The sequence below is a fragment of the Papio anubis genome, chromosome 11 (genome assembly GCF_008728515.1).
Source record: "Papio anubis isolate 15944 chromosome 11, Panubis1.0, whole genome shotgun sequence".
Lineage (NCBI taxonomy): Eukaryota > Metazoa > Chordata > Mammalia > Primates > Cercopithecidae > Papio > Papio anubis.
Window position 1 is genome coordinate 32,236,760 of NC_044986.1, and position 64,196 is coordinate 32,300,955.

Consider the following 64,196-nt stretch of genomic DNA (forward strand, 5'->3'; position numbering starts at 1 on the left):
AGCTGGCCACCCCACCCCCACTCCGCAGTTTCTCACCTTCAGGCAAAGGCAGATGATGGCAGAGCTGGGGAGCAGAACTTAACTGAGCCATGGGGCACAGCAAATCCCTGCCATTAGTATTTAGGGAATGTGAGTCCCAGAGGATGAGGGGGAGAAAGAGGTAGTGGGAGAGGAAGGCGGAGGTGCTCAGAGACTCAGAGATCACCAGGAGGGGTTGCAGAGAGACAGAAGAGGAGGGTGTGGAGGAAAAGAAACACTGAGGTGGGTGGGAGAGAGGCAGAGAAAGGGGGGAGGGAAGAGAGAGACAGAAAGAGCCAGTTGCTTTATTCATGGCTGTTGATATTATAGACTGAGTGAAAATCACATTATCGTAATGGGAAAGTTAGAGTTGCTGAGATGATGCCCTGAAGCCTCTGCGCTGATTGGGGTGTGATTGCTATCTGTATTTATATGTAGAAAGCAAAGTTCACTGCCAGTTCAAGATGGTGGCGCCTGCTTTATGCAACATAATTCTTCAGTAGGGAGACGCCCCGAGCAAGCTGAGCACACCGGGCCGGGAGTGGGAACCGGAGCCGGATCGGGAGCCAGCGATAGAGCAGGCGATGGAGCCTGGGGTGGAGCCGAGCGGGGCTCAGCTGCGGAGGACGGAGGCCAGGAACCAGAGAGGGAGCCGGGGCAGCGCCTGGGGCCTGAGCCCAGCCCGAGGCCTGACGCGGGTGGGGCAGCGGGGGGCTGGAGAGCTTGGGGATTTAGGGGTCAGAAAGAGCCCCTCCTACCATCTGCCCCGCCTCAGGCCCGCCCAGAGTTAGAGTCCCCGGAAGGGAAAATAGAAGAAGCTGGTGCCCCAAAGGCAGGGCTGGGCTAGACCTTACTAAACCTTGACCGGATTGACTCCACCCTCACCCGCACGGTCTAATTCAGTGCTAAATCGTACAATGAATGCCAGGAAGGTTTCATTTCTTCCCATGCCGACAGCTTGAAGCTTTTTTTTTTTTTTTGAGATGGAGTTTCACTCTTTGCCCAGGCTGTAATGCAATAGATCTCATCTCACAGCAACCTCCGCCTCCCGGGTTCAAGTGATTCTCCTGCCTCAGCCTCCAGAGTAGTTGAGATTAAAGGCGTGCGCCACCACACCCGGCTAATTTTGTATTTTTAGTAAACACGGGGTTTCACCATGCTGGCCAGGCTAGTCTCCAACTCCTGACCTCAGGTGATCCGCCCGCCTAGGCCTCCCAAAGTGTTGGGATTACAGGCGTAAGCCACCGCACCCGGCCAAATGTCTGTGCTGGTGCACCACTTGTGGTTGAGCAGCCTAGTGCTGGGATGAAAAATCCCTTTTGATTGGTAAATGGGTGTGATCTCTGACGTCCTCAGCACAAAGCCTGGGAGGCTGGACAGGGTAGCCCAGACTCCAAGCCCAGCCTCTTCCTAGCCACACTCAGGAAGGGAGAAAAGGGCTCTCAGCACAGCCTGCACAATCTGATTGAGCTCAGACCATCCCGTACTTGAGGCCTGTACCTCTCAGGAAGTTTCTTAGGAAATGGGGGCAGAGCTGGGCCAGGCCCTCACCCCACTTCCCATCAAGAAGTGCCAGATAAAATACAGGACACCTGATTAAATTTGAATTTCAGACAACAAATTTTTAGTGTAAGTATATCCCACACACTATTTGGGATGTATTTATACTTAACTATTTGTTGTTTGTCTGAAATTCAAATTTAATTGGGCATCCTGTATTTTTATTTACTAAATCTGGTAACCCTACCCTACCCCCACCTTACTCACTGACCTCAGGTTTTGTATTGATTGAGGAAGGTAGTGCCCTTGAGTGGAAACAGCCAGATTCCCCAGTTAATAGCTATGTGGTCTTGGACTGGTTTTTAACCTCTTAGATTCTCAATCTCCTTATCTTAGATTCTCAATCTCCTTATCTGAGCAATAGGAGATAATACCACCTACCTCACCGGACGGTTATAAACATTTAATGAAATAAAGTAAGTAAAAGGTTCAGTTCACTGTCTGACACAAAATAAATGACAAAAAAACTTAAAAAAAAAAACCTCAAAATATGACACTCAGTAAACAGCAGCTATAAAAGATCAGCTCCCTTACAAAGGTTACCCTTTCTTACATTCCCATCACCATCCTAAGCTTCTTAGAAGTCAAGTAAAAGGCTTATATCAAGATTCATGTTTTAGAAGCTGCTGCCTATGTGGGGGCATCCCAGGATAGATATGATCTTAGTATGGGTCCCCTGTGGTAGAGCCTGACCCTATAAGCTCCACTGAGAGTTCTGGAAAACTGATTGCAAGGATGAAGCAGGCACTAAGAGCCAGCCCTGTCCCCAGCCTCAAACCAAGCCCCACATGTTTTCCAGCTACTCTTCCAAGCTTCCAAAACAAAATAGAATCGATCCTCCTTTTGGCCTCCAAACTTCCCTTTCTCCCAGGGAGATGGCGGACGGGGCAGGGTGGTGATATGATGATGCTGGGCAGGAAGGAGGGCTCTGCCTACCTGAGAGGCTACACAATGGACTGAGCAAGGAGTCTACCCAAGGGCCATCCCAACAGCATGTCAGGCCAAATCCCTTTCCATCCTCTGGCAGGGGCCCATGTCCAGGACACACCAGTTGGAAACAAGTGTGTCCCTCAGGGTCTCTGGGCTTGTTCTCGTTCTAGCTAATATCTCAGCCTCAGCTCAAACCCACTTGATGAAGGAAGAGGCAGTGTGCAAAATAGGGGTTTTGGAGTCCCACGGAGGCAGCCTGGAGGCTAGTATCACTATATGATCTTGGACATTTCTCTCGTGGAAGGTTGGGACTTGTTTACTTCCCTTGTACAGATGTTTTTGACTCAGAAAAAAAAAAAAAAGGTGGCTTCCAGTACCCTTCAGTCCCAGAGAAGCTGGTGGCTGGACCCCAGCCATTATCTCTGAGGGAAGTTAATGATTCAGAAGCCAACTGATGGACAAATAGAGGCCTGTCTCCTTTTCTTCAAGAGATCACAGAGTCAAGACTTGAGTGCTAGGCAGATTATAAAAGTGACACAAGTAGTGAAATGCAGTAGAGTGGCAGGGTCTGTGGCTGCACCTGAGAAGCACGTTTTCCTAAAGGTATTCAATTTCATGTTTGTTTTAAACACTGTGCTATCAAACCAAACACCCAAGTGCTCTTTGGGCAACCCCCTAGTTTCTTGTTCTTCACACAGGTATCCTCAGCCACATGGTCACCAAGTACTATCACAGAGTAGAGAGATAACACACGTGCAGATACACTGACCCATAAGGATGGGCAGAGCCATCTGCAAGTATACCAATACCACGCCCCAAAGGAGTAGAGAGTCTGTAAAGAAAGCACAAGAACACTCACAAGGAGTGGCCCATCTCCAGGCAGCCTGCCTTCCTGTCCACCTCCTGCCAGCCTCCCACCTCTTGCCTCCTCTTCCTTGTTTGCTCACTGGCACCAAGTCTGCTGCTCACACCGTCTCATCCCCTCACCCCTCTCTCTGGGAGTGGAACTCTCTCTTGCCCTCTGGTGATGCACCATTCCTGGAGGTCCTGCAATACCAGGTTGATGTATAGGAGTGGATGGAGAAAGCTCCTTTTCTATCCCCCTGCTCCAAAAACCCATTTAATTTATTGTCCTCAGATAGAGGATATATCAGATGTTAAGCTGGTAAAAACATACTACATTTGATCTTAGCCATAAGACCGAGAGGTGATAGGAGTGGAACTGTATAGAACCCAAAGGGTGTGAGTGGAAATGGTGGCGGTGGGGTACTCTGAACAGCTGACCCCTGTAGTAGCACCATCACACATGCATCTGGGGACCCCCGGACATACCCTCCTGCTTTTTTGATCCTCACAACAAGCCTGTACTGGAGCTTCTGGGGAAAGTTGATTCCCCTTTCCCCTCTTTAAGGCACACCTTTCACTCTGGAGCCCTGGAGTAGAACTTAGCTCCTCTACTCAGTCATCAGCTAAAAATTCAGGAATTCCACAAAAGCTCCTAAAATCTCAGGGTCCTAGAAAAAATCACTGAAAGTTCATCTCTGCCATTCTCCTGCCTCCAGGCAAGGGTGATCCTCTTCATGGAGACAAGTGGCACAGAGAATCTACACACTCCCTTGGCCCTACTTAGCCTTGATATTAGGAAGTTGAACTCTAGTGCCAGCGATTTAATCCATGTTTGTTAGTAACTCCACCAGGATGTGTGAAGCTCCTCTCCCAGGGAATACCTAGGCATCCTCAAGACCTCCTGGGTTCCTCCCTGGGGGACCATGCCATAAAGCAGAAGCCCCAGGTACTCAGGCCATTGACCCCAGAAGGATCCCAAGAGGGGATGTAGAGTCTGGGATTTTCCATGCTCTTTCTGGTATATTTCCTCTTTGGCCATCAGGGCTAGAACCTAAGCAACCTCTTCCTAGGCTTAGTCATTTCAGCAAAACAGAAGTAGATCAATCAAATGCAATAAATAAAAGAAAATAAATTAAAATCCAAGACTCTTGCAAAGATCCTGATAACTGATTTCTGAATGATTCACTGGCGTTTTCTGTGCTCCTGTCCCTTTCCTTTCCATGATTATAAATAATGTCGATCATCACCAGTGTCTTTTTGAAGCTGGGATGTAACCACATTAGAGAACGAGTACCCAATCACATGGGGGTGGGCCAGGAGGCAGTAGACAGCCCAACAAATAAGATTTTGTCATCTTAGAGGTGAGGAGAAAGTCCAAGGACCTCTGTCTTGTCTTGGAGACATGAGTCTTTGAGGATGAAACTGAGCTGTCTCCAAGGGCGGGAGGTTTGTCTGGCAGCTAATTTCTTCAGATTCCTCTGAGGTTCCTATTTTGTGTCCCATTTGGGCTTTGTCAGTGCAGCTATGTTTGGGGACTGTGTATGTGTCCCTGATTCCTAGAGTGACCCAGCAAAAGGAATTGAGGTTTGAGGGAGAATATTCTGCTGTGGTGGAGGAAAGTTGAGGCACCTGCCCCAGAACCACCCCCAACTCCCCTCGCTGGCCAGAGAAGAGAGAAAAGAAAATAGCCCCTGCCCCTGGGACACAGAAAGGCTAATCTGCTCAAAAGCTGGAGGCTGGATAAAATGACCCCTGCCTGGTATGGATGTCAAAGCAATGTCTCTGAGGACATGTCATTCCACTCCCCCCCGAGGGCCCTGGAGGTGGTTGGTAATCCACCCGTGCTCCCCCCACTCAAGTACCCCCCACAACCCACTCCCCTGCAACACACGCACACATGCGTGCACATACACACACACACGCATACACATAAATCTTAATTGTGTCCAGGGCTTTTTATGGCGTTAATTAATCATATTTAGGGCTGTTTCCAGCTGTTGCTGAGGGAAGGAAGGTCCCACACGCCTGTGACTTAGGGTAAATCCAATCAGACGGAGGAATTCTTTGATTCTGAAGAAGCCGAGCATGGGAAAGACACTGCTAATCCCAGAGCCTCTCCGACCCCTGCTTGTCACCTCCCCATCGCTGCCTTTGGAACCTGATCTGAGCTGAGGAAGGGGACAGGAGTGGGATGCAGAAGTGGGCATAGGGCTCTGCTGAGCTGAGCTGACTGCCTGGGGCCCTGCTTCAGATGAAAGGAGGGTTGATGGGAAGGAGGGATTAGGGCTTCGGTGCTGACCAGGAGCTTCTGCCCCTGTACTTAGGCCATTTAGTGAGCTCGGGAGAGCCCCTGATTCCTGAATAGCTACTGGGCCCAAGAGCTATTACAGGAGGCTAGGCCTGGAATAGCAGAGCAGTAGGTGGGCAGAACTGACCTAATTACAGCTCTGCACAGTCCGTGTGCCTAACAGGGGGCCTTGCCCAAGCCTTTCTTCTTGCCTGTGCCTTCTCCCGAAACCCCAGCGGTGACACTCTCGGCTCCCTCAGGCTCTCATGTGTGTCTCTCTGTATCTGGGCCTGCTTTATCTCTCTCTTCCTAGGGCTCTACAGCTGGATTTCTGACTCTTCTGCTGATCTCTGAAATCCTGGGGCACCACCTCACACCCTCATGGAGAGAGATGAACCTTCAGACAGGGACGTCTTCAGGGGAAGGGTAGCCTGGCAGGTGCTAATGACCCCTTCTTTGGTTTAGCCAGTGGCCCATTGGGTACTCATGTGGAGCAAATACGGGATGGAGGGGGAGAGAGCTGCTGCTGAGGATGGGGGCAGGAAGGGACTGTCTTGCCCCTTAGAGACCTATGTGTGTGTGGGCGGGGAAGGGAGGGGTCCCAAGGTGGAAAGTGAGAGGGTAGAGGGCTATAAGGCCAAACAGGGACAAAGTAGTTGCCGCCCTATCCTCCCCTCTACAAGGACCCCATCTCAGCATATCCCCTTGTCAAGGCTTTCTGGGTCCTGGCCTACCTGGGCCTAAATAATTGAGGAGCCCATTATAGCCTTGCTGTTTCCTCACTGTCAAGTGTAAACGCTGTACTGGTCGGGTGGGGAAATGGGGCTAATTTGAATTGATAATAGGAAACACGGGGAAAAGTCATCTATAGTGAGTGAGGAGCAAGCGATCCCTGAGCAGATGCTAAATCTTGTATAATGAAAGAATCTGCCGATGTCAATTATGTACGAGCATCTTTGCAGTGGTTGGAGGCGGTGGGTGGGTGAGGGAACGGAGGGCCGGGTGCATCCCATAAACCCAAACACCCATCAAAGGCTCATACATATGGAGCGGTGGAGATTACAGCATAAATTTGAATGTTATGAATGTGGATGAGGGACAGGCAGGAAGCCCACCTCATAAGGGGGCTGTTTTCAGTGCACATGTACAAGGGAGCTTTTGTCCTCTCGGTTCCTCAGCGGTGTTTCCTCCGTGTCAGCTGTGCCCCCTCTGCACCCAGTTGTGTCCCAGGATAAGAAAGAAAGTCAGGATATGGGGGTGCTGGGACAGGGTAAGATCAGCTGTTCTTCTGGGGCCTGGATGTGAGTCCCTTGGGAGCTCTGGGCCCAAACTGTCCTTGATCCATTCAGAGTGCTGCCAGGATGTTTAGCTGGGCATGGTGGTGCACACTTTTAGTCCTAGCTACTTGGGGGAGCTGAGGCAGAAGGATCACTTGAGCCTAGGATGTTGAGGCTGCAGTGAGCCAAGATCGTGCCACTGCACCCCATCCTGGGCGACAGAGCGCATCTAGGATGTGATCTAGAGATCAATGTGACCAGAGATCCAGAGGGATATCCTGAAATATCTCTGATGTGACCACAACTTTCCCTCCCCGCAATGGAAGAGATGGGAAAGAGCAATGTAGATGGTGATGCCAACCACAGATTGGGCAGGGAGATCCTGGAAGACAGCCTGGAGGAAGAGGTCAAAAACTGTGCTATAAAGGGGGGTAACAACTCAGAAGGACAATATCAGCAGCACATCTTTCCATTCCTAAGTACAAGTCCTCATCACACATGGGATCAGGTGTTTGTGAGTATACACATGCATGCACACCCTGTAGCAGGGCCCAGACCCCTCCATCAGTTCCCAACCTGCAGTCGCTCCCTGAGCAGGCTTTGTGATTTGTGGTGCAGGCCACCCAGGGACTTTAATCTTCACCGTGACAAATGCAATAAAAGGAACAATTTGGAGATCACAGCTAAGGAAGACACATTTACAAACCCTTCCCCAAAGGTTGGATGTGGCTGTCACCATGTGATTTGTGCTGGAGATGAAGCAGGGAGGGGGAGAGGGGGAGATAGATAGCTGGAGAAGGAGGGCTGGGGAAGAGGAAGCATCCCCAGCTCTCTCCTCCTCACCCTCTCTGCTGGATCACAGTGGAAGGGGCTAAGCTAGCAGAAGGAGGACTGGACCTACTGGCAGCCAGCGCCACCCTCCCCCATCACGACTACGGAGCACAACTCAATTACGAAGAACACAGCCCAGAACCACAAAGCTGCAGAGATTCATCTCAGCGGTTCTGGGGCTCGATCTAGAAGAGGGATGGCAGGTGGGGGTGGAGGGGATAGGGTTTGGAGAAGAGCAAGAGAAAGGGAGAGGCAGAGTGGAAAAGACATTGTAATAGAAAGACAGTGACATCTCAAGTTGCAAAGGGAGCACCCTAAGACGCTCTATTCTCAGACAGGAAAGGGGAGGGGAGATTTTCCAATCAGGGCTCCTCCATCAGGCCTATCTGGAGGGGTCCAAACATAGAGCAACAATGTGGGTGGAGGGAACACTTAATCTGGGGAGGAATCTATCAGGCAGGCAGATAAGCCTGGAGTTCCATAGGATAAGGTCAAATTGAAGTCTTAGAACGAAGCTGGTAGATGACTTGACATGGTGGGTGGTACAGTCAGGATCCTTCCTATCCCCTCTGAGTCTTCTTTATCTATACAATGAGTGCTAGGCCAGGTGATCTGTAAGGTATCTGCCTGCCTTGCATCTTGGACTCTCTGAGACCCAGATGTCTTGGAGTCAATGATAGGAGACTGGACAAGAGAGACGAGTAGTAATCCACCACTCCCTGACCCTGACTTTCTTGTGGCTATAGTGGTTACTAACACATGGGCTCCTTTCTGCTGGGATCTCAGCTGTGCTCCCCAGGATTCAGGTCTACAGCTCTCTCAGCCACTCCCATCCCAGTAAGAGTTCAGAAGGAACCCATTGGCCCTCTTTGGTCTCTAAAAGCTGGTCACTCTTAGCTTCGTTTTTGATAAGATCGTCCTCAAACCAAGGCCATTCTGTCCCTAGCTCCCTCTACCCGATGCACAGGAGATGTTCTCTCTGCTCCAGGATTTAACTTTGAAGCCTCTAGGTTGCTTCCAGTTTCCTAACTTTGAGCTTTGAACAAATGATATATTTGTTCCCTTGACCTGTGCCCTCCCACCCCATTCCCCACCTTCCATCTACCTGTGCCCCCCAACTCCTCACCACCCCACTTCCAACCAGGCTGAGGGACCACAGATGTGCCATGTTGGCAGGGAGGGGTAAGTTACTAGGTTATGAGGCATTGGTTTTTCATCACACTCAAGGCCACACCTCAGATCTCCTCCACCTAGCTGCTGCCCCACTGCTAGCCTGGTCCCCAGCACAGGACCATCTTCTCGTGCATCTCCAGGGCCAGACCTGGTCCTCATATCCAGGAAGTAGGCCTGGTGAGTGCCTAAATGGGGGTAGGGAAAAGAAGACATTAGGAGTATGGTCCCTTATTGGAAACTCCCTAGGGATGATGGGGGTCAGATGCTAACAATGTCTAGTTGTCACGGTCATGGCTCAGCATGGCCACAGGGCAGAGAGACCGGGCCTCTCCAGGGTAGTGAATCTGGGCTGGATCATGGACTCCAAGGACATGTAGGAGGTAGGGAGTTGGGGAGGTTGAGGAATGTAAGGAGGTGGGGAGTGGACAAAAATATGTTTTCTAAGCTCTAGACACAAAGGAGAGAAGCCCCTACATAGGAATGAAGAGAGGGGCTTGGGACGGACTAAATCAAGGCTGACTTTCTCAAGGCATCTCTCCTTGGGGCAGGGGCTAAAAGTGTAGAAACATTCAAACAAGGTGAGTCCCTAGATATGGGCTCCATGGTAGACAGTGACACAAAGGGAACTGAACTGCTAATGCTGGATGGGGCAATTCCCATGGTCCTCTGCTGCCTCCCTCTGGAGAGGGCATGAAGGTGAGCTCTGCCCTGCTGCCAGCCCCTCTGCAAGTCCTCCTGGCTTCTCTTCACTGCACCTCACCTCCATCTATGTCCTTGATTTCTCCCCAGGTCCTCATACACTGTATGAGTCAGAGTTTTCCAGAGAAACAGACCAATAGGAGAAAGAGAGAAAGGAAAAGAAAGGAAAGAGAGAGAGAGAAAGAAAGGAAGAAAGAAAAAGAAAGGAAGAAAGAGAAAGAAAGAAAGAAAGAAAGAAAGAAAATAAAAGAAAAGAAAGAGAAAGAGGAGGAGAGGAGAGAAAGAGAGAGAGATAGAAAGAGATACAGAAAGAGGAGAAAGAGAAAGAGAGAAAAGAAAAGAGAGAAGGAGAGAAAGAGGGAGAGAAAGAGAGATAGAAACAGAAAGAAAGAGAAAGAGGAAAAAAAGAAAGACGGAAAGAAAGAGAAGGAAGGAAGGAAGAAGGTAGATAAAGGGATTTATTATGAATGATTGATTCACACAATTATGGAGGCTAAAAATCTCATGATGTGCTGCAAGCTAGAGGCCCAGGAAAGCGAGTGGTATAGTTCCAGTCCAAGCCCAGAGGTCTGAGAACTGTTGGGAGGAGTGGTGCTGATGTATAAGTTTTGGTCCAAGTCCCAAGCCCCCAAAACCAACAATGTCAAATCATAAGACAAGAGGAAATGGATGGTCTAGATCAAGCAGAGAGCAAATTCACCCTCCCTTTTTCTTCTATTCAGGCCATCAACAGATTGAATGATGCCCACCCACAGTGGTGAGTGTGAGTCTTCCTTACTCAACCTACTGATTCCAGAAACTCCCTCCACAGATACATCCAGAAATAATGTTTTCCCAGCTATCTGGGCATCCCTTATAGCCCAGTCAAGTTGGCATATAGTTAAGTATTCCAAGCTGGGCGAGGTGGCTCATGCCTATAATCCCAGCACTTTGGGAGGCCGAGGCGGGTGGATCACCTGAGGTCAGGAGTTTGAGACCAGCCTGGCCAACACGGTGAAACCCCATTTCTACTAAAAATACAAAAAGTAGCCGGGTGTGGTGGCATATGCCTGTAATCCCAGCTATTCAGGAGGCTGAGGCAGGAGAATTACTTGAACCCAGGAGGCAGAGGTTGCAGTGAGCTGCGATTGTGCCACTGAACTCCAGCCTGGGCGACAGAGCAAGACTCTGTCTCGAAACAAATAATAATAAAAAAATAAAATAAAGTATCCCAGACACCATCTTCATAACTGACAATGCCTCCTGTACCCCCTCTCCCACCACAGAGAAAGCACTAGATAAAAAATACACTACGCCGGGCGCGGTGGCTCACGCCTGTAATCCCAGCACTTTGGGAGGCCGAGGCAGGCGGATCACGAGGTCAGGAGATCGAGATCACAGTGAAACCCCGTCTCTACTAAAAATACAAAAAATTAGCCGGGCGCGGTGGTGGGCACCTGTAGTCCCAGCTACTCGGGAGGCTGAGCCAGGAGAATGGCGTAAACTCAGGAGGTGGAGCTTGCAGTGAGCCGAGATCGCGCCACTGCACTCCAGCCTGGGCGACAGAACTAGACTCCGTCTCAAAAAAAAAAAAAAAATACACTATGAGTCCGGTGTAGTGGCTTATGCCTGTAAGCCCAGTACTTTGGAAGGCTGAGGTGGGCAGACTGCTTGAGGCCACAAGTTCAAGACCAGCCAGATCAACATAGTGAGATCCTGTTTCTACAAAAAAAAGAAGAAGAAGAAAAGAAAAAATTAGCCAGATGTGGCGGTGCATACCTGTAGTTCTAGCTAGTCAAGAGGCTCAGGCAGAAGGATTGCTTGAGCGCAGGAGGCAGAGGCTGCAGTGAGCTATGATCATGCTGCTGCACTCTAGCCTGAGGGACAGAGCGAGAACCTGTCTCTTAAAAAAAAAAAAAAAAAAAAAAAAGACTAGTTGGTGAGCAAAAGGGGCTCTCTGACATCTTCTCTATTCTCTCTCTCTTCTTAGAGAAGGATGGGACTTTGACTTGGTTTACTCATTTGCATCCCTGCCCCCAAGGATAGGCTTGGCTGGGAAGGTAGGAGAGAGGAGAAGACCAAGAATTGGCTCATGTCCTGTGGCCTCCTCCTTTCCCTATATGACTTTACCTAGGGCCAAGACCAAGCCCAAAGCCAGATGGGAGTCTCTGTTGACTGAGTGCCCTCCCCTGCCAGAGGACTGATCCCAACTGAGCAATCCCTGACCCTCAGCTCTGTCTGCCTCTCACCAGGCTTAGTCTAGTGGTGAGGGGCTTGAGACCCCAGATGATGGAGGGGGGAGCTGTAAAAGAGGGTCAGAAATGGCCAGTGGGTCACATTGACTCTAAGAGAGACATTTCCCATCCCTAAGTCCTTAGACTTAGTCTAGCAGACTGGAGGTTGATGGGAAAATAACAAAAAAGTCAAGGAGAAAGCCATTTCGGGTTCCCCCCTCCTTCATGTTCATAACTGTTTGGCACATTCTTACACATGCATCCACAAACATGCATGCATGTGCACGCGCATGCGTGCACACACACACAGAGCTGAGCTACATATGACAAATCATGGAGTGGGGACCAGTGTGGTGGGCTTGTAGGGAAGAGCAGAGCAGGAGGCTGTGATAGTCAGCTGAGGGCGCAGGGGCAAAGCAAGGGGCACTTTGTGGGGAGCAGTAAGGTGACTACACATGGGGGGCTGGAGGTCAAGAGAAAATAGAGAGGGAGATGAATTCAAGCAGAGGGTCATCCAGAGGCTGAGGAGGGGGTGCCTCTAAAGGCAAGGATCTGGCCTATGAGCTGCGCTAGCAGAATTCTATGGTGACTGGGCACCCAGGCATTGGGTAAACCAGTGCACCCTGTTCTGAATAAGAAGTGAGCCACTCAGGCCTCCAAAGACACCCCCAGAAGGAAGCCAGAGGCCAGGAGTGCTCCAGGTCTCATTCTTCTTCCTGCTCCTGTTAAGTGGACAGGGTAGGTGGGAGTTGGGCTGCTGATCCCCATTTATCCTCTCCCTCGAAAGCCTGGACTCACCCACTCTCTCCAAATTCAATTATCCTTGGTGAGATCCACTCTCCCACACTGAGCTTCCCTACCCCTCCCAAAAGGGGCCAGGGAGACTAAAACAAGTTCTCTCTGTCTTGCTCTATTTTTTTTTTTTTTTTCTTGTTTTCCCTCTCCATGTTCCAGGACCCAGGACACGCTCTGCCTTGCTCTAAATCCTAAACTGGACAAGCTTAGGGTAGGAAGAGTCAGCGGCGACTGTGGCTTCCTACCCATTTTCTTATTTGTCTGAACCTTGCCTCACAACCTGTTGTCAGTAGGTAAGATGTCAGGTCAGTGGGGGTAGGAGACTGAATATTTTGACCTTGGGAGGACTGCCCTTGTCTTTATCCATTCCCTGCCAGCCCTCAGTGCCCTTTGAAGGTTTATAGTCATATAAATCGCAGAGTCCCATGCCAGGCTTGGAATTTGCAACTATAAATAGGCAGGAGGTAAACAAGGTGGCAGATGCAGGGGCTTGGGACAAGACGGAAAATCTGCCCCTCTTTGCCTGGGCAGGGGCCAAGGCACATCCGTGGAAAGGGATATCTTCCCTCCCTTGTCACCTCTCCTCTCCTGCCTGCTGCCTGCCGGCTGCCTGTGCTCTGGGCTTCTAGTCTTTTCCCTCCAGGGATTTATCCTCCAAGTCAGCTTTCTGCTCTAACTCTCCCTGGCCACGTGCCCTGTTTCATCTTGCCCTGAGTCAAGACAGGGCAGAGGGATTGCCTCCATTAGGCTCTGTGCCCCTTGGCCTCCCTCCAACTGCTTCACATTTTATCCGGTGCTCCTCTAGTAAGTCTTGAGGGGGTGCCGCCTCTGCCAACCACCAATCTCCACCACTAGGGGCATCCTGATCCCTTCTCCATCCTAACAGCCAAGGTGATGCTAACATTTCTCAAGCAGGAAACGGTATTAGGGAACTCTGGGGAAACAAAGCAAAGACCCTCACCTCCCACTCATTCCCTTCTAAAGCACAGAACGTGAGAGTGCACAGATTTTCTGTTGCTTGGGTTGATGGACACCTGCCTGGCCACTTGGAGTTTCTACCCATGATCTCTGGGCTGTGTGAGCTACATTCTGAGCAAAGAGTCTGAGTTTGAGACAATTTAGGTAGCATGCTTTCTAGATTGACCCCTGCCTTCTCTCTGCCCCAGGGCCAGGCTGATTTTGTCCTGGCCCTGGCAGGTTCCCAGCCACCAACAGTCTTCTGAGGAATGTCAGGCCCCACTGGCCCTGCAATTACCTCTCTTCATCCCTCTTGGAAGAATCTGGATCTTCAGCCCTGAAATTCCTTCTTTCATCCTAACCCTGGACTCTCCAATCATACTCAGCCATCATTTTAGAATCACAGAAACTAGAACGGAAATAAATCTATTTTTTCTCATTTTACAGTGGAGGAACCTGAAGCCCAGAGTGGTAAAGTGACTTTCACCTCAGTCACACAGCTAAGATTGGCTTTGTGGCTAAAGTTGGAAACACTCCCCTGCCAAGTTTGGCTTCTCCACCTAGACCTTAACTTCCCAACTCCTGCTGGCTTCCTTTGCTCCTCAGAAGCAGAGTAGCCACCTTTCAAAGGTTCATTCTCCTTTGCACCCTACCTCTACCTGGCCTCTACATAGGGAGAGGGAAAGGACAGACTCCGAATCTCAAGAAATGATTGAATTATATATGGCTCCGTTTTCCAGTACCTTCAACCTCCCATTTCCCTGAGTCTTCTCTGATGGCTTATCGGGCAGATGATCCTGGAGGAATGACTCCCCAGAAGCCCACTTTCATAAAGCCTTGAGGGGCGTCCTTCCCACTGTGGGAAGCCACTTCCCTGGCTGCTCCTTTATTTTTCTAATGAATGTCAATTTCCTAAATTGGATGGCAAGGTGAGACAAGTGCGGTTCTTTGAATGGTGTCCCTTATTCCCTGGGTATGCAATGCTCAAGGGAGCACATGTGCATGCACTCATGTTCTCACCACCATCCTGTTGAAGGGGTCTGTCTTAATCCATTTCTGCAGCCATAACAAAATACCTGACACTGGATAATTTATAAATAATAGAAATTCAGGCCAGGCGTGGTGACGCACGCTTGTAATCCAAGTACTGTGGGAGGATTGCTTGAGCCCAGGAATTTGAGGCCAGCCTGAGCAACATGGTAAAGCCCATCTCTACAAAAAGTACAAAAAAATTAGCCAGCTGTGGTAGCAGGTGCCTGTAGTCCCAGCTACTCGGGAGGTTGAGGTGGAAGGTTTGCTTGAGGCCAGGAGGTAGAGGTTGCCATGAGCTGAGACTACGCCGCTGCACTCCAGCCTGGGTTACCAAGTGAGATTCTATAATAATAATAATAATAATAATAATAATTTGTTTTTCACAGTTCTGGAGGCGGAAAGTCCAAGGTCAAGGGGCCAGGAGATTTGGTGTCTGGTAAAGGATATCTCTCTGCTTCGTAGTTGGCATCTCTTGCTGCATTCTCACACGACAGAAGAGGGAAAAGTGGCAAACAACTCCCTCAAGCCCTTTTATGAGGGCACTAATATTATCTGTGAGGGCACGACCGAAGCACCTCCTAAAGGCCCCACCTCTTAATACTATTGCTTTGGGGATTCAGATTCAATATGAATTTTGGAGGGAAACAAACACCACAGCAGGGTCCTAAGCTAGGAGCAAGACCAGAATCTCTGGGTCCATGTTTCAAATGAGTCGCCAGGAAAGGAAGACAAATACAGGAATTGATCTGGGAGACAGATAGTGAGGACATGAGTTCCTATGGTTCACTGAGGGCAAAGGGAAGGAGGTGGCACAGGTAACTAAGGTAAGTGGGAGTGTTCTGGCTCCCTGATGGCTGGAAAGGGACTCCCTTTCCACTGAGCTGTTAGGATGAATGAAATCTGTAGGTGAGAGGGAAGATGCTGATGGCAGTTAGACAGGGAGAGTTCTGAGAGGGAGTCCAGTTACCCCAGAATACTCCCATCCTACAGCTGGACTGGAGTTCCCAGTGTGCCATCTGGGAGTGCCTGGGATGTGTGTGGGGCAGCTGGAGGGACGGCCATCATCTATCCAGCACCTGTCCTGCCCCCAAAGGCTGATGATGTAACAGTATAACAATGTGGCAGAGGACAAGGGGGTTTTTGTAATGTTGCTCTGGGGGAGGAACAGTCCAGCTTTCAGTGATATGGCTGGGATAAGGCAGCTGTTGTCTCTTTTCTGAGCTCAGAAGAAGCCCCTACCCCTTCAGTGAGCAGTCTGAGCCTGGGTCCACTCACCTTCATTCCAGTCCTTTAATCATGGGATGGCTCATGACTCTCCTTCCAAGGAACAGAAATGATTTGCGCTGCACCTGTCAGCCACATAGACTCTAATCAGAGATCAAACAGGGCACAGAAAAGACCCTGCCCAGGAATGAAATGTAGACCTTCCTGTGGGGTAGGGGACATTCAGGCCCTGGAAGAATCTTTTTTTTTTTTTTTTTTTTTTTAAGACGGAGTTTTGCTCTTGTTGCCTAAGCTGGATTGCAGTGGTACGATCTCAGCTCACTGCAAACTCCGCCTCCCAGGTTCAAGCAATTCTCCTGCCTCAGCCTCTTGAGTAGCTGGGATTACAGGTGTGTGCCACCATGCCCAGCTAATTTTTGTATTTTTAGTAGAAACGGGGTTTCACCATGTAAGCTAGGCTGGTCTCGAACTCGTGACATCAGGTGACCCACTCTCCTTGGCCTCCCAAAGTGCTGGGATTATAGGCGTGAGCCACCATGTCCAGCCAAAAGAATCTTTATCCTAGGTCCCCAGGCATTGCCTCCTCCCACTCCACACCCACATCCTATCTCCCTGGTCTTCTGATGCCCCTCATTTGCCCAAGTGCCTTCAATTTAGGCCTCCCACAAAGGCCCTCTTCCCACCTTCTACCTGGTCTCTCTGGAGGGCCTCACCTTGGTCTTCAATGATCCTTCATCCTGGCCCTCCAGAGAATCTCACCAGGATGTGATCTTGCCTATAGATTCATTGTCCACCATTGTCCAAGTTCTCTAGATGCTTTGCTAACCAGGCTCAGAGAGCGGACTGGAGAGTTAGGTCCTTTATCTCCCCAGTCAGACCACTTTCCCTTCTGCCTCTTCATTCAAGCTCCCCAGCTGGTCACTCCCTAGAAAAGCAATCTCAGCATCTGCTTTCTCACTCTCCCTTTCCTTATCCATAACCAGAAACCCTAGATGGGAGGCTGAGACAAGAAAATTGCTTTGGACCAGGAGTTCGAGTCCAGCCTGGGCAACATAGGGAGACCCTCATCTCTGGGAAAAAAAAAAAAAGGAAACTCCCAGTGTCATTCTCCAAACTATTAGATTGTTCTTGAAGGCAGCAGCCATAACTTACTCACTCCTGTGCCTCAAACTCAACACTTCAAAAGTTAAAGGTTCAATAAATATTTATTGAAAGAATCAGTCCTCAGCCGGGAACTGTGGCTCACACCTACAATCACAGCACTTTGGGAGGCTGAGGCAGGTAGATCACCTGAGGTCGGGAGTTCGGGACCAGGCTGACCAACATGGAGAAACCCTGTCTCTACTAAAAATACAAAATTAGCCGAGTGTGGTGGCACGTTCCTGGAATCCCAGTTACTCGGGAGGCTGAGGCAGGAGAATCGCTTGAACTCGGGAGACGGAGGTTGCAGTGAGCGGAGACCATGCCATTGCACTCCAGCCTAAGCAACAAGAGTGAAACTCTGTCTCAAAAAAAAAAAAAAAAAATCAGTCTTCAGACTTCTCCAGTGTATTTCCTTCTTTTCTCAGTATACTGTCCTGAGTTCTCAGCAACCACACACTTTTTTATTCCCAAGACAGCTTTTGAGGAGCTGTTCAGAAGCATTAACCTCTTTCAGTCCCAGATGATGAGGGGGAATGCGCTGATGTCCAGGTCTGGGACCCGGAGCTGAGCACATGGCCCGCCTGCCTCCCCTGAGCCTGGAGGCCCCAGGCGGGATTGTCTGTCCTCACTCATCCTTGCCGCCAAGGCCTCCTCGCCTGTATTTATATACACTAAAGCCTCTGCTCGAATAAAACATCCATGTAAAATCCAATTTCCTCAGAATCTCTTTTGGAGCCTGGGCCTGAGATGGAGTAGGTAACCCCGGCGGTAACTGCCTGAACCACTCCTGCTGGCTGCAAAGGTGAGGCCCATTTTTCAATTATCTATCTGCTGTGACAGCAGCGGTCCAGCCATCGAGCCAAGGCAGGGGGAGGGGAGAGGCAGAGCTGGGGAGGAGGGAGAAAGAGGGCAAGGGCACGGTGGGGGAGAGGGGGAGGGAGAAACCTAGGGAGAGGAGGCATAGGGAGAGACCCTTGCGCCTGGCACCCAGTAGGTGCTCAAGAATTATTTGGAAAATGAGTGATCAAAGAGTGAATAGGGAGGGTGGGGGTGAGACGAGGAGAGGGGGAGAGCTGGAAAGACACAGAGTGGGTGGAGACATAGAGAGGGCGGGAGGGGGAGGGGGAGGGGAGGCGAGCGTGGATGGAGCCAACAAGAGGCTCCTGTGTCAATCCGTGGAAACGGGAGGCAGAGTGATGCGGTCACAGCTCCTGCCATCAATATCCTCTAATATAAATGTCAGTGATGCTATTTTCCGCGCAGTCATTTCGCACACTGCTGATTACATTAACGTATAATGGAGGGGCGCCGGCTCCACTGCTTTCTCCCCTAACCCTCCCCCCGGTGATGTGTCAATAGCCGCCTCCATGAACAAGTCAATTTTCTGCAGGCTTGGCAGCGGAATAAATCTGCCCAGCTATGGGGAGAGCTGGAGATATTTATATACCCTGAGCCTGCCTTCCGTGTGCGCGCGTGCGTGTGCGCGGCGGGCGCGGGCGCGAGCCGGAGCGGGGGTTGGGGGTGGTTCTGGGGCGCGCCGCCGAGCTGAATGATTTCCAGCCCCGACTCAATAAGAGGAGAATTTAGAGCGGTCCCTGAGCTGGGCTCCCAGAAACAGCCTTACACGTTTATTTTCCTTAGCTGAACAGGAAAGGCGAGAATTATATGTGGATTTATAGGACAGGCGCAGCTCAACCCAAATGCTCCCGCTCCAGGGGGCGGGGACGGGGGAGGGAGGTGGCAGGCCCGCCACCGGCCGCTGGGACCCTAGCTCGTGCCCGCGTTGGTGGGGGCGCACCCCCCTTGCCGGTCGCTTTAATTACATTTGTTCTTGTCCTTCGTGAAGGCGAGACCTCGGTGCGGCCCGCGTGGGGGGTGGGAGGAGGCGCAGGCCAGGACTGCCTGGAGGGGGGCGCGGGGAATGGGAACGTGGGGAGCCCGGAAGGGGGGTGCTGTCAGCTTTTGCTCAGAAACGGATCAATAGTAAGAGATCTAATGGGCTAACTGCCAAGCAGGCGCACCGAGGCGCTGCCCCGCGGGGGCGGGAGGGGGTGGGCGAAGGACGAGAGAAAGGAACGGGGGTGGGAAAAGGAGTGAGGACGGGGAGGGGGGAAGGGCAGGAAGAGTGGAAGAAGTGGGGGGAGGAGAAAGAGAGAAAATAAAGAAGGGGAGAGAAGGAGAGCGGGAGCGGGAGGGCAGGAACAGGACAGGACAGTCCTCGTAGGGGCGTCTTTTCACAAGGGGGAGCCTTTCCTGGAGCTGCCAGACCCCGCAGCCGCCAGCCGCCCGGGCCTCAACTCTGTCATTGAGCCGCCAGAGGGCGGCGCGACCCTGTGCTCTCCCCGCGGATCTCAGGGTCTCCTCGCTCGGGCGAGAGTGACCGGTCGCCGCCGAAGATTGGTCCCTGCCCGGCGCCCTCTGCCCTCTCCCGGAGGGGTCCCGCGTGGCAGGGTGGGCGTAGGGCGACTCCCCTAGCTCCTGCCCCAAAGGAAGGAACCTTCTGGCTTTCCTGGTGTTGGTCCTGGCGCACTGGGACCCCAGAGCCCCGGGGAAGCGCCCAAAGGCTGGGTTACCCGGCCCAGGGCTGACCACTGTCCCCGGAAGACCCCCAAGGCCGCTGCCGACGCGGCGTGGAGGCGCTGGGAGATCTGGGCCTTCGCTGCCTGGCTGGGGAGCGTGGGCGAGTCTCCGCGACGTCCTGCGGGAAGCGTCCTGTGCTGGCTGCGCCGGCGCTAAGGAGGCCAGCCAGGGTCGCCAGGGATCAAAGCTATAGGACCCGGTTTTAACTCATTCGGTTCCTGGCCATTGACTGTCCTTTTCTCAGCTCTGGGGCCTCATCCCTTCCCAAACTAAGTTAGAAAATAAAATACAGCCCAACACCCTCAACGGGCAAGTTCTGCCACCCTGGAGAGGGAAGCCTGGTGGTGACAGCTCAGTGTTCTCGACCTGGGAGGACAGCAGAATTACTTGAGGGAGATTTTTAACATAAGCGTGTTTACCCGCACGCACGCATTGTAAGGAGCTTGTATGTACAGGCAGTGCTTTCTGGAAGCATGCCCGGTGTCAGAGCTCCCCAGATAACGCTGATACAGAGTCCCACATGAACATTACCTGAAGAAACTGCCTTGGGCAGGGGCGGGGGGGCACTAGGAATGGGAACCTGGGGATACCAGGAGTGGGGCACTGTCAGCTTTGGCTCCGAGTGGATCAATAATAGTACAAGATCTAATGGGCTACCTGCCAAGCGGGTACACTGAAAAAGTCACATATTTTTTCATGTTGGACTTGGTAACTCAGCCTGGGCTATTTGCCCTCATGAATGTGTCTGTGTGTCACTGCGTGTATATGTTGCTGGGTACCTGCGCCACTGGGTAAGCATTGTTTTGTGCGTCTTTTTGTGTGTGCAGATGTCACTGGGTATGCATCATCCGGTGTATCATTGATGTTATCATCAGCATTTACTGAGAGCACCTATTGTGTGTGTGTCATTGTACATGCCTGTCCTGATGAGAGTGAGTGCGGATCCTGGGGTGTGTTTGTGTTGTATTGAGCACATCTCTGTGGGCTCCATTGTGGGGCACAGCCATTGTCTCCATGTCATTGACAGTGTGTGCTGGCAAGAGCTCGTGACACAAATGGAACGAAGCTGATCTGCCCTAGAAGCGAAGGCGGCAATGACCTTCTTTTTCCAATTATATCCTGGTCAGAGGTGAGCGACCTCTCTCCACTGAGGCCACTTCTTGTCATGCAAACCGAGCAGAAGGATGGAGATTAGAGGAATGTGACCGAGTCACGTGTGAAAACAATCAGCTATCAATGGGCCCCGATCAATGCCCCAGATTATAGATGAGCCCAGGGCAAGCAGTCACTTTGGAGTTTTTCCCAAGAAGGCAAAAACACACAGCACACAGTCATACACGTCACACATCCCGAGAGACCCACAGCCTGGGGACAGGTAGGAAGTGGGTTGGGGAGAGCTGGGCAAATCAATGGCCACCCATTTTGAAGTGGTGGGCAACTGTTATTATTAGTAGGTGGTTATGTTGTTTTTGCTAAAGATGCAACCTTTATTCCGCTGGTAGCGGTAAGTATAAAACTTGTGTTTAGTGTTTTCTATTTTAAGTCCAGAGAGTTAGGACTCTTAAGTGGGTCACAGGAGGCAGTGTGGGGATTTGGAGGAAACTCATGTCAGGAATGGGAGCAATAGAGGGCTTGTATTGAGAGAGTGGCAAAGGAAAGTCTTTGGTCAGCTGTGGGCAGGGGGCAGGTGTGAAGCAGAGTGGCTCCTGGAGCCAGGGCACTTGTCCTTAGGACAACTTGAAACCAGGTTGTTGGGTGAGGGGGCTGAACTTCTGAAAGGCAGAGCCAGCCCTAACCAAAAATATGCTCCATGATAGCAGGAGAGCACCGGGCTTGGGGAGTAGCAGTCTCTGAAGGGCATGACCATGAGGGTCCTCATGAAGTGTGACTTGTCTTTGGAGACAGGTGGTGCAGGCACTTGAGGGGCTATAAGGATGAGCTGAGGGGGCCAGGACTGGGTCAGAACCTATAGGGTCAAGGGAGACCAATGAGAAGATGGAAGAGTTCTGGAAGGGCTGGAGGATCTCATCAGACCTGGCTCTGGATTCAGCTGAGCCTGCTTGTGGCCAGCAGTCAGTGTGGCTGAGTCTAGCACCCATGCTAGCCATGGCTGAGGCAAGGGGAAGGATCATGTCCTCTGTGCCCACTGGGGTGTGTCAGGCAGTCCTTGGAGGCCTTTAGTTGTCTTGGAATCCCTTTGGTGCACATTTATGGTTGTCCCACTTTGCCTCACCCTGTGGGAATGCCATGATGGGCAAGAAAGCCCTTAGAGAGCCTACAGTCTAATGTGGAACAAGGAACTTAAATAAAGACTTTACACTTTTTTTTTTTTTTTTGCTTTGGAGAAAGTAGTGTTGCATAAGCATATACTGCCTGGATCAAAATCCCAGCTGTGCCATTCGCCACCTAAAGTTTATGAATTCTCAGGCCCTCCTTTCCTCCATCTGTAAGATAGGGGTACCCAACCTCTTAGGATTGTTGTGCAAATCTTAGGAAAAGTCCTTAGAACAGGGCCTGGCCATGGTAACGTAAGTGTTGGCTCTCCTAGTCTTTCCTTCAGTTTTGTAGTACAGAGCCTTTGGAAAAGTCTCCCTCTTGGTGTTAGCAGAATTAAGGTGAATAAGGACTTAGTCACACCTTAGACAAGATAAGGGGGTGGTTAGAAGACCCTGAGAGGTTGGAGTGTGGTGTGGAGTAGAGGCAGGGAAGGGGCCAGCTTGGGGGTTTGGGAATCCTGGTGTGGGACTGATGGAGCAGTGAGATAGGTTCTTTCTAGGTAGGGCTGAGGGGGCATAGGACAGGAAGGCCCTCTGCAGAGCTCAGCACACTTAGGACAGTTCAGTGCTTCTAGCTTTGCCCCGTCTCCCTGGAGGGACAGCCCCTGCTAGAGCTGCTAGCCCATAGATGTCCAGTGGGGTTGCACGGGGAGGTGCCCACCACTACAGGATAAACTCCCTGGAGGGACACCACCTGCTGGAGGTGCTAGCCCATAGATGTCCAGGGGGGCTGCATGGGTAGGTGCCCACCACTAAAGGATAATCAGCACCTCCACTATCCTGAGATGGGCCTCTCTAAGCTTCCCTCTCCCGCCACTTGACCTCAGGACAGTAGCCCCCTCTGCTGGCCTCCGCAGAGCTAGACTGGGCTTGCCTTCACCGGTGTCCTTTCTTTCCAGCCGGCTCTGATATGAGATGAGAGGCCACGGCAGGCCCATTCTGTAGCCTGGGAGATTGAGGGCCAAAGGATCCCAGAATTAAGCCTACGTGTTTAACTAGACTCCAGTAACAACCGAGAGAGATCCACACAGATGGCTTAGCAAAATGGTTAAGTTGTAGGTTCTGCAAACAGAGTCCTGAGTTTGAAGCCCGATTCTGTCACTTCTTTTTTCTTTTTTTTGAGACAGAGTCTCGCTCTGTTGCCCAGGCTGGAGTGCAATGGTTGCTCACTGCAACCTCTGCTTCCCGGGTTCAAGTGATTCTCCTGCCTCAGCTTCCCAAGTAGCTGGGCCTATAGGCATACGTCACCATGCCTGGCTAATTTTTTTTGTATTTTTAGTAGAGACGGAGGTTTCACTATATTGGCCAGGCTGGTCTCGAACTCCTTACCTCAGGTGATCCGCCTGCCTCAGCCTCCGAAAGTGCTGGGATTACAGGCGTGAGCCACTGCGCCCGGCCTGATTCTGTCACTTCTTAGCTAGTATGAACTTAGGCATGTCGTGTAACTTGTGTGGCCCGTTTCCTCATCTGAAAATTGGGAACAACAATAACACCTACCTTGTGGGGTTGTTGTGAGGATCAGATAAGGTGGTGTCCTTTATAAAGTGTTTAGCACAGATTACCAAGTAAATGATCAACCAATGCTCCAACAATTTGCCAAAGTAAGAACTTCATGCTGTGGCAGGACTGGGAGCCTCTAGGGGTCTTAGCCCTTGACTATGGACTTCTGGGGACCTCACTGTCCCTGGTTTGTTTATTCAAATCCCATTGCACCAAATGGCTGAGCAGCTGCCAGAGCTGCTGTTTCTTTATGGGACTAGGTGGGAGGGATGAAATGGGGAAACCTTGGTTACTGTCCAGGGAACAAAGGGTTAAGGCAGGTGAAGGGTGCTGGCATGGGAGTGGGTCACCCCCTCACCTTCCAGTGATTATTCTCCTCTCCAGGTGTTTTTGTGGCTTTTTTCCCCTCCCTTGGTGTGGGAGTGGGGGCTGCTAGGTCCACTTCGGGCTTAGTTATTGTTTTAATTTTGGTGCTGGCTCCCTGGTGCCTGGAGTGGATAATGAAAGAGGAAAAGAGAGGTCAGGGTGGTGCCCAGGCAGCAGATTTCTGCCCGTCAGCCTGGGCCAGGGCGGGTGGGGAAGTGGCGGGGGGAGTGTTAAGTTAATATCAATAAAGCAACTGGAGTCTCAGAAGTGAGGAGCTGCAGAGGCAAGCACAATGTCTTTGTGCTAAGGGAGCCTGAAGGGGCACTTTGCCTGTCCACCATGAATTCTTAAAATGGGGCTGGGCAGGGGGCAGGAGTCCAGTGAGCACACAGGCTGGGTGGGCGCAGCTCAGTGGCAGAGGAGTGACAGTGAAATGAGGGAGGACCTGAGCAAAGAATGAGTCTCCACTCTGTCTCATGCTCAGGCTGTTCGCCAGCTTTTCCTTCTGCATTGCCCTGTGTCTGTTCAACCCCATACAGGGCGGACTTGAGGGGGCCATGCTGTGGGGTTATTGGAGATGGTGATAGATAGAAAAGAGAAGCAGGAAAGTAAAGGGGTTGAGATGACAAGCTTTGCTGTCAGACAGACTTGGGTTCCTGGCCAAGTTCTGCTTATTGACTGTGTGACATTGGGCAAGTTACTGAACCTTTCTGGGCCTCAGATTGCTGTTCTGTAAGATGACACTAATAGGGATGCCAGCTTTGCAGGGTCATTAACATTGTACTAAGTGAATTCAGCACAGCGCCTGGCATGCAGTGAGCACTCAATACATGCTAGCTACCCTGTGAAACCTGTTTCCTCAGCTGTAAAATGGGGATATCCGTTGTAACTTCCCCATAGGGGTCTTATGGGGAGCAAATTAGATAAAGCCTGTAAAGTGCTTAGCACAATTCCTAGTACATAAATAAGCCCTCAATACATGTTAGCTGTCGTTATTATATTATTTTTATCTTTATTATTCCCTGCTGTCTTGGAACTGGTGATTTAGTTGAGGAGACTGAGGCCAGACCACTACCTTGGCTATCTGAGGTATTTGGCTCCTATCAAAAGGGCTTTCTGAAGCCCAACCCAACATGGAGAATAGTTCTGGTATTTCTTTCACAATCCTGTGGACAGACAGAAAGTCCCCAGGAGCTGAGATGACTGCTGGATATGCAAGAGAATGCAACCCACTTGCGCAACCACATTTGGCTCCAGGAGAAGTGTGCCAGCAGCATGGCTGTCCATGGGTGGGCCAAGAGCCTCACTCTGACCCCCACCCCAAAGTTGAAGACTGTGGGCTGGATGAGGGCGCTCACCTGTTTTCCTGTGGGGAGGCTCAGTGGGCACGTCGGAGAGAATGTGGATCTCAAAAAACCCCCACCCTATCCCATCCCTTCTCCTCCAATTCCTCTTCCTCTCTCCAGTCTGGGGGTGGGGGTGGGGACTGAGCAGATCGGAAAAGGAGGGTAGTTAATGCTTCCCACTTGACCTTTCTTTCCACCACCCCCCACCCCCACCCCCAGCGGGCGGGCAGGCTGAGGAGATGAATGGGGTAGAGGGCACGATTTTCACATTAATGGCAGCATATGTTGTGTTTATTGACACTGCAGGGTCGGTGCTTGTGGTGGTTGTGGTAGGGGGGTGCCTAGGAGGCCACAGGCAGGAGGGGGCAAGGGAAAGAGGAGGCAGAGGGGAAGGTTGCCGGCGGGTGGGGAGGGGGAGAGGGAAGGGAGCCTGGGGCCTGGGGGGAGGGAGGCAGGAACAATATTGTTGCAGGAGCACACCAGGTGCTCGCTGTCAGCCCGAACAAAAAGGAAGAGTCAGCAACTCTTGAGGGGGGGTGGTGAGGAGGCGGGAGCCACCGCCTGCTCCAGCCTCGCAGCTCCAGCCTTGCAGCCTCTCCCCGTTAACCCCTGCTCTGCCATGCAGCTCAAGAGGGGAGCGGCATCTGGGGCTCTCCCCAACCCCAGAAGCTGCCCCCACCCAGCCCAGGAGCTCCCCACAGTCCTGGTCTCCTCAGAACCATTACATGCCTTTAGTCACCTGGAAGATGCGGCTGTCTCTGGAGTGGGCAGTGGCAGGGCTTGCCTTTGCCTTCCCCAAAGCCTGAAGGAAAAGAAGCCCCTCTCTCTGTTCCACCCTTTCCATAACAGTTGGGCTTATGTGGTCCTTAGGAGTTGGCAAACCACAGTGGCAGGGCCAATGACCTTGGGCTTCTGAAGGCAGCTGTGGGTGGAGGGATGTGAAGAAGGGATGAAAAGGGAGTGGGGGTCCTCTGCTGGATGTGGCCTGTACAGACCCCCACAGTTTCTCTCTCTCTGCCCTGGCTACCGACTCCTTGCCTCCTGGATGTCTTCCCAGAGTCCTCTTTCCTGTTCCCAGAGTCCTTTTGCCTGAGACAGTGGGAGGAGGAGGAGATGGTCACACGGTCTGTTCTGTAGACATGGCTCTCAGTTGACTAAGAAGACTGGGTTCGTTGAGTTAGCCTGGAAAGCGCTGGAGGCCCATCCTAGAATACTCAGGTGTGAGGAAGATAGATGGCAAATGAGTTGCCCACCCTGGAACCCCATTCTGGGGGTCTGGGAGGGCCTCCTGGGTTCCTGGCTGGGGAGCAGAGCAGAGCTGCAGGTGATGTCTACAGCTGTCACCGTACCCTTCCCTGCCTCCCTTCCTCTTCCTGCAAAGCCCTGCGTGGAAGCAAGGTACTTAGGACTGCTTGGACGAGCTTCTCCAATTCTCTTTGCTTGTAGCTCCTATAGGGCTGGGAGGTTATTATGTAGGGGAGGATGGGAGGGAGAGTCCTCCCAGGAGAGGGGATTGACTCTTTTCAATCCAAAGAGTCAAGAGGCTTCCACATCTAACCCTGAAGGTTGGTCTTTTCCAGTGTGTGATCTGACATTCTGGAGCCTTCAACTCTCGTTCTAGAGTCCATATCTTGGTCACGCTAGACGCTGGACGAGGGTGCTAGTTCCCCACCCTTGCACAGGGGGCGGGGCCCATAGAGGGGAAGGGTGTCCTTTCCGTATACTCACCTCCCGCCCCATCTCTGTCTGGCCACTTGAGTATAGGCGCAAAGGCCCCGGTGGATCTCCTTACCCAGGGCTGGAGGCGAGGCAGGCACGCCGGCCTGGAACCCTCCTCAACACCCTCATCCTGCAGACAGTCAGGGCCAACTCGCGGTGCGAAGCCCGGGGGCAGACCTGGCCGCGCCGCGCCCCTCGCCGCTCGCCTCCCGGCTCCTCCCCGGGCTCCGGGCCCGGTCCGCACCCCCCTTTCGCGGCCCTCTTGCCGGGCTCCAGCTGTGCGCGGAGCGGTCCCCGGCTCGGCTCCAGCTCTTCAATGGCCCTGCTCCCCCATTACCCTGATGTCGGCCCCTCTCCCCCTCGGCTTTATCGGCTCTCAGCCGGCTCCGCCAGGGTAATGAGGGCCCTCCTAATTACCATTGCAGAAACTCCACTTACATTAACAGCTCCATCCGAGGAGCGGCAACATCTGCTGTGCGCAGGCAGGCGCCCCTCCCCCGCCCCTCGCTCCCTGCGCCCCTCTTTCCCGGTCCTCTCCCCCGACCCGCCTTTCCACCCTCTCTGGCCCTTCTCTCCCACCCTTCTCCCCTTCTAATCTCTTCCCTTTTCATGCCTTCCCTACCAACGTGGCAGCCAGATCCTTTTCCACTTCAGCATCCCAGGATGAGAGAGATCCACACGGGCACAGGGCCCCAGAGATACTGAAAGGAGGAGACACTCAGAGGGGCTGGGCCAGAACTCCAAGAGACCCATAAACTCAGGATCCCAGAAACACAGCCAGACAACCCAGGAACAAATAGAAAGTGGTAGCAGCAGAGACTGGGAAAGAGATGGGCTGTGGAATGGGGCAAACTGCCGGCGTGTGTGTGTGGGGGGGTGGGGGGGGTGGGGGGGGTTCTGACCTCTATCGGTGTGCAAAGGTATGCATAGCATGCATATGTGTGTGTGCACATGTATCATGGACTTTGCATGCTCATTTACTTAAGCATCATGCATATGTGTGCATGTCAGTGTATCTTGCATATGTATCTTGTGTACGTATATGAGTACATCTATTATGCATTTGCATCATGTGTGCAATAATACATACTTGTCGATATGTATCCATGTGTTTGCATTTTGCAAATGTGTATCTGTGTATATGCATATACTTGTCTTTCATATATGTAATTGTGTATGTGTATCATTCAAGTGTGACTTGTGTACCTGTATGACCCAGGTTCAAAGTTATGTGTGCACCACGTGTAAATGCATATGTGCCTCTGGGTTTGTTTGCATCTCTGTATGCATGCCTATGCATGTGTGTATCATCTGTGTAATTATTTGATGAGAGAGGGAGCATGTGTGTCTTCCTGCTCCATGGGGGATGACAGGCAGTTGGGAAGACGCTGAGCCCATTTTATCTGAGGTTAACAGGGGTCACATTTCACTCCTGGAAGTCCCCCACCCTCCTCCCCACCCCATACAATTAAGCCTCAGTGTGGTGGAAAGACAGCCAGCAGACATTAAGAAAGGTCAACAGTATTATCGGCTCCTAATCCAATTAGTTACTGTTTATTTGGGAATCTAGCTCCAAGTCAGCTTCTAGGGAGGAGGCCTGGGATAAAGGAGGGCATTTCATGGGATGAGCTGAAAGAAACTAAGACGGCCATGGCTGCAGATGGCAGGAGCTGTCCCCAAAGCATTGCCAGATAATGCACCTCCCACTGCCTGTTTTGAAGCTGGGTAGGGGTGGGGGTGGGCCTGTGCTTCACAGGAGGGGCTGAGACCTGGGGTTTCATCTCCAGAGATTGGAGTATAAAGGAAGGGGAGTTCTGTCCCTCACTTTGAGAGACTTACTGCCTCTTTCCAGTGCTGGGATCTCTAGCAGATGGACTGAGGTGGGCAGGCTGCTTTGGGGCTGTGGGCAGGTCCCCTTGGGATGGGAGAGGAGGAGATGTTGGGAAATGCACTATTAGCTTTTGAAGCCACTTCATTAATCCTGCCCTCTATTTTATTTCCCTTTTTCTCTTCCCACATCCTTTTCTGAGCCCTAGCCCTCTACTCACTCCCACCTCCATACCAGGACATGCAAGGACCCTAGCTTAGTCCCGTAGGGTCCCCATTACTGAGTATAAAGAGTGGAAGAGACCTAGAACTTGGCCTTGTGGCCTTGGATAGGGAGTGCCCCAGGAACTGAGGTCCCTGGGCAGAGGGGAATTGGTGGGTTGGTCTTTGCCCTGCTCTGACCTCTCAGAGATGGACAGTACCCTGGGATACCAGCGATGGGGGAAAGTACTAACAGGAGGGAGAGAGTTGGCTGCTGGATTCTCAGACCAGATCCCAGGGGGATCTTCATGAGCTCAGCAGTTACAGTTCTGCAGGAACTGACCATCCCCACAAGCAGACCATCCCTACATGCAAATCAGAGTGACAGTCTTTCACTTGTTTCTTACAGTTAAGTGCATAGGCCTGAGCCCTTAGGAATCAGACTTCTTGCTCTTCCTGGTTCTAGTAGCTTCCTCTCAAGACAGAAACCCCTCATAATTTGCTTTCTTCTCATTGCCTTTTCCAAGCACATATTCATGAAAACACATACAAACACACTTATGAACCTGCCTCTGAAACTCCAGGCCAGAGAAGACCAGGGAGTGAAGACAGTGGCAGTGGTCCTTATTTAAGGACTTACAATGGATCTAGGTGCTTTATAGACTTCCCTGAAGGGTGTTTCCCACTTTCATCCTCCAAAAGGTAACTACGGTGATGATCATACTGTAACAATAATGATGATCATACGTATTTTTACCCCAGCTGTTCTCACCCTTAGCTGAGCATTGAAGCTTTTTAAAAATGTACATACCCAGGCCTCACCCTAGATCATGCCAATCTGGATCTTCAGGGCTAGGTCCCTGGAATCCATATATTTTAGAAAGTTCCACAGATGGTGGTTATGGTTAAATAATTCCATCAATCTACAAATTAAAATTTACAAATGGTAAAGCACTGCCTCTCATTCTCTCATTAGCCAGGGCAGTATTATTATCTCCATTTTACACATGAGGAAACTGAGGCCCAATTGATTAATAGTGGTGCTTTGGCTGGGTGCGGTGGCTCATGCCTGTAATCCCAGCACTTTGGGAGGCCGACGTGGGCAGATCACCTGAGCTCAAGAGTTCAAGGCCAGCCTGGCCAACATGGTGAAACCCCAACTCTACTAAAAATACAAAAATGAGCCAGGCATGGTGGCGGGTGGTTGTAATCCCAGCTACTTAGGAGGCTGAGGCAAGAGAATGGCTTGAACCTGGGAGGCAGAGGTTGCAGTGAGCTGAGATCGCGCCACTGCACTCCAACCTGGGCAACAGAGCAAGATTCCGTCTCAAAACAAACAAACAAACAAACAGTGGTGTTTCCTTCCTTCCTTCCTTCCTTCCTTCCTTCCCTTCCTTCCTTTTCTCCCTCCCTCCCTTCCTTCCTTCTTTCTTTCCTTCCTTGTTTTACTTCCTTCCTTTTCTTCCTTTTCTCCTTTCTTTCCTTCTTCCCTCTCTTCCCTCCTTTTTTCCCTCCTTCTTTCCAAAAACAAGATCTCCTGATTGCAACTAAATCTAGTTAGTCACTGGAATTTATTTACTCATTTATTTTAAAATCTATTATAATTCAGCGCTCTACATATTCAGAGAAACTTATCTAGTAATGAACTAAAGAAATGATCCCTAAAAGTACAGTCTTATTTGCTGGAATTTAGAACACCTGAATGGGCCTGCCCTGATGCAAGAGCTCCCTCCTTTGTGTTGTCTGCTCCCAAGCACAGCTTCTTCATGGACACCAATTCATTTAATTTAATAAGCCTTCTTAAGCTCTTATTTAAGCACTACGGAGCATCTCAGAGGAGAAAGGCAAGGCTCTTGCTCCCTACTGTGTGGCAGATGAGGGGCTAACGGGCTTTTGTTGTCAGAGGATTCTGCAAAAAATATAAATAAATCATCATCACGTCTGCTGAAATGGTTAAAATTAAAAAGGCTAGGTGGGGGCTGGGCGCAGTGACTCACACCTGTAATCCCAGCACTTTGTGAGGCCGAGTTAGGCAGATCACCTGAGGTCGGGAGTTTGAGACCAGCCTGACCAACATGGAGAAACCCCATCTCTACTAAAAATACAAAATTAGCTGGGCATGGTGGTGCATGCCTGTAATCCCAGCTACTCGGGAGGCTGAGGCAGGATAATCGCTTGAATCCGGGAGGCGGAGGTTGCGGTGAGCCGAGATTACACCGCTGCACTCCAGCCTGGGCAACAAAGGTGAAACTCCATTTCAAAAAAAAAAAAAGAGCTAGGTGGGGCATGGTGGCTCATGCCTATAATCCCAGCATTTTGGGAGGCCAAGGAGGGTGGATCACTTGAGGCCAAGCATTCAAGACCAGCCTGGCCAACATGGCCAAACCCCATCTCTACTAAAAAATACAAAAATTAACTGGGTGTGGTGGCACATGTCTGAAATCCCAGTTACTTGGGAGGCTTAGGCAGGAGAATTGCTTGAACTCAGAAGGCGGAGGTTGTAGTGAGCCAAGATTGTGCCACTGCACTCCAGCAACCTGGGTGACAGAGCAAGACTCTGTCTCAGAATAAATAAATAAATAAAAATAAATAATAAAAAGACTGGCTGGGCACTGTGGCTCACACCTGTAATCCCAGCACTTTGGTAGGCCAAAGTGGGATCACCTGAGGTCAGGAGTTCAAGACCAGCCTGGCAGACATGGCAAAACCCCATCTCTACTAAAAATACAAAGTTAGCTAGGTGTGGTGGCATATGCCTGTGATCCCAGCTATTTGAGAGGCTGAGGCACGAGAATCACTTGAACCAGGGAGGTGGAGGTTGCAGTAAGTCAAGATTGTGCCACTGTACTCCAGCCTGGGTGACACAGTGAGATTCTATCTCAAAAAATAAATAAATAATAAAAAGACAGACAATATTGGAGCAACTAGAACTCACCCACATTGCTGGAAGTGTAAGTTGGTAGCATCTCTAGACAACTCTTTGGAAGTAACCACTAAAGCTAATGTATGTGTATTCTACAACTCAGCAAATCTACTCCTGCATACATGTGCTCATGAGAATGAATACTTATATTCAGCAAAAGTCAAATACAAGGATGGTCACAGCAGCTGATTTTGTACTAATCCCAAATTGGGACAACCCAAATGTCTATCAACAACAGAATGGATAAGTACATTTTGGTATATTTCCATAGAGGAATTCTACAAAACAAGGAAAGACAATGGACTACTGGAAAATGCAATAATGTAGGTAAATCTCAGAGATACAGTATTATATGAAATAAGGTGGACACAAAAGGTGTATATTGTATGCTTCATTTATATAAGTTTCAATAACAAGGCTCTATATGATACCTCAAACTTGTAATCCCAGCACTTTGGGAGGCTGAGGCAGGCAGATTGCTTGAGCCCTGGAGTTTGAGAACAGCCTGGACAACATGGTGAAACCTCATCTCTACAAAAAAAAAAAAAAAATAGGACACAGAAAAATTAGCTGGGCATGGTGGCACACACCTGTAGTCCCAGCTACTCGGGGAGGCAGAGGTGGGAGGATCACTTGAGCCCAGGAAGTCAAGGCTGCAATGAGTTGTGATTGTACCACTGCACTCCAGCCAGAGCAACAGAATGAGACCCTGTCTCAAAAAAAAACAAAAAACAAAAAAAGCTTCAATAACAAGCAAAAAAAATATATTGTTTTTTTCGAGACAGAGTCTCACTCTATTGCTCAGACTGGAGTGCAGTGGCGTAATCTTGGTTCACTGCAACCTCTGCCTCCCGGGTTCAAGTGATTCTCATGCTCCAGCCTCCCAAGTAGTTGGGATTGCAGGCCTGCGCCACGACGCCTGGCTTATTTTTGTATAATTTGTAGAGATGGCTAATTTTTGTATACTTCGCCATGTTATCCAGGCTGGTCTCCAACTTCTGAGCTCAGGTGATTCGCCTGCCTCAGCAACCCAAAGTGCTGGAATTACAAGTGTGAGCCACTGCGCCTGCCCAATAACAAGCAAAATTAATCTATGATGATATAAATTAGAATAGGAGGTACTGGAGGCCGGGAGTGGTGGCTCACGCCTGTAATCCTAGCACTTTGGGAGGACGAGGTGGGCTGATCACGAGGTCAGGAGATCAAGACCATCCGGGCTGACACAGTGAAACCCTGTCTCCGCTAAAAATGAAAAAAAAAAAAAAAAAAAATTAGCCGGGCATGGTGGTGGCAGGTGCCTGTAGTCCCAGCTACTCGGGAGGCTGAGGCAGGAGAATGGGGTCAACCCGGGAGGCAGAGCTTGCAGTGAGCCGATATCACACCACTGCACTCCAGCCTGGGCGATAGAGTGAGACTCTGTTTCAAAAAAAAAAAAAAAGAATAGGAGGTAGTGGATTTTCCAATAAAGGATTTCTTAAGGCATAAAAACTTGTTTTAGCCATTGCTCACGCCTGTAATCCCAGCACTTCGGGAGACCAAGGTAAGTGAGTTGCTTGAGCCTAGGAGTTCAAGACCAGCTTGGGCAACGTGGTGGAACACTGTGACCACATGTGGCATGTGCCTGTAGTCCTAACTACTGGTGAAGTTGAGGTGGGAGGATGAGCTGACCAGGGAGGTCGAGGCTATGGTGAGCTGTGATTGTACCACTGCACTCCAGCCTGAGTGACAGAATGAAATGGTGTCTCAAGTAAATAAAGAAATAAATATTTAAAAATAGAAGTTATTTCAAAAAAAGAATAGGAGATCCTGGGGAAAGAGGCAAAAGGATCCTTCTGGGACACTAGAAATGTGCTGTATCTTCATCTGGTTAGAGGTTACAGTATGTGTGTGTAAAAATTCATTTAAAATTCACTTAAGGGCTGGGCGCGGTGGCTCATGCCTGTAATCCCAGCACTTTGGGAGGCCGAGACAGGCGGATCACCACAGGTCAGGAGTTTAAGACTAGCTTGGGTAACATGGTGAAACCCCATCTCTGCCAACAATACAAAAATTAGCCGGGCATGGTGGTAGGTGCCTGTAATCCCAGTTACTTGGGAGGCTGAGGCCGGAGAATTGGTTGAACTCAGGAGGCGGAGGTTGCCTTGAGCCGAGATCGCACCATGGTACTCCAGCCTGGGCCACAGAGCAAGACTCCATCTTAAAAAAAAAAAAAAATTCACTTAAGATTATTGTACTTTACTGTATATAAGTTATACCTCAATTAAAAAATAATTATGCTACAACCTGACAGATAAAAAATACTAAGCTATCAGGCAGCCTAAGATCAGCGCCCGGGAAGGAGTATGAAGGACTACGGACCTCAAAGGGAGAGGTATGCCTGGTGGTCATTGTGTTTGGGGAGGATGATCAGGAGAGGTTTTGTAGGAAGAGCCATTTCCTATGGGACGTGAAGGAAAGGTGGGGTGGTTAATAAGGAAGAACTGTTGAGAAGGAGTTTTCCAGTTGGGGTGTAATTGTGAGCAGGGTGGGCAGCAGAAAGAAGGCTGCAAAGGCAGTTTGAGTTTAGATCAGTGAGACCCTCTCTGAATGCCAGCCAGCTGAGAAGTTCGTACTTAACTGAGTGCCATAGCTTTTGAGCAGAACAGGGACAAAATGGAGTCAGCTGTAGGTGATTCATGTGGTCACTGGTGGATTGGCTGGATGGAGGGCAGAAAGGCATTTTGGCTGCTGCAATGATCCTGTGAATGAGCCTGCGGGTCTGCTGCAGCCCCAGGGCTGTGGGATCCAGGGTCTCAGGTCCTTTGGGTGGCAGGGCCATGCCCCAGGAAGAGATAGAATGCAGTGATGGGAGTTGGTGGGAGAAGTAGGCATTAGGTGAGGGCTCAGCTGAGAGTAGGATCCTCAGGGAAGCTCCTTCCCAAGGCCCTGCTGGCAGTATCTCTTGCTGCTGCTTCTGCATTGTTTTATCCCTGGGCAAGAATTTTGTTCTCTGGTCCTTGCTCTAAAGGACTGCTGGCAGCTGGGCCCTGGAAAGCTTCTCTGTAGCTGCCTCCTGCCTCCCAGCAGGGCCCAGCATGATGCCCAAAGACAGAGGAGGTGAGCAATAAATATTTGTAAAGTGAAGGCTAGAGATCTGGCTCAACTAAGACAGCAAGAGGCTATAGGAAGCCAGCAGGAAAGTCCTCAGAAAACAGAATAGCTAAAAGACTGGAAGGAAAGTGGAGTTTGCCCAAGTCACATCCTTCTTATATCACTTACTAGCTGTATGATCTTGGGCAAGGTACCTTTCATGCTTCAGCTTCTATTAAGTGGAGGTAATCATGGTACCAGTTTCCCTGGGTTATTCTGAGGATGAAATGAAATAAAGCATCCAAAGCATTTGGAATAATGCCTGATACAAAGTGGCACTCAAGAAATGTTAGCAATTTTTATAATTGCCTCTGAGTGGTGGGATTAAAGGTTTTTCTTTCTCCTGCTTCTTTACACTTATTTTCTACTTGGCTAAGCAGGAAAAAATAAAGTAAAAGAGAGAAGAAAAAAGAAACTGGTGACAAAAACATGCTTGGAGGGGCAGCCAGAGAAACAGACACTGCTATTCAGAAACATTTCTCCAGCCCCAGAGCAGGGAGAAGGAGCTGTCCCCACAAGCCTGGGTAGGAACAGGCTGGGTTTTAATCTTACAGGGTGGGAGAGGTGTAGATTGATTGGCAGGTAGATTATGTAGATCTACAAACAGATCCAATGTCTTTTTTTTTTTTTGAGACAGAGTTTCATTCTTGTCATCTGGGCTGGGTACAATGGCGTGGCCTCGGCTCACTGCAAACTCTGCTTCCCGGGTTCAAGCGATTCTCCTGCCTCAGCCTCCTGAGTAGCTGGGATTACAGGCATATGCCACCACACCCAGCTACTTTTGTATTTTTAGTAGAGACAGGGTTTCACCACGTTGGCCAGGCTGGTCTCAAACTCCTGACGTCAGGTGATCCGCCCGCCTTGGCCTCCCAAAGTGCTGGGACTATAAGCATGAGTCACTGCGCCCAGCCTTTTTTTTTTTCTTTTTTTGAGACAGGGTCTGTGTCTCCCAGGCTGGAGTGCAGTGGTGCAATCTCAGCTCACTGCAGCCTCGACCTCCAGGGCTCAAGCGACCCTCCCACCTCAGCCTCCTGAGTAACTCAGACTACAGGCGAACACCACCATGCCCGGCTGATTTATGTATTATTATTATTATTATTGTTATTATTATTGAGATGGAGTTTCACTCTTCTTGCTCAGGCAGGAGTGCAATGGTGTAATCTTGGCTCACTGTAACCTCCGCCTCCGGGATTCAAGTGATTCTCCTGCCTCAGCCTCCCAAGCAGCTGGGATTACAGGCACCCACCACCATGCCCAGCTAATTTTTAAATTTTTAGTAGAGTCGGAGTTTCACCATGTTGGTCAGGCTGGTCTAGAACTCATGACCTCAAATGATCCACCTGCCTCAGCCTCCCAAAGTGTTGGGATTACAGGCGTGAGCCACCGTGCCCAGCCTATTATTATTATTACTATTATTTTTGTAGAGATAGGGTTTTACCGTGTTGCCCAGGCTGGTCTTGAACTCCTGAACTCTGGCAATCCGCCTGTCTCAGCCTCCCAAAGTAGATCCAACATCTTTAATAAAACATCATCAGGCCGGGCGCGGTGGCTCAAGCCTGTAATCCCAGCACTTTGGGAGGCCGAGACGGGCGGATCACGAGGTCAGGAGATCGAGACCATCCTGGCTAACACGGTGAAACCCCGTCTCTACTAAAAATACAAAAAACTAGCCGGGCGAGGTGGCGGGCGCCTGTAGTCCCAGCTACTCAGGAGGCTGAGGCAGGAGAATGGCGTGAACCCGGGAGACAGAGCTTGCAGTGAGCTGAGATCCGGCCACTGTACTCCAGCCTGGGTGACAGAGCGAGACTCCGTCTCAAAAAAAAAAAAAAAAACATCATCATTCACTCAGTGCTTCCAAGGTGCCAAAGTTTTTATGTGTTACTACTGATCACCACAACCCTGCAAAGTAAATATTATTACTCCAATTATTGCATTACTCTGAGAAGTAACTTGCCCAAGGTCCTACTGCAGAGCCGAGATTTGAACTCAACATTGAGATGACTTATTTCCACTAAACTTCAGGGCCATTTTCCATGAAATGCATGAAATATATGGACCTCATATATAAGGGTCCATATATGAGACCCCTAAAAGAAGAGAGGCTGTGCAGCCTGCCCCAGGCAGGACTGAGCTGTTTTGGGCATTCCCTCTCCCCATCCCTTGTCTTCTCTCAGGTTGTTGCAGAGAACAGCCAGTTCCTGCACTTGTCCCCAGACCTCCTTTCTGAAAGTGGGCACTAGGCACTGGTCCCTGCCCCCAGTTCAATCAAAATTCCCTCTTCTGTTCCCTCTCCACTGCTGGTGACACCACTTCTCTCCCTTGCCTGCCACCACCATCAATCAGCAGCACTTTAAGCTCTGCCACAGCCCCTCGAAGTTGCTAAACCCCCTATTTGGTTTAGTTCCACTCCAGCTCCCCCTGCACAGAGGGACCCGATGGGACGCAGGGAAATTATACACATAATAAAGAGCCCGTTTGCTTCAATAATTCTGATAATGATACACACCTCACTGCTTCCCATGCACACACATGGCTGTACACACATGCAGATGTCACACCCCATACCTCCCAATCCTCATGTCCACCAGAATACCTTCCAACCTGCTGACATGCAGCTCACATCCCAGCTGCGCCCCACTGACCAGTGTCTATACTCACTGCACTAAGGTACACACCCTGTTCTTGGGAAATTCTCTGGGTCACTTTGCCTGTTCCCAGCTCCCATAGTACATGGCATTCCCCCTTCACGGCATTTCCCAGTTATGTCCTGAGGGCCTGTCTTCTCTGGAGCCCATTAGATTGTGAGCAGTGATAGTGTCTGTGTAGTTCACTGTTTAACTAAGTGCAGTGCTTGGGACATGGTGGCGCCTCCATAACCTGGTTGAGTGAATGATGGAATGAATGAATGCACACTTTACTACATTCATCCCCTCACAGACACATTGCGTCTTAGGGTATCCCCCATCCCCACCCACCCCCACATCACCCCTCTGAATTGTATCTTACGTAGATACACACACATCGTGAGTACTCACACACATTCCTGGAGATCCAGGACTATTGTGAACAGCTTCCTAGGATTCTCCTGGGTGTGTTTGTGGTTGGGGAGCGGCAGGGTAGGAGGGAACATGTTTAGGAGGGATGCTAGTATGAGTGTGTGTGCATGGCAAGGGAGGACGCATGTGAATGAGTGCTGTGTGAGCGTGTGTTCAAGAGGATGCACGTGTGAGTCAGTGAGTGCAGGTGTTCACGTCAGCATAGGTCTATGTGGGTACCTGCATGCATGTGCACCTGTGAACACAAGCCTCAGAGTCCCCAAGCTTACCTTATTCCCCACCCGCTTACAAATGTTGAAAAGCACGATGAGGTTTCCATTCAGGTTTCCTGTTCTCTTCTCACTCCCTCCCCTAAAGTCTGGCTCCTTCTAGAGAGAGGTTTTCTTCTCTATCTCCCTATTTTTCTAAAGCCCAGGGATGCTTAGAAAGAAAAAGGGGATGATGTGGGGGTCAAGTGAGGGGTCCTCACTTCCAGGTCAGCTCCGTTCCGCCATCCTGGTCAATTGTTCTCCTACCGGCCTCCGCAGCCTCTACTACCACTGCCTCACCTGTCACACCCAGGAGAAGGTGAAAACAAAGCATGGTGTCTGCCCCCTGCAGACTGGGGGGTTGGACCTGCGGAGCCTCCAGGCTTGCCAATCACCCAGGTGGCTGTCCCTTCTCTGTCCCCACTCACAAACCCTGCCACTGCAGCTCTGTGCTCTTCCTGGTCCCCTTCCTGCTCCTAACCTGGTGTCTTTGCTCGGTCCATCCCCTTCCAGCCTGCCCTCAACCACTGTCCCTGGCTCCTTTTCCTCCAAGCATGCCAGGAGTTCCCCAAGGCCCCGTCCTTGAACATCTTTTCTCCAGGGGACCTCAGAGATCATTTGAGTCATTGAGACGTAGCCATTTTTCCAAGGTGGAGCCCTCTCCTGGTCAAACTTAGTTACTGCTGCAGCTTTGTGCCTCGGAGTGACTCCAGCCCTGCCTTCTCTTACAAGCTCCAGCCTCTCCCTGAACTGCCTGCAGTGCCCTACTCAAGGATCCTCTTCATGTGCCACTCCCCTGGTTATATAGGTCCCTTCTAGCCCCTGCCCAGCTTATACTCTGTCCGATCCTCACAGGCACCCTGTCCCCTTTGCTTTTCTTTGCTGCCACCCCAGGCCCACCTCAGCCTCCTGCACACTCTCTTCAGATCAGCCTGCCAATCTCCAGCGTCTGGAGGGTTCTGGGGCTGCCTGAGAGAGAGCTATTCATGTCACGCTGCCTTCCTCCCACGTACCAGAAGGTCTTTATTTATTTATTTATTTATTTTTTGATGGAGTCTTGTTCTGTCACCAAGCTGGAGTGCAGGGGCACCATCTTGGCTCACTGAAACCTCCGCCTCCCGGGTTCCAGCGATTTTCCTGCCTCAACCTCTGGAGTAGCTGGGATTACAGGCATGCACCACCATGCCCAGCTAATTTTTGTATTTTTAGTAGAGACAGGGTTTCACCATGTTGGCCAGGGTGGTCTTGATCTCTTGACCTCGTGATCCACCTGCCTTGGCCTCCCAAAGTGCTGGGATTACAGACGTGAGCCACAGCACCCGGCCCTGATTATTATTATTATTTTTTAACAATAATCTGGGCCAGGCACAGTGGCTCACAACTGTAATCCCAACACTTTTTGGGAGGCTGAGGCAGGAGAATTATTGAGCCCAGGAGTCTGAGACTAGCCTGAGCAACATAGTGAGACCCTGTCTCTACAAAAAGTAAAAAATTAGCCAGGCATGGTGGCACATGCCTATAGTCCCGGCTACTCAGGAGGCTGAGATAGGAGGATCACTCGAGCCCAGGAGTCAAGGTTACAGTAAGCTGTGATCTGGTCACTGCACTCCAGCCTGGGCAACAGAGCAAGATCCTGTCTCGAAATGGAAATAAACACTGATGTGACCATGTCACAGCCCTGTCAATGGCACCCCTCTCTTCTGGGATAAACTCCCAAACCTTGCTAGAGCCCGCGGGGCTCCAGCCTCTTTTCACACCATGTTCCCTGATACCCAGTCACAATCACAATGACCTTTTCCCTGATCCCCTCCTGCCCTCCTGGGGCTCCTGATCCCCCCAGGCTTCCTCTGCATGCCACAGGGCTTTGGGGCATGCTGCTTGCCTTGTCTGAAATGCTTTTCCCTCTTCTCTTCACCCATGTAATGCCTCTTACCCTTTCAATATCAGCTCAGCTGTGGCTTCCTCAGAACAGCCTTGCCATGACTCCTAAGGCAGGTAAGCCTCCCCACTGCTATATGCACTGCTGGCATCAGGAGCACCTCTTCAGTTGCACTTTTTGACACTTGGAATTTTATGTTTATGTGGTTACTTCATTTAATGCCTGGGTCACACACTAGAGGATTGTAGGATGAGGAGTATGTTTTTGTGCATCACTGAATTCACATGGCAGTGTCTGGTACATGGGAGGCCTTTGATAAATATTTGAGAGATGAACTAGTCAGCAGTCTCAGGCTGGACAAGGAGGAAATTTTCAACAAAAGCCAGTGGTACCTGCTCAAGATCTGAGTCCTTTCATCATGTAACTTACCTGCTGAAGAACTTTCCGTGACTCCCTACACCCTCACAACTAAGTCTAGATTTTAGATTTTCCAAATTTATTTTCTTTATTTTATTTTATTTTTTAGAAATGGGGTCTCACTATGTTAGTCAGGCTTGTGTCAAACTCCTAGGCTCAAGTAATCCTCCCGTCTGGGCCTCCCAAAAGGTTGGGATTACAGGTGTTAGCCACCGTGCCCGGTGATTTCCTTTATTTTCTATCACTATCCTTTGCTTCCACCAAGCAAACTTATTAGCCCTTAAACACACCTTGGTTAGTTTGACCTTCATGACATTTTCTTTGCCTGGAAGAACTCTGATTTCCTCTTTATCTTCACTTAAATCCTACTCATTCTTTAAGACCAAGATCATGTCCCACAAATTCTTCCCTGTCCATTCTAGCACTTGTTCCTATGACCTATACTGTCTATACATCCAGAATATCAGAGATTGTTAACCTTGGAAGGGCCTCAGAGACCACTGGTTCAACAAGAGTCTGAGCAACCTCTAAATTCATGTTTCCAAACTTTCCAAATTCAAGTACCAGTGTCACAATTCATGCCAAATCCATATTCTACCTAAAATGTTATTTACTTGATATTTTTCTTTAAATCAACTTACTATTTCTTGCTCAAGTATGTTTATTGTTTTTTCAAAAAAGCCTTCTAGCACTGCAGTAACTGCAAAACCACCCATTACTTGCCAAAATCATAAGTAATTATAAAAATAAGTAAAATAATAACAATATGTTTTGATTCTAGTTGGACACCATTGCCTGCTGAAAGCTCTTGCAGTTGAATCTTCCTCTCTGTTAAAAAGGGAAAGAACAGGCCGGGTGCAGTGGCTCACGCCTGTCATCCCAGCACTTTGTGAGGCCGAGGTGGGTGGATCACGAGGTCAGGAGATCGAGATCATCTTGGTTAACACAGTGAAACCCCCTCTCTACTAAAAATATTTTTAAAATGAGCCGGGTGTAGTGGTGGGTGCCTGTAGTCTCAGCTACTCGGGAGGCTGAGGCAGGAGAATGGCGTGAACCTGGGAGGCGGAGCTTGCCGTGAGCCGAGATCGTGCCACTGCACTCCAGCCTGGGTGACAGAGCAAGACTCTGTCTCAAAAAAAAAAAAAAAAGGAAAGAAGAGAAACACACGTTAGAGAGGTGTTAAAGACATACTAGCACCAAACTGAGACATTCTCTTCGAGGAAACTGGAAGAATCAAACAACCCAAATGCCCATTGATGGGAAATATATGTTATTATTATTATAAAATGTACATAACATAACATTTTACCATTTTTTACTACTTTTTTTTTTTTTTTTGATACGGAGTCTTGCTCTGTCACCCAAGCTGGAGTGCAGTGGCGTGATCTTGGCTCACTGCAACCTCCGCCTGCGGGTTCAAGCGATTCTCCTGCCTCAGCCTCCCGAGTAGCTGGTACCACAGGCAAACACTGCCACGCCCGGCTCAGTTTTTGTATTTTAGTAGAGACAGAGTTTCACCATGTTGCCCAGGCTGGTCGCAAACTCCTGAGCTCAGGCAATCCGCCCGCCTTAGCCCCCCAGAGTGTTGGGATTACAGACGTGAGCCACTGCGCCCGGCCCATTTTTAGCCACTTTTAAGTTCAGTGGCTTTAATTACATTCACATTGTTATGCAGCCATCACTATCATCCAACTCCAGAACTCTTCCCAAACTGAAACTCTGTACCCATCAAATGATAATCCCCATTCCTCTCCCCACCCCAGCTTCTGGCAACCACCATCCTACTCTCATCCCTGTGCATTTAACTATTCTAGGCACCTGATGTAAGTGGAACCATGTAGTATTTATCCTTTTGTGACCAGCTTATTTCACTTAGCATAATGTCCTCAAGGTTCATCCATGTTGTAGCATGTGTCAGAGTTTAAGGTTGAATAGTATTCCATTGTATGTGTATATGCTACATTTTTTTAAAGTTTTTTTTTCAAGACAGGGTCTCAATCTGTTGCATGGGCTGGAATGCAGTGGCACGATCACGGCTCACTGCAGCCTTGATCTCCAATGCTCAAGCAACCCTCTTACCTCAGCCCCCTGAGTAGCTGGCACTACAGGAGCACACCACCTTGCCTGGCTAATTTTTTATTTTTCGTACAGATGAGGTTTCACTATATTGCTCAGACTGGTCTTGAACTCCTGGGCTTGAGGGATCCTCCTGCGTTGGCCTCCCAAAGTGTTGGGATTACAGGTGTGAGCCACCTCACCAGGCTATTTTGTTTGTTCATCTCTTGCTGGGCACTTGGATTGCTTCCAGCTTTTGGTTAGTGTGAATAATGCTACTATGCTCTTGAGTGTAAGGAAAGTGATATCTTTATAATAGCCTGAGCTAATCTCACACAATGGAATATTATACTGTAGTCAAAACAAAGGAACTTAAGTGACATGCAACAATATGGATGACTCTTAGCAATATAATATTATGTGAAACAGCAAGTCAAAAAAAAGTTATATATAGCCTGATACTATTTTTTAATAAAGTTAAGAACAGTTAAAATTTAAAATAAACTTTTAAGGAATAAATAAAAGTGCTATAAAACTATTAAAAGGAAAGCAAGGGAATGATGACTATGGGATTCGGGGTTGTCAGTTGGCTGAGGTCAGAGGCAGAGAATGGGATGTGGCACCATTTGGTTAGTTGTCAGTTATTGTCAAGGTCTGAGATTTTGTTTTGGGTGATAAAGTCATGGATGCTTATGATAGTATTTTAAAACAACTAATTAAAAGAAAACCTAGGCCGGGTGCTGTGGCTCACACCTGTAATCCTAGATTCTGGGAGGCCAAGGCAGGTGGATTGCTTGAGGCCAGGAGTTTGAGACCAGCGTGGCCAACATGGTGAAATCTCATCTCTACTAAAAATATAAAATTAGTTGGGCAAGGTAGTGCATGTCTGTAATCTCAGCTACTTGGGAGGCTGAGGCACAAGAATCACTTGAACCCAGGAAGTAGAGATTTCAGTGAGCCCAGATTGTGCCACTGCACCCCAGCCTGGGGGACAGAGTGAGACTCTGTCTCAAAAAATAACAATAATAAAATAAAAGAAAAAGAAAAGAAAACCATGCAACGACCAATGGTGAGAGGGTATCATGAACCAAGGAATGTGATTAATCCAGTTCTGTGAACCCAAGTTCCAGTGGAAAAAAAAAAGGGAAATAAAGAAAGAGAATTGACAAGGAAACAGCTTTCTCACTATGAAATTCAGAGTGATTTAATGTCTTGTCAATGCACCATTGAAAATCATCTGGCATTCTGCCAGAGGTCCAGGTCCCCCACTTGGGTAAGTAGTTCTAAAATATCTGTACCATGAGGCCTCCTGCTTCCTCTGCAGCCTTGCTTACCTCCAAAATGAGGGAACTCAGAACTTCTGGGGCACTTGCCTGGACAGATACTTGTGTCAGGAAATTTTTCCTTGCAGAGAGACAATTCAGCTTCTCCACAACTTCTGCCCTGCTGTCTTATTCTCATCTGGGTGCCCGGCACAAAGTTGGGCACACAGGAACCTGGAATTTACATATCGATTGCTTCATGCTTGACCCTGCAGCCCTGGAGCAGCAGCCAAGCCGGAATTTCCAACTGAAGACAAAAGGCCCCCAAGCTTGTCTGGGAAACAGCCTTTTTGCTGAGTGTAATTCATTATTTCCTTCTGGGAGGAAATCAGCCTTTTCGTTAAAATGCTTAAGCAATTTTCTGACAAACTTTTAATAGGATTTAGATTTCTTCTCAGGAACCAGTTTCCTATCCACCCTGCCGATTGGAAAAGTTTTATATATTTCATTCAGACATTATTTTTGAATGTCCATTTTAGCAATGCTGCTAACCACTCTTCTTGCCTCTAAATGTGTCTATCAAGAAGTCATCTTGAAGCGGCTGGCCTTTTATAGGTCTCTTCATTTGTAGCAAGATTGAAATAAAACTTTGACACATGCTCATAAATAAATAGTCTAAAAAGCCTTTTTTATGTGTGTGGTTTTTTTTTTTCCTTCAACACAGCTAAATACTTGAAGGTGGGCTAGAATTTCTTAGCCATATTTTTACTAAACCCCAGCTGGGATTAACTGAGACTCCCTGGTCCAAAACCCTTGGCCCAACCCTGCAGGACCCCCTCCCAGCTCTGATTAGCCATTCTTTCCCTGAGTCCATGGTCTTAGGAGGCATGGGATGGGAGAGGGAATGGGGCCTAAACACAGCTCCATAAATCCTCACTGAGCCTCAGAATTGGGGATGAGGCCATCTTCACCCCCCTTTCCTGCATCTGTGGGCCAGAACCAGTCACCAGGGTAGTGGCTGGGGATCCTCTGGGCAAAAGCTGACTCTGAGGCGTCTGTCCTCTTTTTAGGCGCAGAGGTTGGGGAGGAGTTGTGAATACCGGTGCCCCAGGTTGCTGCTTGGCCCTAGACCTGGACCCCATCCAGCTCGGAAATGAGCCCCCCACCTCCCATTGGACACGGATCGTCTCCAGGCACAGCTGACTCCCAGCTGCCGGGCCTCGGCCTCACGAGCTGCCATAGAAGGGGCCAGCCAGGGATCACCGAAGCAGACCTAGGACTAGGCAGAGGGCCTGGGGTCTGCCAAAATTCTGGGTCTACTTTTAGGGTGTCAGCTTAACCCCAGAATTATCTTCTTAACCTTTTAAATACTTTCTTAATTATAAATGTAAATGTTGATGGTAGAAAATTTGGAAGCTATAGAGAAGTATACAGAAAATAATATCATATGAAGTCTTACCACCCAGAAATAATCACTGCCTATATCTTGCTGGTTTTATTCCAGTAGTTAAAAAAAAACAAAAAACAAAAAAGCCGGGCATGGTGGCTCACGCCTGTAATCTCAGCACTTTGGGAGGCCGAGGCGGGCGGATCACGAGGTCAGGAGATGGAGACCATCCTGGCTAACACTGTGAAACCCTGTCTCTACTAAAAATACAAAAACTTAGCTGGGTGTGGTAGCGGGCGCCTGTAGTCCCGGCTACTCAGGAGGCTGAGGCAGGAGAATGGTGTGAACCCAGGAGGCGGAGCTTGCAGTGAGCCGAGATCATTCCACTGCACTCCAGCCTGGGGGACAGAGTGAAGACTCCGTCTCAAAAAAAAAAAAAAAAAAAAAAAAAAAAAAAAAGGCTGGGTGCAGTGGCTCATGCCTGTAATCCCAGCACTTTGGTTGGGAGGCCAAGGTGGACAAATCACTTGAGGTCGAGAGTTCGAGACCAGCCTGATCAACATGGAGAAACCTGGCTCTACTAAAAATATATATATATACACACACACACACACATATATATATATATAATTAGCAGGGTGTGGTGGCACATGCCTGTGATTCCAGCTACTCGTGAGGCTAAGAGGGGAGAGTCGCTTGAACTGGGGAGGCAGAGGTTGTGGTGAGCTGAGATCGCACCACTGGACTCCAGCCTACGCAACAAGAGTGAAACTCTATCTCAAAAAAAAAAAAAAAAAAAAAACTATAGAACTATTTTTGCTCCATAAATGGGATCATTCTATACCTAGTGCTTTGTATCATATTTTTAATTTTCTCTAAAAATGTTCCTGTGTGATTAAAAGTTTGAATTTTTAGTGGGCATTAAGGTGCACAAGCTCTCCTCTCTTCCAACTGCAATTCCCTCTCCCCCGACAATCCCCCGGCTTTCAAGGGCTCCTAGTGCCTGATCTATGGAGCTGTAACTGCATACTGTGCCAGGGGCTTGGTACCTCTCTGGGGACAAGAGGAGGACCAGAGCCAGGCCACAGAGACTCTCAAACTCATGGTGGGGGCAGACCTTTTAGCTCTGACTGGAGCCTGCTGCACCCACTCCCCATACCCAGGCACAGAGAAATTGGAGTGTTTGCTTTGGGTTCATCCTCCCACACTAGTCATGCAAGAAATGTTACCCTGTCTCCTTTCACTTCCCATTTTCCTTGGGAATTGGGTCTCCAGGGTTTCTGAGGCTGCCCAGCAGCTCCAGACCACTCTGAGCAGCCTCAACTATTCCCCACTACCTCCCCACTTCCCCTTGGCTCTGGCAACCCTGGGCTTGAGCTGACTTTCCTGGGAACCATTGGTAGGAATGGAAGGAAGTGGTGGGTAGGCGTCAGAAGACAAAAGGGGACTTAGGGCTAATGTTTGATGTTTGAAGTTAAAGAAAAACTCTCACCCCTCCTCTTCTAGGGAGCTGCTGAGAGCTTTAGAATGGCCCCTGCAATGACACAGGGTGGGATGGGGAGGGAGAATTGGTAAGACCTGGAAAGAAAGGGGCACAGCTTTGGTGCTTTGACTTGGTTAAGCAGAGACAAGGGGCCCTTCCCTTCCCCCTCAAAAGCTCCTCCCCTCCCAAGCTCCCTTCCCAGCCCCAAGCCCCTTTCCTTACTATGCATCTCCACCAGCCCAAAGCCTTTCCTGGAGTCTTCTCCACATTGTGGATCCTTCGCACACCCTGCAGCTGAGAGAAACATGCAAACTCCTTTCTTATTTCATGAGGAATCTCTAAGTTCAGACTCCAGAGGCAGGCCGGTGACAGTAGCCCATCCTTTTCGTCCAGTTTAACCTGACCCAGATAAATAATGGGACTTTGAGAGTTGTTCCCAGACTCCTTCCTTCACCAAATTCAGTAATAATTTTATCCATAGCTCATCTTGTGCAGTACTTTATTTTATTATTATTTTTTTGAGACAGGGTGTCGCTCTGTCGCTGAGGCTGGTGTGCAGTGGCATGATCTCAGCTCATTGCAACCTCCACCTCCCAGGTTCAAGTGATTCTCCTGCCTCAGCCTCCCAAGTAGCTGGGATTATAGGCGCCCGCCACCATGCCCAGCTAATTTTTGTATTTTCAGTAGAGAAGGGGTTTTTCCATGTTGGCAAGGCTGATCTTGAACTCCTGACCTCAGGTGATCTGCCTGACTCAGCCTCCCAAAGTGCTGGAATTACAGGCGTGAGCCGCTGTGCCCAGCCTTGTGCAGTATTTTAAACCGCGTGTTCACATGTATTTTCTTACTGGATCTGCTAACCTTACTCTCAGGTAAGTAGGACTGGTCTTATTTTCCTTATTTTACAGATGAGAAACTGAGGTCTGAAGTCAGACTGTTGGTAATGTCAAAACGTGGATCCCCTGATCCTCAGACCCCCAACCCCAGTCCTCCTGCCTCTATACTCAGCACTCCTGGACACTGAGAGGTCAAGTTCCCTCTGTCTGTGGTTTCCATACCTGCAGATTTCAGAGTGAGGCAGCCTCTGGCTCTTCCAAATCTAAATGCTGCTGAAATCTCCACCCAGAAAAAGCTTTCTGTCTCCAGACATCTCTGTTTGTCTTAATCCGTTCCCCTTGGTGGATCGCGGCTGGGAGGAGGGAGGAGGAGCTCTCGTTGTGAAGCCTCTCCTAATTGATTTCTCTCTGATGAGGTGCCATAATCCTTTCTGGCTGCCCTTACAGCTTCTCCAGTTTCTTGAAACCGCTTCTCCATATTCTTTCTCCTGGCCTCCCACATATTCCCTGGGTTAGAAATCTCTTTCTTGATATTAGTCTTGGCAGTCACCCTCCATGACAGCCTTAGGTCTGCACGTCCATCAAGAGAGCCTTGCTTCCTTCCCAGAACCCTGCACACGGGTGCACATGGGTACACATACATGCACACACACATGCACACACGTACACACATGTGCGCGCGTGCACACACACGCACACACACACCCTTTGTTAGGAGTGAGTTTACTACTGCATTCTGGCCTGTCTCCCACGTTCGAGTCAGGTGAAGGGGAACAGCAGCTTTGAAGATGGATTTAACCAGTTCTTCCTGAGGTGAGGCCTTTCTTGCCAAATCTATCAATGGCTTGTTGGGGGTCAAGGGAAGGTGCGAGTCCTGCTGTTTGTTCTTTGCTCAGCATTGGGACAGCTGGGGGAAACAGGCTTTCATGGGCAATCCTGACCTCATGGCTAGGAAAGTCGACACTGTTCTCCTAGACCACTGGCTACCTTTTCCTTCAAGACCCCCGACCCCTTTGCCAAGCCCCTCACCGGGAGCAGAGCTCCAGATACCAGATGGGCTGAAGCAGAGGCCTCTGGCCCCAGACCCTCTGAGCCAAGCTGGGTCAGAACTCAGGCCTCCCACCCTATCATTCTTGTCCCCCACTTTCATCCAGCCTGCTCTCGGGTAGGGAAGAAGGAGATTGGCTGGGTGCAGTGCAGTGTTTCTGGGGACTGGGGAGGCAGGGGAGTCCATTCAAATTGACAAAAATAGAACATCAGCCTCATATCATTTTTCTCAAAACAAGATTTATTGAAGTTCTGTCGGTGAAAATCGCTGCTGTGTGGAACGCTTAACTTATAGATTAGATTACTCAGTCGTGCCTTACTACATTTTTCATTAGAAAAATATTGGCTGGGAGAGTTTGACCTCATAATCTCTGCATTTTAAACAATAACCAGAGGAAAACCAAATAGAAGGCACAAGTTAACGGTTTTCTCCCCCCAGCATTTCCCCCTGGGAGAGATCGGAGCGAGGGTCCGGGAAGGGAACAGGAGTGGAATCTGCTGTGTGAGCAATTCCCCATCTCCCGGCCCATTCCCCAGACGCTGTGGGAGGCGGCCAGGGGTGGCAGGAGGCAGTGGGCTGCCCTGAGTCCTTGGGTCTTGGGCCTTGCCAGATCCCTGCCTCAGGTGGCCCAGAGCTCTGCAGGGCCCCAGCCCAAGGTAGGTTAGCATACATGAGGGGAGGAGGGGCCAGAGCATCAGGAGGGAGAGGGCATTTTTTCAGTCCCCCAGGGAGAGCTCAGTCTAGGTAGGGACACAAGAGTCATAAAGATTCAGGTGAGTGTATCAAATCCTCATGTTGTACCCTATGAATACGCTCAATCTTTATTTGACAATTAAATACTGGAAAAAAAAAAAAGTAAACACCCAGAAGAATCCAAAGCCCAGGGCAACTCTGGAGCTCTATAGGAAGCTGCAGGAGTGGAGAAGTGAGGACCTAATTACCCCTTGCTCCTCCACCAGAGGGGGAGAAGTCCCCTTACAGGGGGATGTTATGAAGGAAGGAGCAACTCCAAGATGAGGCCGAGCTTGGGCAGTCAAGGCTGGCCTTGGGCATTCTGACCATTTCTCTCAGCCTAGGGGCAAAGGTACCTAAGGGACCCGAGGCCCGAAGCGCCCAGGCTGAGCCTGCAGGTGCTGGCTGCTGGCTCTAGGGTAGGGAAGGGGGCCATCCAGGTGCAAGCAGATCTCGGGTCAGTTTACGACTGCTGATCTGATTCCTTGGAGAGTGGAACCCCCCACCCCCTACTCGGTTTCTACTTTCCGAGGCTTTGGTGATTTCCAAGTTCTGACACAGTCATTAGTTACAAAGAGCAATTATTTTTTCTTTGTCATTAAGTCATTTTTTAAATGGCTCCAGGCGACATCACAGAACAAAGAAACAAAATATCCATGAAAAGGCTTAATCACAAATTACTAATTATTTCACCCCCCCCCCCAAAATCATGAAATCTGAGCCCCATGAAAAAAGAGAAGGTCTCCCATCCGTAAGCTCGCCATGGCTCTTAGGCACCTAATCCATCATGGGGGGGCACTTCCTGGCCCCCTCTGAGCCCCGGGGGAGGGGGTGGTAGGGAGTCCCCCATTGCTGACCTTTGAAGTCACCTTCTGCCCATAGATACAGCCCTTCAGCCAATGGGGGGCAGCTTGAAAATGAGTGGGGGACCCAGCCAGAACCCCCATACCTTGGACTTGCGATGCCTCCACCCCTCCTCCCAGGCCAGCAGTCTCTGGCCGCGGTATTCCACTCTGGGCCCTTTGAAGTCTGTGGGCCACAGCGGAGGAGCCGCCCCCCGCCGTGGGGCTCCTAGAATCTCCAGCTGGAAAACAAACCGGAGGAGGAAGTAATCCTGGAGGGGAAGCTCCTGGGTCCCCAGACGTGAGGAAATAAAATGTGTTTGACACCAAGATGTATGGGAGGAGGGGGGACGTCGGGGGTTTGGGCCCCTCTATCGGCCAGGCTTTCTCCTAGGGCGGATTGCGGTCTCCTTATCTGACCCTTGCTGAGAGAGAAGGAGCAGCATGGAGGAGGCGGCAGTCAGGGAAGCCTTGTCTCAGTCCAAGAGCAAAGCCAGGGCAGTGGGTTCTGAGGGAGGGCCAGCCTCCTAGGAAATGCCCACAGGTGCCCCACCTTTCTGCCCACTACATCCAGTTCTCCTAGAGCAGCCTACCCCGAGCTTGAGAGACCAGCAGTCATGGAGAGAAAGAGCCTGGGAGGATGGGATTGCGGGTCCAGATGCGGGCCATGGAAAAGGAGGGGTAGGTGGGAGGGCATGGTGGAGCCCCAACTTCAAAACCCACATAATCTCTCCTCACAGCTCAACCCCGAACCTGACTTCAGAGAAAGCCCGATCTTCTTCATTCATCTGTTCAGCAAACTCTTACCAAACGCTTGCTCTGTGCCAGGCAACAGGAATACATTGGTGGACACGATAGAGCTAGGTCCTGTATTCATGGAGACCAACTTTACTTGAGTATCTTTTTGTTCAGAAGATCTGGGTCAAAGAGAAAGTCAGAGCTATGCCCGGTGTGTCTGTCCCAACCTTTGCCCACTGTGGCTGTCTGGATAACTGTCCTTGGCTGTTTTCTGACTCCCTAGTCACACTACTCCCTTAAGTACAGGTCTTGTAGTCTCCTGGGTTCACTTCTGTGCCTGTCTTGGGCACCTGATAGAGAGGTGGGGAAGGTCAAAAGTGGAAGGAAGAAGGTAGGCAAGCAGGAATTTAACAAACAGAACCTACTTAACAAATGATTGGAGCCATTGCTTCTATATCACATGACCTATGAAGACCTTGAGTATAAATGTCCAAAATATTGGAATCACAGGCGTTGTCCCAGCAAGAGAGCTTACGACTCAAATAATAGTCCCCAGCCACGTACCCATCCTCATTCTCCCTCTTTCTCTTTCTTGTCAAACTGTCCCCTTTCTTCCCTCTCTTAAAATCATGCTGATCAAGGAACATCTGAAAATATGCTGGGACTTGGGCTGTCTTTGTTCATTTATTTTTATTTTATTTTATTCTTATTTTTTTGAGATGAAGTTTTACTCTGTTGCCTAGGCTGGAGTACAGTGGTGCAATCTCGGGTCACTGCAACCTCCGCCTCCCGAGTTCAAGTGATTGTCCTGGCTCAGCCTCACAAGTAGCTGGGAGTACAGGTGCACACCTCCATCCTCGGCTAATTTTTGTATTTTGAGTAGAGATGGGATTTCACCATTATTGTCAGGCTGGTCTCAAACTCCTGACCTCAGGTGATCTGCCCTCCTCGGCCTCCCAAAGTGCTGGGATTACAGGTGTGAGCCACTGTGCCCAGTCTATTTATTTATTTATTTATTTATTTATTTATTTATTTATTTATTTTGAGATGGAGTCTGGCTCTGTCACCCAGGCTGGAGTGCAGTGGCAAAATCTTGGCTCACTGCAACCTCTGCCTCCCCAGTTCAAGTGATTCTCCTGCCTCAGCCTCCCGAGTAGCTGGGATTACAAATGTGCACCACCACACCCAGCTAATGTTTGTATTTTTAGTACAGATGGGGTTTCACTATGTTGGCCAGGCTGGTCTCCAACTCCTGACCTCAAGTGATCCGCCTGCCTAGGCCTCCCAAAGTGCTGAGATTACAGGCATGAGCCACCACACCTGGCCTGTTTATTTACTTTTTTTGAGAGAGAGTCTTGCTCTGTTGCCCAGGCTGGAGTGCAGCAGTGTGATTTCGGCTCACTGACACATCCGCCTCCCAGATTCAAGTGATTCTCCTGCTTTAGCCTCCCACTAGCTGGGACTACAGGCTCAAGCCGCCACCATACCTGGCTAATTTTTGTATTTTTAGTAGAGATAGGGGTTCTCCATGTTGCCCAGGCTGGTCTTCAACCCCTGACCTCAGGTGATCCAGCCGCCTTGGCCTCCCAAATTGCTGGGATTACAGGCATGAGCCACGGTGCCAGCCCAGGCCGTCTCTATTAAAAATACAAAAATTAGCTGGGCATGGAGGTGGGTGCCTGTAATCCCAGTTACTCGGGAGGCTAAGGCAGGGAGAATCGTTTGAACCCAGGAGGCAGAGGTTGCAGTGAGCTGAGCTCAAACCACTGCACTCCAATCTGGGCGACAGAGCAAGACTATGTCTCGAAAATAAATAAATAAATAAATAAATAAATAAATAAATAAATAAAGATATCTCTTTAAAAGGAATAGGCTTTTCTTGGAGATTATCTGCTCCATCCTCCTGCTGCCAGTGATGGCAACCACTCCTCAGACCTGTAGTAGGTATGAGCCTTGGGTAATAGCCCTTCTTTCCCCTAGTAGCCGTTCTCTCTTTCTTCCTTTAATAATAAAATCCCCGAGTGTTAGCTGGAGTATGGCCACCTGGTTTAGGACTACATTTCCCAGACTCCCTTGCAGCTAGATGTGTTTGGGTAACGAGATTCCGGCCAATGAGATGCAAGCAGAAGTAATGTGTGTTTCTGGACTCTGCCCTTATGAAGGAGTTGACACCCTCTTCTCCCTTTTTCACTGAGTGTAAATGGATATAGAAATTAGAGCAGTCATCTTAGACCTCAAGATGGAAGCCATGTGTTGAGAATGATGGAAGCACAGTAAAGAGAGACCCTGGAGCCCTGACATTGGAGTGGAGCTGCCACATCTGCCCTGCAGTGCTTCTGATTTTATGGTAAAGAGAAACAAACTTATTAGGTGCTTAACCTACTATAATTTTGGAATTTGCTTTATTTCTTTCCCTTTGCTTCCCTGAGCAAACGAAAAGCAAATGAGCTAAGGCAGCACCATCCGATATAATGTGAACCACATATGTTATTTAAAGTCATCTAGTAGATAGCACCACTGCATTCCAGCCTGGGTGACAAAGCAAGAGCTTGTCTCAAAAAAAAAAAAAAAATCTTCTAGTAGACACATTTAAAAAATAAAATAAAGAGAAACAGATGAAATTAAGTTATATTACATTTAACTCCATATTTTCAAAATATTACTTCAGCATGTGAACAATATAAAAATTTATGTTAAAGAGATAAAGAGGTCCAGACTCAATGGCTCACACCTGTAATCTCAGCACTTTGGGAAGCGAGGGTGGGAGGACCACTTGAGCCGAGGATTTTGAAATCAGCCTGGGCAATGTAGCAAGACCCCGTTTCTACAAAAATTTTAAAAATTAGCTGGGTGTGGTGGTGTGTGCCTATAATCCCAGCTATTCAGGAGGCTGTGGTAGGAGGATCGCTTGAGCCCAGGAGTTTGAGGCTGCAATGAGTTATGATTGCACCACTGTGCCCCAGCCTGGGTGATAGAGGGAGACCCTGTCTCAAACAAACAAACAAAAACACAGAAAGAAAGAAAAAGAGAGAGAGATAAAGGGTTTACATTCTTTTTTTCATGCTAAGTCTTCAAAATCCAATGTATATCTTACACTCACATCTGAATTGGGCTAGCTGCATTTCAAATGCGCAATAGCCACATTTGGCTAGTAGCCAGCGCAGATTAAGGGAATTGCCAGAGGTTGAAACCAATTAGAGATTGAGGACCAGCCGTGAGTTAAGAATAATAGTTACAGTAACCACTGTTCCTACTGCTGCAAGGGCCTTTTGGCAGCATTATTCCTTTTCCAGCCAGATGCTTGGCATACCCAGAGCGCTCTGGCTTCAGCCCATGAGGAACAACTATGCCTTAGTTTACTATATTGGACCCTGGAGAAGGACTATCTTAGGAAGCAAGTAGGCCCCTAGGAAGATGGAGAAAGAAAAGGAAAAGCCGGGGTATGGGTTACCCTCCAATCTCCACTTTGGCTTTAATCAGAACGGAGTGGACCAGGAAAAACAGTACAGAGGTGTTATGTTCAGGGAGACCCAGGGCTATGACACATGCCTCCTGAGCTCCTCTAAAGGATCAGGCTTATCTCATGTATTACATGGATTAAAGAAAGAACAATGATACCACATGAAGAGTCCATATTTACCCATGTAATATTTATCACCTTATGACTCCCTCATCTGGATAACAAGTCAACATCTCCACCACCATCACAATCACCTCTTCACTTGTGACCATAATTATTGTCACCATCATTCACTGATACTGCCATCACCCCTAAAATGATTGTTTCTGTTACTCTAGCTTCAATATCACCATGTCCTTCCCGATGACAATAGTTATCATCCTTACTCCCTTTATCCCCTTGGCAACAACCATTAACCATGGCAACACTATGACCACTCACCACCTCATTCCTGCTATTACCATAATTACTACAATCTCTATCACTATCAATCTCACGACAACAACTTCCACCATCACCATAATAATGAAATTAGGCCCTGCAGCATCTCCACCACCTCAGTATTGTAAGGACAACCTCTCTTAAAATCTTAAAAAGGTCCCCTTTTCCTGTCTAGAAGTCTCCGAGTATACCCATAATTTCCATCTGGTCAAAATAAGTTCTTGAACCCCTTGTCCCTGGCAGCCCCCTCACTCAGTCTTTCTTGCCTCAGGCTCAAGTTTGCATTGCTGTGTTTGACTTTTTAGATTCTGGACTCCTTGCCTGTCCTGACCACAGTCCATTGAAATCTGCACAGTCTTTCTGCCTGCTTGGATGCTCTGGCTTTGGGGCCCTTAGTTGATAGCTAACTTGTGGCCACTCAGCCGTGGGCATTCTGCCATCAGTTATAGATGCCTGCCTGGCTGGGCCCGGGGAGTTCAGCAGTGCCTTGCCCTCCCAGGGGGACTAATATCCTGCCAACATCTTTTCTTGGATTTTTGCTGAGCACAAACAGGCTGCGTTTGTCTAGTTGATCCCTGAAGGTAGGTTGGTCCCTGAAGCCCAAAGGAAGCAAGGAAAGGGTATTTCCTGGCAGGACTTACCAACATAGAAAACCTGTCCTTGTTAGTATAGTGGTGAGTTAAAAAAAGAAAGAAAGAAGGCTGGGCACGGTGGCTCATGCCTATAATCCCAGCACTTTGGGAGGCCAAGGTGGGCGGATCACATGGTCGGGAGTTCAAGACCAGCCTGACCAACATAGTGAAACCCTGTCGCTACAAAAAATACAAAAATTAGCCAGGCATGGTGGTGCATGCCTGTAGTCCCAGCTACTCGGGAGGCTGAGGCAGGAGAATCGCTTGAACTCAAGAGGCAAAAGTTGTGGTGAGCTGAGATCGCGCCATTGCACTTCAGCCTGGGCGACAGAACGAGACTCCATCTCAAAAAAAAAAGAGAGAGAGAAAAGGAAAAAAAAAATCCTGACGCATGGAAGTGCCACAGGAAGGAGAAGAGGTTAGGGGCAGGAGATAAGCTCTGTTCCCCTGCTGGCTTGTCCAGTGGAGATCACAATGGTCTTGTTCTGGCTCATATATTTCCCAGAAAGGTTATCCCCAGAAAGAATGGAAACACATTGCTCTTTTGTGGAAGGTGTGCTGTAGAGAGAGACCTGGGTATCCCACATCTCTTCCATGGACAGTGAGATCTTGGGCTCTGAAGCATCTGGGGAAAGGGACCTCCTCCACGGTTACTGATGGTAGTGACCATGTTAGAGGCAGCAGGAGCTGTCACCTCTCCCCACCCCTGGACTTTGGCCAAAGCCCCTCCAGTCACTCTCTTGTCCTCTCAGGGATGCATAGGCACCTGTGTTTTCTGCAAGCAGTCAACTCCTCCAGTTACATATGGTTCGAGTCCCTGCATGGGGAGAGAAAGGACCTAGTATATGCATCTGGATTGAGTTCAGACCCCAAAACGCATCTCTTGGCCTGATCATGTAATCCAAAAGGAATTGCTCTCCAATCCCCAGATCCGAATAAATTTTACCAGAGTGCTATGGGGTGGAGGGGTGAAGTAGGAAGAAGGGAACTGGATTCTCGTTTGATGTTTTGAGACTAGATTCCTTCTCAATGCCTGGCACAGGGCTCTGCCCAAGGCAGAGACTATCTACAGAAAAAATGGGGTTGGAGGCTCCCTGGCATGTCGACAAGGCTGCCTACACTTTGAGGACAGCCCAATGCTCAGTAGTTACCCCCTACCTCACCTCCAATGCGGGGCGAACAGATGATGGAGTGACCCTGGGAGGTGGCCAGGTGGGAGGGAAACTAGCAGCTTCCCCTTGCCACCAGCAGAAGACATTATGGCCATAGACATACCTGTTAATAAGCACAACCTCTCCCTACTTCCATCACCAGAGAAAAGGGATACAGTCCTCCCTTTCCGCCTCTTCCTTTCATTCATTTGTTCCATTTTTAATTTAGTGACTACCATGTGCTGAGCACACCAGCTTGGTGACCCAAAGATGAATAAGACTCGACTCTTATCCTTAAGGAGCCTGCAGTCTGATGAAGTCGTTACTGAGAAGAGAGGAAGCAAAAGATACCCTTGGCCTTTCCAACTTATCAAGGGTCAACTGAATTCCTGAGCCGGTCCCCCTGAGAGGGCAGTGGGCGAGATTCCAGCAGGTAATGGATGAGCACAGCTATGCCCTGACAGGGACATTGCCTGCAATTGGTTCCAGTCATATATGGAGCCAAACTGCTTTGAAAATTGGGAGGGATGGTGACAGAAGAGAGCAGGCCTGCCCCTTCCCCCATCCCCTAGGAGCCTAGGGCCCTGTCCTGATCCCCCTTCTGGGAGGTGAAACGTGTGGTTTCCCAAAGGTAGGAGCAGAGCAAATATCTTCTGCCTCGGAGGGGCCGGTCTCTGCAAAGGCTGGGAACCCCCAGGGAAGCAGCACTGAGGGCCCTAGGAGAGAGGGCAGAGGCCAGAGGCAGGGTACTGCCTGCTTAGGAGGTCAGATTCCAGAGCAAACAGCAAGCTGTCTGCCTTTTCAGACTCTGAAAGGATGGGGGTAGGGGCAGGAAGGGAGGGTGAAAGTTTAGAGCCCCTGTGGGTAGGGAAGGCGCCTCCAGGGTCTGACAGGCACCCCCAGGACACTGTCTGCCCAAGCCTTTGCTGGGAAAGTGGAGGCCAGCGCAGGCACCGGGTGAGTGCAGCCACTGGGTCAGTGCAGCCGCTGGGCAAGTGCAGCCCTCGGATTTTGCCCCAATAACCAGAATCCCATTAGCACAGTCTGAGGAGGCGGCCTGGCAGAGCACTTTGTCCTCCTCTCTCATTTAGTGGGGAAACAGTTCACACAAGGACGACCGCCATCTTGAGTCTCTTCTGTCAACTGCCCTGTGGTCTCTCTGGCCATGCTGCGACAGAGCATCACTCCAAGAAACCCTCTGAGCTCATTTCCCCAGCTGAGCAGGTTCCCACCTCTGTTCCTAGAGCACCAGCATGAGTGAGCCTCAGGAACCACCCCGGATTTTAGGAGTTAGGAGTGGGGCTAGCTGTGCTGATGGCCATCTGGGCTCTGGTGAACTCCAGCCTCCTCCCATCCACCCACCGAGGGCATCGTCAGGCCTCTTTGCTGAGCCATTTGCCTCCTGCTCTGCCCCAAACCCGTTCAGCCCCTAACACTCTCACTTTCCTGTCCACTTCATGCTTCTTAGTTCATTTCTCTCTGCTTCTGCAAACCTCCCTGCCAAATGTCCTCCCCACCCCAAACCGACCCTTTTCCTCTCTATGTCCCCCCATGTACACCTCTCTGGGCCCTCCTTCTTAGGGACTAGGCCATGCCTAGGGGTAGGACTGGTGTGGTTTTGGTGACAAAAAACTCCTATGTCTACCTGAGTAAGTCACATAAATATACAAGCAGGGGCCAGGCATGGTGGCTCATGCCTATAATCCCAACAGTTTGGGAGGCCAAGGTGGGTGGATCACTTCAGGCCAGGAGTTCAAGACCAGCTTGGCCAACATAGTGAAACCCCGTCTCTACTAAAAATACAAAAACTAGCTGGGGATGGTGGTGCGTGCCTGTAATCCCAGCTACTCAGGAGGCTGAGGCAGGAGAATTGCTTAAACCTGGGAGGTGGAGGTTGCAGTGAGCTGAGATCTTGCCATTACACTCCAGCCTGGGCAATAGAATGAGACTCCGTCTAAAAAAAACAAAAAGAAAACATTAGCCTGGCATGGTGGTGCAGGCCAGCTACTTGGGAGGATGAGGCTGGATAATTGCTTGAACCCAGGAGGCAGAGGCTGCAGTGAGCTGAGATCGTGCCACTGCACTCCAGCCTGGCAACAGAGTCAGACTCTGTCTCAAAAAAAAGAAAAAAAAAAAGACACAAGCCGGATTGGTGGTGTGAACCCGTGTGGAGCAAGTTGTGTAAAGGGCTGGCCCTGGGACAGAGGCCTGAAGAACATGGACAGGAGTCTCTCCTGAGAAATGCTGCGAAGGCCTGTCTAATTGCAGGTGCCTGTGGCCCAGCTCCTATCCAAGTGTGTCCCTCCGAAATTCATGTGGAACCTTAATCTCCACTGTGGTGGTAATAAGAGGTGTGGCCTTTGGGAGGTGATTAAGACTCGAAGGCTCTGCCTTCCTGAGTGGGATTACTGTCCTTACAAAAGAGGCTGAAAGGAGCTCCCTAGCCCCTCCCCCTATGTGAGGATGCAACAAGAAGACATCAGGCTGGGCGCTGTTGCTCATGCCTATAATCCCAGCACTTTGGGAGACAGAGTTGGGCAGATCACTGGAGGTCAGGAGTTCAAGACTAGCCTTGCCAAAAATGGTGAAACCCTGTCTCTACTAAAAATACAAAAATCGGCCGGGTGTGGTGGTGCGTGCCTATAGTCTCAGCTGCTTGGGAGGCTGAGGCACATGAATCGCTTGAACCCTGGAGGTGGAGGTTGCAGTGAGCTGAGATCTTGCTACTGCACTCCAGCCTGGGTTACAGGGTGAGACTCCGTCTCAAAAACAAAAACAAAAACAAAAAAAGAAGACGTCATCTTTGAAGCAAGACCTTACCAGACACTGAATCCATTGGCGCCTTGATCTTAGACTTGCCAGACTCCAGAACCATAAGAAATACATTTCCAGGCTGGACATGGTGGCTTATGCCTATAGTCCCAGCACTTTAGGAGTCAGAGTTTGTACAGATCACTCGAGCCCAGGAGTCTGAGATCAGCCTGGGCAGCCTGTATCTCAGAGAAACCCCATTTCTTAAAAAAAAAATACAAAAATGAGCCAGGCATGCTGGCATACACCTGTAGTCCCAGCTACTTGGGAGGCTGAGGTGCGAGGATGGCTTGAGCCTGGGAGGCAGAGGTTGTAGGTGAGCTGAGATTACACCACTGCACTCTAGCCTGGGTGACAGAGCAAGACCGTGTCTAAAAAAAAAAAAAAAGAAAAGAAAAGAAAAAAGAAAAACTTTCCCCTGTTTCTAAATTACCCAGTTTAAGATATTTTGTTAAAGCAGCAGGAGCAGATGAAGACAGGCCCAATTTCCAGAACTCTCCTCAGGACCTCAAACAGGCCTGGACAATGAGTCAGGAGAACATCTAGGGTGGAGTGGGGAAGGATTTGACCCCTTGCTGTTTCTCCAGCCAGTAAACCCAATCTTACCACTTCTGCCACCCTTGCCCAGACACAGTGCAAAGCGCGGAGCTGGTCTCCTTCTCAAATGTCCTCCTGTCTCCAGGCCATGTCTGTCTGTAGCCTATCTGGGGCTGGGGGTTTAGCAAATAGGAGAGGAGCTGGGCACAGTGACTCATGTCTGTAATTCCAGCACTTTGGGAGCCCAAGGTGGGAGGATCACTTGTTAACTCTAACAGGAGTTAGAGACCAGTGTGGGCAACATAGTGAGACCCTGTCTCTATAAAAAAAAAGAAAAAAGAAGGCCAGGCATGGTGGCTCACACTGTAATCCCAGCACTTTGAGGGGCTGAAGAAGGAGGATCAGCTGAGGTCAGGAGTTCAAGACCAGCCTGGCCAACATGGCGAAACCCTGTCTCTACTAAAATACACAAATTAGCCGGGCATGGTGGCATGTGCCTGTATCTCAGCTACTCGGGAGGCTGAGGTTGGAAAATTGGTGGAACCCAGGTGGCAGAGGTTGCAGTGAGCAAGACACCATCAAAAAAAAAAAAAAAGAAAGAAAGAAAAAGAAAAAACTAGCCTGGCATGGTGGCGTGCGCCTGTGTTCCCAGTTATCCCAGGGCTGAGGTGGGAGGAGGGAGGATCACTTGAACCCAAGGGGCAGTGAGCCATGATTGCACCCCTGCATCCCAGCCTAGGCAACAGAGTGACACTCTTTCTCAAAAAAAATTTTTTTAAAAGGGAAATAGTCGAGGGAGGTCTTCTGGGAATGACAATGACACTCACTCACAGGCACACACATCCAGCGAATGCACATGGACGCCCTGGCTCAGGTCCACACTTCTATATGCCTGTGCACTCACACTTGTACATGTGCGCCCTGTCTTATCCATTCAGTCATCCAACAAATATTCATGGAGCAACCACTCTGCCCCAAGCACTGGGCTAGGAGCCGGTGTGACAACGATGAACGAGACAGACCTAGACCAGTGGTCCCAGCCTCCATGGAGTTTACAGCCTAGCGGGAGAGAGATATATATATTAAACTAATATTTACACAAAATTGTTAAAGACAGTCAAATCATAATAAGGGCCATGGTGGAGAAAATTCCACTGGACTCTAAGAAAAGAGAGCACGGGGTCCACACAGGGTCATCACTTAGAGTTACGCAGGCTGCACCGCATGAGAGGGCTCCAGGAGAGCACGACCAGTGGCTGTGTCTTTGTGACAGAAAGGGTGCCTTTTTTTTAACTCTCTCAAAGCCATCTCCTGGCTGGCGGTGGTGTCCTGAGGTGGCTGGCTCAGTCTGGGGGTCAGTTTCACACCTATTATCCTGCATGCCCAGTCTCATAAGGTCTCAAGCCCAATTTCAGGATCAATCTTGCTTTCATACAGAGTATTGCAGAACAGCCTATGGTGCACTTGCTCAGTCACCCACACTGCTCAGCACCACACGCAGGCTCACATGGGCTCCAACACCCTATTACAGACAGGATTTTCACACACACTTGAGGACCCTCACAATCACACAAAGATCCTCACACATGTACTGTCACATGTATGACAGTCTCACGAAAGCCACACATAAGCCTTCACATCCCATCACACATGCAGTTCCTTATGTACCACATATACCCATTGCTTCATGACAGCCACACACAGTTCCTCACACCCTGTTCCACACACACACCCCCACACGCACACACAGTCTCTCATACACGCAGACGGTCACGCTCCTGTTAGGCTTCTGGAGACAGGCATGTGCAGCCCCTGATCACAGCTAAATGTCAGCGAGTCCCTCTCCTCCCAGTTAGAGATGAATTGTTGCTCGGGAGATATTTCATCCTTAATGCCTCCTGCTTGAACTGGAGCATGCATCTCGGGGAGGTTACGTTTCTCCCAATCCGTCTGCTGTCCCCCGGCTGGCTCAGGGAGCTGCCCTCCTGCCTCTCAGCTTTCATGGGGGGAGGGGAGGGCTCCCCCTCTCCTTACAGCCTCTCCCCAACCCAACCCTTCCCTCCCACCAGCTCAGCTCCAGGAAAAAGACCAAAGCCCAGGCAGCCGCACAGTCTCCCTCCCCAGCTTCCAGTTCAAGAGGTGTCCCCAGAGCCCAGGGGCTGTAGCTTGGCCACACCCAACCAGCTGCTAACTGCAGTCCGGGCCAACACAGACTCCATGGCCTAGAGAAGAGTTGAGGATAGAGAGATAGGATGTGGTATTGAGAAGCCTGGCATTGAGAGACAGCCACTCTTAAGGGTTGGTCTGCACCCACATCCCTCCTTGTCATAAACAAAACAAACAAACAAAAAAGCGTGATTGATGCCAATATGAGGGTAAATTAATACAACCCTTCAGGAGGGAAGTTGGGTAAGAAGTATCGCCAGCCTCCACAAAGTATACCCCTTAGTCCCAGCAATGTCTAGGAATGTATTGTAAGGAAATAAACAGGAATAGTCCAGACGATTTAACTTCAAGTGGCTCATTCCAGCCTTGTTTATAAGAGTGAAAAATTGGAAACAGCCTAAACATCCCACAGTAGGGATTGGCAATGGTACAACCATCAACAGAATACCATGTAGCCATTAAAATGATGGTGTGGAGGAATGTTTAGCATCAATGAAAGACATTCACAATGTAACATTGAGTAAAACAAGCAGGTTGCAAAACAGTATGTATACTAAATGCAATGTGGTAGTCTGGATTGGATCCTGGAATAAGAAAGGGACATTAGTGAGAAAACTACTGAAAGCCAACTAAAATCTGAAGTTCAGTCAATAACATCATACCAATGCTGATTTCTTAACTCTGATAAATATACTATGGTAATGTAAGATGTTAACATTAGGGGAAAGTGTATAAGGGGTGTATGGAAAACCTGCACTAGCTTTGCAAGTTTTCTGTATATCTAAAATTATTCCAAAATTACCAAAATTCCAAAATTGTTTATTTTTAAAACCATTATGCATATATAATGTAATCCTCATTTTGGTTTTTAAAAAAGCGTGTATAGCCCTTCCTCCGTGTGAGGACACAGCTAGAAGCCTCCATCTCCAAGAAAAAGGCCCCTCCCAGACACGGTGGCTCACGCCTGTAATCCCAGCACTTTGGGAGGCCGAGGTGGGCAGATCACTTGAGGTCAGGAGTTCGAGACCAGCCTGGCCAAAATGGTGAAACCCCCGTCTCTACTAAAAATACAAAAATTATCCGGGCATGGTGGCGGGCACCTGTAATCCCAGCTACTCGAGAGGCTGAGGCACAAGAATCACTTGTACCCAGGAGGCAGAGGTTGCAGTGAGCTGAGATTGTGCCACTGCACTCCAGCCTGGGCAATAGAGTGAGACTCTGTCTCAAAGAAAAAAAAAGAAAGGAAGAAAAAGAAAGAAAAGAAAGAAAGAAAGAAAGAAAGAAAGAAAGAAAGAAAGAAAGAAAGAAAGAAAAGAAAGAAAAATGGCCCACACATAACACCAAATCTGCCAGTGCCTTGATTAAAAAGAATACCTATATCAAGATCTGGGAAGGTATTCAACAACATATTACCATTGGTAATTTCTGAGGAGTGGGATTATGGGCCATTATTGGAATATTCTTTGTGTTTAATAAAGGGACATATACCACTTGTATGAATAAAAAAGAAATCAAAGCTGAATGTCACTGGGGATGCCGAGAGTGTCTTCATTCCCAGCCACCCCAGCCAGCCTCCTTTGTCCCCCAGCACGAAGACCTGAAGGTCTTGAGCCATTCTGGACGGGGTCTTTCACTTCCTGTCCAGCCACTAATTGGCATGACCCTCACCCCCTTCACTCTTTGGAAACTCTAGAATTTCAGGATCTTAACTTCTCTTCTTTGAGCCCAATCCCCTATCTTCTCACCACCTTCATTCCTGTTGACTTGCTCTCTAGCCCCTGAAACCCTCTGCCTTCTCCCAGTCCCTCACCCCCATTCTGGCTTTACTTTCTCCCTTCTTTTTTTTTTTTTTTTTTTTTTTTTTTTGAGACGGAGTCTCGCTCTGTCGCCCAGGCTGGAGTGCAGTGGCCGGATCTCAGCTCACTGCAAGCTCCGCCTCCCAGGTTTACGCCATTCTCCGGCCTCAGCCTCCGGAGTAGCTGGGACTACAGGCGCCCGCCACCTCGCCCGGCTAGTTTTTTGTATTTTTAGTAGAGACGGGTTTCACCGTGTTAGCCAGGATGGTCTCGATCTCCTGACCTCGTGATCCGCCCGTCTCGGCCTCCCAAAGTGCTGGGATTACAGGCTTGAGCCACCGCGCCCGGCAGTTTTTTTTTTTTTTTTTTT

The 64,196-nt window shown here is 49.6% G+C and overlaps 1 long non-coding RNA gene, 1 other non-coding gene and 1 pseudogene across 2 annotated transcripts; all 3 read right to left on the reverse strand.

Moving 5' to 3' along the window:
* Positions 1–3,530: 3,530 nt before the first annotated feature.
* On the reverse strand, positions 3,531–3,720 carry LOC116269633. Its single transcript, XR_004177248.1, has one exon. It is a non-coding gene; the product is annotated as a U2 spliceosomal RNA (small nuclear RNA).
* Positions 3,721–25,488: 21,768 nt separating this feature from the next.
* LOC103887692 lies at positions 25,489–27,460 on the reverse strand. Its single transcript, XR_651908.3, has 3 exons — positions 27,395–27,460; positions 26,782–26,902; positions 25,489–26,266 (listed from the first exon to the last, which is right to left on the reverse strand). It is a non-coding gene; the product is annotated as an uncharacterized LOC103887692 (long non-coding RNA).
* Positions 27,461–30,397: 2,937 nt separating this feature from the next.
* Positions 30,398–30,477, reverse strand: LOC116269642 (annotated as a pseudogene).
* Positions 30,478–64,196: the final 33,719 nt, after the last annotated feature.